The sequence below is a fragment of the Castor canadensis genome, chromosome 14 (assembly GCF_047511655.1).
Source record: "Castor canadensis chromosome 14, mCasCan1.hap1v2, whole genome shotgun sequence".
In the NCBI taxonomy this organism is placed as follows: Eukaryota; Metazoa; Chordata; class Mammalia; order Rodentia; family Castoridae; genus Castor; species Castor canadensis.
In genome coordinates, this window is record NC_133399.1 from 103,165,173 (window position 1) to 103,226,120 (window position 60,948).

The following is a 60,948-nucleotide window of genomic DNA, read 5'->3' on the forward strand; positions in this document are numbered from 1 at the left end:
GCAGAGTAAGACTCACATGGATTTTAGTTAAAAAACTCTTTGCTGTTAAGAGGCTTTATAAATATAACTCTGGGCTAAAAGGTTGATCAGAAATTATGAGAACCATAGCTGAAGCAACTCTGGTCAGCCATATTGAGGCAAGATAGACCAGGGAAAATGAGGCATGAGAAACAGCTGTCAGGAATGCAGAGATGGACACTTTAATGGAGAACTTGTTCAAAAGCACACAGGCACTATTTCTTTGCTTTAAGCCTTATACTCCTCAATAGGCTGCAACATTAATAAAAGAAAGAAAAAATAGCAGCTCTTTCTCTCTGATCTTGTCTATTTATCCAAATATTTAGTGTGCTCTGGGACTTGAGCAAATATATCTTAAAAAAAGACTCTTGTCTAAGAATAAAACATTTAAGGAAATGACTCCTTTGATTACAAGAGTGTTTGCAAGGGAAAATACATATCTCAAAGCAAGACACCTGTATTAAAAGGAGCATCTGCCAGAACTCGTACTTTGTTTAAAGGGATGCTTAGACATCTATGTTGAAATGACCCAAATTTAATGAACAGATCAACATTACAGTGTCTAGGCCCAATTGATAAAACAGTGTAGCAGCAAAAATGGTTAAAAGTACCCTAATGTGTCCTAAATTCTCTTTTTGCACCAAGTCAAAAACTTGGTACCCAAGGACCAAATACAGGCCTCCTCCCTTTTGGAGACCTCTCCCTGGAACATTACTGATTCTGGTAAAAAATGTCACAATTCTAGGAAATTTGAAGAGAACTGAAGAACGATTGTGAATTTAAATGGCTCTTGCATCACCATGCAGCTGTTATCACTCTGCTTTTTCAAAGGACTCCTCACCGGAGCCTTTGTCCTTGTATACTTGTTGGGACTCTTCTCATTCCCCTAAGCACTCTTTGTTCCAATAATTCCAAGATGATATTACCAGATATAAAGTGTTCTCTTCACTTTTTCTCATAATAAGTCTGCATTGACCACATTACTCCTGCCTTTAGGAAGTCTTCTTTTCCTGCTGAGTGAAGGCCTATGACCTCGATTCGTAACTGTCGTAGCATCAAAGAAGAGGTATTGTGATGGTACATGGTAGCACTCACCACCATTCCGTGGCATTTATCTTGCTTGTCTCCCTCACCAGACTGGAAGCAACTAAAAAAATTTGATCTCAATGTCTGACACATACTAAGTATTAATAAAGGAGAAAGAATATAATAATTAAAATGTTGGATATATGCTTTCAGTTCCCTTTAGAAAAGTCAAAGAATTTGGGTTGAAGAGACAAGAAACCTGTGAGATTTTCGTCCTAAAATGCTCAGTAAGATATACAATCCCTCCTGATTGTTGATTTTATAACCATGTAAAAGCTTTCCTTTTTATTGAGCTCATTCTAGTATGGCACTGTGGCTCAGAATCAATAAAATGAAGAAAAATTTTGTGGACTAGGACTAGGGTTCATTGTAATACATTTTCTTGAGGGTTGTTTCTATTCCACAGGAATCTTATCAATACAAATAAGACTATGTGGCCAAGTCAGCTAAGCAGTTGGGAAACACTGGAGTATATGACTAAGAATTCAGACAACACCTAGCTCAAATTCCACTTTTGCCACTTTCTACATGACATTTGAGCAAGCAGCTTAATCTTCTTAATCTGTACCTTGAAGACAATCAAGTCTTAAACTTTTGAGGCACATTATACTTTTAAACTCCATTTCCATAGACCAAATGGCAGTATGTGATATTTATAATATGAGAGTTCCCTTAGAATTAACAGTTCCCTTAAAACTAATGGATTTGTGAGAGTATCTGAAACTTAACAAACAGCTCAAGTCATAGTAGTTACTTTTATACAGTATGATTTTTGCATATGCTCAGCTGAGTCTCACTAGTGCCAGAGACAGGCCCAGAAATTTCATTCTTTTGGTCCGGAAGTCTTGTGTCTCACTCCCATCCTGGTTGTCAGTTAGAATACAAATGCTTGGGAATCTAAAAAGCCTCATACCCATGTTGTTATAAATTCTTATTTCAGTATAGCTCAAGCTCCCTGGAGCAATCACTGTGTGATGATACAATGTGAGATAAATGTAAATAAGAATTTTATATAAGTAGACTGAATTAGAAACTGATCTATGGAATCCTGTGTATTTTTTTTTCATTTTTCTTTTATTATTCATATATGCATACAAGGCTTGGTTCATTTCTCCCCCCTGCCCCCACCCCCTCCCTTACCACCCACTCCGCCCCCTCCCTCTCCCCACCCAATACCCAGCAGAAACTATTTTGCCCTTATTTCTAATTTTGTTGTAGAGAGAGTATAAGCAATAATAGGAAGGAACAAGGGTTTTTGCTGATTGAGATAAGGATAGCTATACAGGGCATTGACTCACATTGATTTCCTGTGCATGTGTCTTACCTTCTAGGTTAATTCTTTTTGATCTAACCTTTTCTCTAGTTCCTGGTCCCCTTTTCCTATTGGCCTCAGTTGCTTTAAGGTATCTGCTTTAGTTTCTCTGCGTTAAGGGCAACAAATGCTAGCTAGTTTTTTAGGTGTCTTACCTATCTTCACCCCTCCCTTGTGTGCTCTCGCTTTTATCATGTGCTCATAGTCCAAGCCCCTCGTCGTGTTTGCCCTTGATCTAATGTCCACATATGAGGGAGAACATACGATTTTTGGTTTTTTGAGCCAGGCTAACCTCACTCAGGATGATGTTCTCCAATTCCATCCATTTACCAGCGAATGATAACATTTCGTTCTTCTTCATGGCTGCATAGAATTCCATTGTGTATAGATACCACATTTTCTTAATCCATTCGTCAGTGGTGGGGCATCTTGGCTGTTTCCATAACTTGGCTATTGTGAGTAGTGCCGCAATAAACATGGATGTGCAGGTGCCTCTGGAGTAACAGTCTTTTGGGTAAATCCCCAAGAGTGGTATTGCTGGATCAAATGGTAGATCGATGTCCAGCTTTTTAAGTAGCCTCCAAATTTTTTTCCAGAGTGGTTGTGGAACCCTGTGTATTTATACATATGTATCTACGTATGTATATGTGTATGGCTGAGAGAAGGATAATATTAACAATAACTTTTTGCTGATGTAGGTAAGATTATACTTCAAACATATGTTTGAATACACATATGATACATGTGAATGTCTACCTGGATATTATTATACACATCGGAATACACACACATGCAAATATATGCATTATGTGTTATGTTCATAGCACACATATTTATTATGTATGTGATGAACAACTGGCAAATTTGTCACGATACCTCAAAGCAGCTACCTCCTTGCGACTAATTGAGTTAGCAACATGCGGGAAACATAAGAAAGGGAAACAGTTCATGATGCAGGAGTCTTTAGAGCAGCCAAGAGGTGGCCAGGACTTCTGTCTGCTGAACCATTGCTGCAGGACCAGAGCTTCCAGGTTGTGCAACACCTTCAGTAAACACTCGCTGAAGCGAACACAATGAACCACGGAGTTTCATTCTGTCTCACTTAAGAGGAGGCAGAGGCAGAGCCAGCAGCACAGGTGTGAGAGGAGGACAGCACTGGGCTCCTACAATTCCCCAGCATGTGGCCAGGACGTCTTCTGGTAGCGTCTTTCCTCCTTTCTCCAGTCCCAGGTAGGCGACAACTCTTCATGTGCTGAGAAGCACATTATAGGGCTGCATGCGTTTCACCTGCTCCCTATACTTTTGTTGTATAAGATGTTTTGACTACTTGTTTTCCCCGGCTCACTAATTAGTCTGGCTCCTTTTTAAGCTGTTGTTTTGGGGTTGACACTGATGTAAAGGCTCCTGTGTAAGGGGGAGCAGTGAGAAGTCTTGTATTGACATTTACACATCTGATGTGAGAATATTTAGAAAGCAGAGAATATTTCACACAGCATAATATAAGTAACCAATATGATCTTTAGTCAAAGCAGGGAATTCATCAAACTCATCTTGACATTTGGAATGTGTCCAAGGTACAGCAGATTTCTGTTTATGGCTGTGTAAAGGCTTTGGAAAATGTCTGCTGTTTTAATTAAGGCCAGTTCAGCAACTTAGGCTTCTTTGTAGTGAACATTTGTATACATTTAGTCCTTTGAACATTGGTGATAATAAATGTAACTAATTGGAAATAGCCAGTTGACCAACTTCTTATGTATCTCTTCTGACACTACTTGACATGAAAGTATTGCAGTTAAGTGAAAGTTGGTAATTTGCTTCCATTTTTCAGGTTATCTAAGACATTTAAGAAATTAAAAGTAAAGGAATACTGCTTCCTAATATTCTACTGCATCTGGCATTTCTCATCTTTCTGGTAAATTCTCAATTTGATTTTGGATAAACGAGACTTGGTAACTTATTTCTCCAGCTTATTTCTATTTCCAGAGCTTAAATCAGCATAGCAAAAGGCAGCCCCTGGAGTCCTTCCCTGGGAATGGGACAAATTATCAACAAAAAGTACAGGGCTAGGGAAGGAGTGATTCTCTGCTTCTATGTACCCACTCTATAGTTTGTCACTAAAAACATGTTTTTTTCTTACTCTTGGTTTCTAGTTTGTTTTTCAACTGTAAAGTTTTTTTTTTTTTTACTTAATATCCTTACATACAGAATGATACATACAGAACGTATTCGATACTTGACCTAAAATTCCTACTTTTTAAGCTGAAGCTAGTAAGAGTTTTCTTTCCCTCATGCTTTCACCCATAAACCTTGGGGACCCCACTCTCAGATGAAGCAGAAGAACTGCTTGGGTTATAGCTTTGTCCAAAAAGATAAAGATCAGGCTGGATCCCAATAGCTGAGTCTCATGGCTAACACTAGGACCCACAAACACTATGAACTTTTCCGTGAAATTGGGCACCCCTGCTGTTTCTACTCCCCCAATTATATGTTCACAATATGACACCAAGATATGCAATACCTTAGAAGTCATGACTAAAGATGTGACATCGCTCTGAGTATGCCATGGTAGAGACAGAGGTTCTGAAGTTGACCCTCTGTGCGTGGAGAATGGTGGACAGTGTTCCTCTTGTCTTCTATCTTGAACAGAAAGTTCCTTCCTTTTTTTTTTTTAAGCCATCTAGCTGGTATTGTCAAAGGTATCTTCCTGGCCACTGAACTACCCCCACTGTTTTCCAGCCAGAATTTAAGTAAAGCAATTTTAATTTCTCATTTCTTCCTCTTTGCTACTCTGTCTCCATCAGCAATATCACACATATGTGCCCCTCTACTGAACATTTTTGCCCAATTCTCACTACTTGAAATAAAAGAATGAGATACAAAATAAGGCCAGCTGCTTGTAACAAGCTTTACAATCCCTTGAGAAAATGACTTATGGAATTTCATTATAGGGAAAGGAAAAAAACCCAAATATTTAAAGGGCGCAACATGTGTTTGTGGGGCCAGGAAGTAAACAAGTGCATGACAAAGGAGAAAATCTTTATTATATTCCAGGAGCATATCCAGGGGATGTGGCACTTTTTAAAATTATTGTATTTTAAACTGAGTTTTTTCTTGCTTTCGTAGGGTGACTGGAACATGCTTAATTGTACAATACAATTTGACATCAATAGCCAAAATAATAGGTTTAATTAGGACGTGTCTTTTTCCTCAGAGTTTGTACTCACTTTTACTGCATAAAGTTTAAAAGCACAAGGTTGTTTGAAGGGACACAAAAAAATCTCAGAACTTAAATGTCATTGCCTAAACTCTAATTCAGGGATTGATGTCATATGCTTAGTTTGAACAGACACTGCTTTAAACAGTGTAGAACATGTTTGAGCAAAAATGAGTGTCAATATTATTAATGAGTATTTGAATCTCCAAAATTACCTCAAATAAAATAGCAATCTAGCCTAAGACCTGGCTTATTCTTCTTGCTAGTGAACTTTGGGTTTTCTAAAACTAATGAACACTTAAAAATTAATAATTCTCCAGCTCAAACCAAAATAACAATTTTCATTTTCTCAACCCAATTTTGCACATTAAAACTAATCCAACATGTGAGTTCTGTGGGAGAAAAACAAATATTAAAATAAATTAGAAGAAATATGTTGTGTTATACCTTGGATTTATGTAATCCCTGGGTGGCAGTTAATAGTGTTTGTTCTGCTGACTCAAAATGATTAACTTGGTATTATTCATCTGGGAGGAGGCTGTCCTATCACCATCTAACTTGAGTATGAGTGAGCCAAACAATATTGTCATTATATCTGCTATGAAAATTGTTGTATCAATATCTCCTTATTTCAGGGCCCTTTTGCTTTCAGGAAAGTAAGAGCCTTTAAGGGAAATTCTATCTGTTTTCTTTAGAGAACTTTACTGTGTTGCAAGCGTTTGGAATGAACTGGAATTTCACACTGAGAAGAGTGAGAAATCACTGAAAGCTTTAAAAAAGAAATATTGGTTCAGTTTTTGCCTTGATTGTCTGTTTTGGTTTCTACATGGAAATGTTCGTCACCCAACAATGAACTGGAAATGTTTTATAACTACATATTTTGAGTCCATATTTAAGATCCAGTTGATAATTTCTGTTTTCATGAAACATTTGTATGTATTGGAAGCCTGAAAATCAGCAGGCACAGCAGAGCAAACCAGTGTTTGACAGATCTATTTCTTTATTACTTCTGAATGAGAAGTGTGTGTATATGCTTTTATACAGAGGGTCAGGAAGCTATTATTATTTCATGAATTAAAGGAAGCTTGACTAATACTTTCTGTTAGAATCCTATGTGTTATGGATGAAAACCACTGATAGGTTATTTTTTTTAATAAGAGTTACTGAGCTTGCAGTATTGGCTTCATAACTCAACATTAATGGGCCTAATTGAATCGATTACCCTCTGCAATGTGCCAGGAAGCATGTTGGCAACCTATGGCATGATTGTTTTGTGTCACTGAATTAAAGGAGACAGCAGGGAATTGTATCAATAGCATGAGATAATTTCTGGCAAGAGTAATTTTCTTACCTCTTGGCATTTTATTGTTCTGAAGCAATTATGAAAATTTAACTGGATGGAAAGAAAATGATTATTTAATGTTCTTCTTAGACTTTTCTTTGTCTGTTCTGAAAATGTTTATAACTAATACTGCTGTTTTTCTTTATCAAAAGTTAATTAAATAGAAATAGAAGATGCCTGGTGATTATCTTCAGGACAGCAAGAAACGAGTCACTGAAGAAAATTGTGATGTTGCTCTTGAAGTTTAAGTATAATAAAGCTTATTTTAATAACAACTGATTAGAACTTCTCCAAGTGATCATGACCCTTGCAAAGACATTATAGGGACTCTGCATTTTTGCATAAAATTATACAGTTAGAACAAGTTTTAGCAATTATTTAATCTGTCTCCTATTTTCAAGCAATGAGAAGAAACTCAAACCAAACCCCAAATTACAGTATTCTACTGTCTGTGCCATGGATTCAGTGCATTTTAAATGATTTTTTAGAGAAAATCTCAAGCCATTGACAGAAAAACTCTTACATTATTTTAACACCATATTACCGACTCAGAGTTCTTACTTAGCCATGTCAATGACTTCTAACTCTCCCGGATAAATGTAAATGACTCTTGAGTGATAAAATGAATTAAATCCATCCTAAAATGATAAAAATTTACACTAGTGTTTTTTCAGTTTCTGCTTTAGCTCCTGAGAATTTTTTTTTTTAAGAAACGAATGTTTTGCTCTCTGGGATGTCACTGAATTGAGTGATTACTCCTCCCAGGTGACTAATAGGAAAATCATACTTGATGAATATCTCAGTTATGTTTGTTAAAAGGTTAACCACAGTAACATAAATCTACATTATCATAGAAGATAGGGTTGAGTATTTTAATTAGCTAGGGTTGAGTATTTTAATTAGCTAGGATTGACTTTAGAGAGCCTCCAAATCATGACGCAAAGAAGAAATAAGTCTTTCTGGTCCCAATCTTAGTAAGCTGTAGGATTGGGTGTCCTGAGTCCTACTAAGTTTACATTGTGGGTGGATCTGTAGCCACCTGCAGCAGCCAGAGTTGATCTGTTAACATTTCCTCAGGCACTGCCCTACAAAGAACAGGAATCAGACCACGTGGACAAATGAAAAAGAAAATAGAACTCATTTAACTACAGGAAAACTGAATTTCTCTTTACAATGACTTCTAGAAAAAACATGGTGATGAACATTTAAGATGCAAATAGGTTGCACGAGGTAATTTTCCAATTCTGTTTCAATGTGACTACAGGCTCAAAAAAGTACCCCCAGGTCAGTGATTCTGTTCAAATTCTCTGCTTTTCCAATTTTAATGTTTTTGTGTACAAAAGATGAAGGGTTATTTATATTGCTAATGCCAGCCCGTTCTATAAACCTAGTATTGGAGCCTTTTCTTACTGTGACTTAGTTTTAAATATTGCTATTGATAAATCCAAGAAAAATATATTTGAATCAGAAATGGTATGCATTGGTTCAGTTTTCAGAGTGCTTCTGTTCAATTACTTCAGGGCTGATCAGCTTCTTAGAGGATGGTTTTGCTCTGCCTTTCTTTCCTTTTGTCTTGAACTGCTGCTATGTTCCTGTTTAAGGTTCTACTGCAGGGATTCAGGATGACAAAGGGAAATGGGAGAATTCAAAAGAAATACTGTCATGAAACAGAGAAGCATTTGTAAACTTTTACTGGAAATATAGTTGAGATCATGGATGTTTTGAGAGAAAGAGTAGGTTCCTAATTTTTTTCTCTCCTGGCATCAGCATAGGGATCCCTGGCACGAATCACTAAGGCTTCTTTGTTACATTACTGGGATCGAAATGAAGACAGCCATTGCTCACCAGCCTATTTCTGTTCTGTAACTAAGTTGTCTTTCCCTTCACCCCCCTCCTTTTTTTTTTAAGTTGTTCTTGCTATAAAAGAACTTCCTAAGGCAAAGAAGTATGAAGTGGTTTATCCCATAAGACTTCATCCACTACATAAAAGAGAGGTCAACAAGCCAGAGAAACAGGTATAGTTTCTGCTTTTTCAAAGACTCTTCAAGGTGTGTATGCATATGTATGTGTATATGACATGTGTCTGTGTATATATATATGCATCATATACACATTTAATGTATCAAATGAACTTTTTGATGTTTTCAACTATCATGCCTTTGAGTCAAATAACAATGATTATATTTTTGTTTGTCTTTGAACCATTTATTCTTCCCTTTAACCAAAGTTCTACTCTTAATTTCATTTTACAAATCAAAGTTCTGAGAAGTAAAATAGACTGTGAACTTCAGTATTTTATGATAATTTATGCTTGACTACTTCCAAAATATTAGCTGCAACTTATTTTATCTATCTGTCTACCTATCTGTCTGTCTATCTATCTCCACACATACAATTATGACCATTAAAACAGAAGGAAAAATAAAACCTTGCAAGTGAATGCATATTTGCATTATAATTTGAAATCTGTGTCTTTTATAAACAGGTACCATTAAAATTTGTATAATTCTTACTACTTAATGAAACAACATAGTTTCAGATAACATTCCCTCAACAGACTTTTATTAATTCCAAGAGGAATGCTAAAAAAATGATGACCCAAAATTATGCTGTGGGACACACTTGTTATCCTAGTACTCTGGAGACCAGGGAGAGAGGATGTGAGATTGGGGCCAGCCTGAGCTGGGCTCCATAGTGATACACAATCTAAAAGTAAGACAAAACATGAAACCCAAAAAACTATGATCCACTTAACATCAATATTCTAATTATCTGTGCTCTGAAGTCTTCTGCTAAAAGCCAAGAAAATACAAATAAATGAACCATGACATAACTTTAGAAATGTCATAAAATGCAACTCACTAGGAGAACATATTCTTGTTCTAAACAGGATTCGTACCAGTATTTCTTCCAAAACAAATTTATAATAGCAGGACACAAAGTAGACCCTGTTTCTCAAAACACCATTTGTCAACAGAATTTTTCTACTAACTGAGATGGAATCTATGTGCAATCCAATATGAAAGATCTCAGATGATTTATTTTTTTTTTAGTTGTCAGAATTGTTTGATTTGTCCAAAAGGGAAGAGGCAGACAATTGGTATACAGCTTACTGCTAAAATAAAAAAAATATTGCATGCTAAGGGTTAAACAGATAGAGCGAGTTAATTATATTGAACTTCTTATATGGAAAAAATAAACAGAAATACCCAAATGAACATTTGTGTCCACTTTTTAATTACCAGTGCATTTTTGTGCATTTTTTCAGGGACCATTTGAAACCGAAATAAGGTATAAAATGACAGTTAATGGAAAAATCGCAGTGCTTTATTTGAAAAAAAACAAGTGAGTACTTTTACCTCTGATGTTTTCCTCGCCAACAGCAAGTTTGGGTGTGGGAAATTGAGTTTGTTACCAGTCATTGCTCTCAAAACCTTGACTCATCCATTTCTGCTGTCAGCTGGCCCAAGGAGTTCAGTAAATATTTGTTTCTATTAAAGTAGTAGAAATACATTGAGTAAAACAGTTTACTAGTATTACTTTTAGGAATAAAACATATTGAATGAGGTGTGAGCAAGCACAGATTTTATCTATTCTATGAAGTAACAGATGGCGAGGTTCCAATGTACTTGATTGTAATTTTTTAAATTTTCTTCTATCTTATTGCAATGTATTATTCTAGCACAAGAAAATATTAGAAAACCAGCTGCAACTCAAAAACAGCAAGACATATACAAGTGAAATGAAGCTCCAGGGCCAAATAAAAAGCCAGTGGCAAAAACCAGCCCCTCCAACATTAGTGCTCTACCTTCCAAAGTAGCCATGGCCCCCATTCTTCTTGTGTATCACCCTGTCTTTTTGTTCCTTCATTCTCTTCATTTGGTCCATGTGAATTCAACACTTTGTTTCCAATTTCACTGCCACAGCTTTGACCCAATCCTTCCTCTTCCTACATCCAGACTATTTCAAAAGTAGGTTTTCTCTAAATCTGTGCTTTCAGTAGCTTTTAATCCCTACATCATTCAATATAAGAATTTTCCTCCCAAAGTACTGTCACATTTTCAAAAATTTACAACAGACTAAAATTTGAAAACAATGTTGTGTATGGAAATTGTACAGACTTTGCGTTCAGGCCAATCTAGTTATGAATCTTTGCATTTTGAACTATTCATTCTCATTTTAAAAACAAGGAAAGTAATATATATCTTACCAGATTATTAAAAGCAAAAATTAAATGATACACATTACATTTCAAAGATAGTTCTTGCTATAGGGATTATTACCCCTTTTTCTCTTTACCCTGCCTCTTTTTTTAAAAAAAATGCATTTTTAACAATAGCCAAGTTATGGAGTAAACTTAAGTATCCATTGATAACTGAATGGATAAAGAAATTGTGCTATATATACTCACACACACATATACATTATTTAACCTCATAAAGGAAATCCTACTATTTGCAACAACATTGATGATCCTAAATGACAATATGCATAGTGAAATAAGCCAAGCACAGAAAGATTAACATGTACTAAGTGATCTAAGTTAGTTATGACATCTAAAAAAGTCCAACTTATAGAAATAAAGAGAATGGAGAATTTTGACTCTGAGGGTCCAAGCTTTCAGCTGTAACATGAACAAATTCTGGAAACCTTATGTATAATATAGTGATTATAGTTAATATATTTTATACTTGAAATTTGCTAATAGAACATGTCCTAAGTGTTCTCATCACACACACACATTCAAACGTACACAGTACCTATGTGCAATGACGGAAATGTTAGCTTGTTTATGCTTTTCACAATGTGTTTGTATATCAAACCATCACATTGTATCTTCAACCCTATTTTGTCAATTATACCTCAGTGTGTGTATATATATATGTATATAAAGTCATTCCTTAATATTCTCAAATGATTGGTTCCAAGAGCCTTTGAAGGTATCAAATCCTCAGATGCTCAAGTTCCTTATATAAAATGGCCTAATAGTTGCATAAAACCTACCCATATTCTCCTGTTAACTTTAAACCATCTCGAGATCACCTATAATGCCTAATACCATGTAAATGGTATTTAAATAGTTGTCATCCTATTTTGTTTAAAGAATAATGATCAAAAGATTGTATGTAATCAGTACAAATGCAGTTTTTCCAGATATTTCCATCTGTGGTTGGTTGAAAACATGCATGCAGAACCCAGGATATAGAGGGCTGTGTGTCTATACACACATACACACATACAACACACACTCAAGCTCTCATTCTTAGTGAGGCTTAGTGAAGGTGCCAAAAGGCTGAACTAACTACTCCAGCAACTCTGCCCTGCCACTGGTAACTAAAAGGACTGGGTGAAATGCAGCTATGCCTCATTGATAGAAGCATTGCTGGTATCATTTATTTTCTTTCAATTTTGACCTTCTCAGTTCTGCTTCTTGTGAAGTTTCAAACAAGTATTTGAAGTCCCATGAGGAAGGCATTGTTCCACATACTGAAGAATGTCCCTGCTCTTCTCAGCCCCTGCTCCATTTGAAGCAGCCTTTTCTTAAGGGATCAGGAGGAGAAGCTGAGGAGTAAAACTTGACTGCACACCCAGAGAAAATTATATTTTGCACATTGGACTTCACAATTAGCACCAGTAACCATGCCATTTCTTTTTCTTTTTCCAGGAATCTCCTTGCACCAGGCTACACAGAAACATACTACAATTCCACTGGAAAGAATGTCACCACGAGCCCACAAATCATGGTATAAATGAGTCTCCTAGATTTCTTGGTGAAGGGGATGTACCCTGCAGACCTCAGTATAGTCCCTGCCAGGCAAATAGGAGAGAAATTTCATTTACAGTCTTGGTGTTCCCTACCTACTAGTAACTACTTAATTGTCCCCAACTTTCTGCATTTTGCTAAGAACAATGAAAAAAAAATCCTTGACAACTCATTTGAAACTGGTAGAACTCTTTGGATAGATAAAGAAATAAAAATACATCTGAATAACCTGGCATTTGGGAAAAGACTAGTAGGTCTTAGTTTTGAAAAGTTTGATGAGCAATCAGGCGTTGAAGGGGAAGAATAAAAGCCAGGTGTTTGGGGGACTGAGGTTTTAAACTTATACAACTAAATGTATTTATTCTAAACAGTGTGCAATTGTTTTGTCCTATTCCAGCAATGCCAATATGTAAGGAATATTCTATATGCATATGGGATCATTAACATAAAATATTTTTACACATAAGAAGCTTTATACTTGATTAATTTTTTAATATCTCTAAGTTGACTACTTTTTTTGTGTGGTGCTGGGGTTTGAATTCAGGGCCATGTACTTGCTAGGTAGATGCTCTGCCACTGAAGCCACTCTGTCAGCCCTCTATGTTGACTATTGTCTAGCAGAAAATAGTTTGAAAGCATTATAGGTCTGTTTTAAGATAGCGAATTCAAGTTCATCAGAGAATACTATTTATCTCTACAAACCCCTTTTCTCTTTCCTCTAGGATGACTGCTACTACCAAGGGCACATCATTAATGAGAAAGTTTCTGAGGCAAGCATTAGCACATGTAAGGGTCTCAGGTAAGATGTCATGAACATTTTGCATATATCTGTGATTATGGTGTGTGTGCTTAATAAATCTGAAGACTCTCAAGTGTAATCAATTATACTTTAGCTGAGGATGAATCTTAAGGGCAACAAAATTTTTAAATTTCAAGCAAATAGCATTTCTTTTTATAGCAGTATATAAAGTCCAGATATGAGGTTTTTTCACTGTTGTTTTATTTTGTTTGCCTGTTGTTAAAATAAGTTTTTGAGATTCAGGTTTAGAGTCAGAATCTTTAGGAAATGGAAGCTCCTCTTTAACTTCTCTCTCTACTTTGAATTCTCACTAGCATGACTTTGGCATCCATTTCTTTCTGTTAAGGATTCCTTATGTGTCTGTCGACAAAATGGCATTTCTTCTGTGCCTAGTATTGATGGTCTAAATTCCCTTTCCACATTTCCAGTTGGACACCGTAAAGAATTTCAATCTCAGTGTATCCTAAATCAAGCTGATTGTCTCACAAATTTGGTATTTATCCTTCCTTCTCTCCCTCATCAGTGGCATAAACAAATAATAGCTTGCTTAATCCGGAAACCTAAATTCCTTGAAGACTTTCTCGCCCACAGCACCCCATTTTCATTATGTGTATCAAGCTCAATTGATTATACCTTCTATTTCTTGAGATTGTTCACTGATTCTGTCTCTACTGCAACATCCTATTTCAGCTACTATGATCCTTTATGTTAACCATTGAGAAAAGGCCTCATAATTCATCTCCCACATTCACTCTTGGTATCTTGGAGGTCTACACACAATTACCCCAGCCTGTCTATTGTATGCTCTTTCACTTTTTCTTCATACTAATTATCTGTTGTAATTATGCATGTTTTAAATTTACTGTATATTGTATATACTTTGATTATTTCATACATATCAAATTTCCTTCTTTGAATATAAGCTCTGTGAGGGAAGAGGCAGTGGCTCATTTTTACTGTTTCCCTCAAGTACAATGTGTAGTGAACAATGGGTGCTCACTGAATATTGGGTGAATGAATCTTAGCTCAGCTTAGCACAAGGAATTGAGAAGAATTTGACAATTTTCACTGGTCACATGCAAAGCATGTTATCTCTTTCAATCTTTGCCATCATCCTGTAAGATAGACAGCAACATTTCTGTTTTATAGATGGAGAATCTGAGGGTAAATGAATTTAAGTAATTTTCTGTGTTGTCACAGATGCTTAGTGTCAACCTGATTAACTATAAGACTACAGGTTCTCTGCCATCTCCAGGGCAAAACTGTATCTACTATAAAGGGTTGAATCCTTAGAGTAGAGACAGCATGAAAATTGGAAGAACACTGGGTTGTGTCAAAAAATGTTCCTATTCTAGTGTCAGAGCCAACATGGCTGGCTACCAGACACTGAAATAATTTTTTTCTCACTAACAGGTCCTATTTCAGTATAAAGAAAATATGTTTGGGTAATATTTGAGAGCATCTTCAGCTGTTAGTATCCCTGTATTCTATCATCATGAGATTAAACTCTTTTGGCATTGACTAGAGATTCTGTGAGGTCCCACTGGGGAGTCGCAAGTCTGTACAACCCAAATGCAAGCACATTTTGTTAAGAAAAGCCTGGACTCTTATGTTCCTCAGGGGCTACTTCACTCAAGGAGATGAAAGGTATTTCATTGAACCTTTAAGGCCCACAAATCAGGATGAACAAGAACATGCACTCTTCAAGGATGACCCCAATGAAGACAAAGCTAATGGCACCTGTGGGACGGATGATGTGTTAGGGGTACATGGCTCACACCAGGATTTGGCCCTATCTGCCACCAGATTAATCGTATGTACTCTTTTATTTTTTACTTGTGCTTCTGAAATGTATCCTGCCCAGGGTTCCAGTCTTAGCAGTGTAAATGACTTACCATTTTCTAGTCATTGTTGAAATTAGTTGATTTTAGAGACAGTAATCACAAAGCATTGCTGTACATTGATGGTTCATTTAACAAGCATTTGTAGATCAACGATTATTGCAGCAATGTGTAAGGGTTAAAAGAAGTCTGAAATGTAAACCTGTCCTCTGAGAGCAAATAAGTCCCAATACCACTCTTGGGGATATACCCAAAAGACTGTTACTCCAGAGGCACCTGCACATCCATGTTTATTGCGGCACTATTCACAATAGCCAAGTTATGGAAACAGCCAAGATGCCCCAGCACTGACGAATGGATTAAGAAAATGTGGTATCTATACACAATGGAATTTTATGCAGCCATGAAGAAGAACGAAATGTTATCATTCGCTGGTAAATGGATGGAATTGGAGAACATCATTCTGAGTGAGGTTAGCCTGGCTCAAAAGACCAAAAATCGTATGTTCTCCCTCATATGTGGACATTAGATCAAGGGCAAACACAACAAGGGGATTGGACTATGAGCACATGATAAAAGCGAGAGCACACAAGGGAGGGGTGAGGATAGGTAAGACACCTAAAAAACTAGCTAGCATTTGTTGCCCTTAATGCAGAGAAACTAAAGCAGATACCTTAAAGCAACTGAGGCCAATAGGAAAAGGGGACCAGGAACTAGAGAAAAGGTTAGATTAAAAAGAATTAACCTAGAAGGTAACACCCACGCACAGGAAATCAATGTGAGTCAATGCCCTGTATAGCTATCCTTATCTCAACCAGCAAAACCCCTTGTTCCTTCCTATTATTGCTTATACTCTCTCTACAACAAAATTGGAGATAAGGGCAAAATAGTTTCTGCTGGGTATTGAGGGGGGGAGCGGGAGGGGGTGGAGTGGGTGGTAAGGGAGGGGGTGGGGGCAGGGGGGAGAAATAAACCAAGCCTTGTATGCACATATGAATAATAAAAGAAAAATGAAAAAAAAAATCTCCTGATGGATGTGTACATCAAAAAAAAAAAAAAAAAGTCCCAATACTCTCTGCAGTCACTGGCAAAGGAATCAGTAGTAACCAGGACAGGATTAAAAAGCAACTTCACTGGTTAGAAAATCCAAAGACTGGTTCCAACACTCCCTTATTAATCAGTTATGAAATCATTTAAACTGTTTGGTAAAATGAATGAGCCAGACAAGAATTTTACTACTCTCCCTCCTCGCTATCCCATTCTGAAACTTGTCTATAGATAATTCTGGCTGTAGAAATGGTAATTTTATTCTCAGATATCGTTCAACATTTTATAAAACTGCACACATCAAGGAAAAGAGGGAAAGATTTTGTCTTAGTAATTATGCTCCTTATATTTCAGAAGTTGAATGACCAGAAGGTTCAGGAGCAAAAGAAATACATAGAATATTACGTGGTCCTGGATAATGGTGAGGTAATTATATCAGATAAAGGTGCCTTTAAAAATCTTCCTCTGCATAAATTTATTCATAATGTGAGATGTTAAATGTCTAGAACAGTTTTGAAAAAATCAGGAATATGAACTTCAGTGGCAAGATCTTTTGAACCTATAATATTTGTAATTAAACTGATAGGATTTCTGCTTTTTCAGCAATGGGGATCTGATATGATGTGCATAAATTGAATCATTGGACTTATAATGATGTTTTCTTATTGTCTTAGAAGTGCCAAGCATAATTTCTAATTCAGTTGTTTTTGCTGTAGTGTGTTCTGTGAAGTAGTGAAACATTAATGGATCAGAGTGTCCATTCCTTAGGGAATAGCTAGTATAAAAGCCCAGTGACCAGAATCTTTTATCTGTTTGTCTAGTGTAAGAGTGCATTTTCATATACTGGGGTTTCTAAACAAGATGTGAATGTGTTTAATATCAAAAAGAAAACTCTTAGTCTATAAAAGTATGGGTAAATTAATTCTGGACCTAAAGATTTGGCCTCTCCTATTGCGCTGAATTCACTTACTATTCATACATTTTTAAAAAATGAATAAGCTATTAAACTAGTCCTTGTACTAATTTGTATAGTTTATGAAACCATAAAATTTAACTGAAAATATATTTGTAATACCTTTTTTTACGCCAAGTACCCAGGGCCTTGTTTCCTACCCCGTTAGCCATGCCCCAGCCTTTTTGTATTTTCTTTTCTGAGGTGGTTTCAGTAGCTTTTGCCCAGGCTAGCCTCTAACTTGTGATGCTCCCACCATTGCCTCCAGAGTAGATGAGATTATAGGCATGAACCACCACATCTATTTTTGTTTTTGTCTTTTTTATTTTTGGTGATCCTGGGGTTTGAACTCAGGGCCTCATGCTTGCTAGGCAGGCTCTCTACCACTTCAGCCATTCTGGCAGCCCTTTATTCTTTGGTCTTTTCAATATAGGGTTTTGCTATGCAGCCCAGTGTGGTGTCGAATTCATAATCCTCCTGCCTCAGTTTCCTGAGTGCTGAGTTCGCAGGTGTGTACCACCACACCCATCTAAAACTCCTAACAGCTCAACACTGACCCACTACTTCAGGGAAAAAACGTAATCTCAATTCCTAAAGTACTTTAATTTAGCTAGAAAAATAAGAATCCATTTGATTCTAAAATTTAAGTGATAACATTAGTAACTGACCCTAAATTATATTTACTGATTAGTAGTTAGCATTTATTTCTTGCCTTCGATTTATATTAATTTATATTAACACCTATTTCTTCTTGACTTTTTTTAGTTTAAGAAGTACAGTGAAGATCTAGATGAAATAAGAAAGAGAGTGTTTGAGATGGTCAATTACATCAACATGGTATGACACACCCTACTAAATGTCATTCCAAACATTTTCCTAAGAGGTGTTTTAGGAAAATTAGGTTTTGTATGAAAGCACATGAACTCAGGAAAGAGAGTCCAGTCCCCAAGACTGATGCTGCTCAGGACTCCTGAGGGAAGACCATGGATTTTGCTACTTAATTGATTATTAATATCACATGATATAGACTTTTCTCACCAGTGTACCACACGGGTGGTTTTGATGGAATGCTTTTTGTGTACCTGAAATCTACCAAGAAAATGCAGAAAACAAAATCCTAACAGAAAGCTGATGCAAAGAAAACAATAAAGTAATTATTTAAAAAATGCCATCTCTGGCTCACTAGCATCTTCCATATGCATTTGCTCACTGCCTCAAAACAACCCTAAATAAGACATTACTAAAGCCTAATACACAGCTAGAGAATTGTATCCTAGGAAGCACAGTAAGTTGCCTAGACCACAAAGTTAGAAAATGATGGGCATCAGATTTGAAAATAGATCGCCATATTTGAAGCTCATTGCAGTTATGCAACTGTTGATTATGCTGTTTGCATTTCTCTGTACCTATAAACCAGTCCAGAGTATTAAAATGATTTTATATCCCTTTAAATATTGTCAGTTTCTTATAAGATGAGTATAGTTGGCATTCTTAGTTTGAAATGAGCAAGTTTCCTAAAGGTGCTTGCAAATCCTCTAAAGATAGAAAAAATGAGCAGGAATTCAGTAACCTGAGTCATAGCTCATCTTCTCACCACAAAGGTCACACTCATTCTTTCTTTTAAGGAATTCCAAGAACAGGCTATGTTTGTTGAGCAACTATTTTGTGCTATGTACTGTTCTATGTTATAGAACTGAAGTGGAGAACAAAGTGGACAAGCATCCCTTTCTTCAAGGAGTTAACATTCTTGTTAGGGAAACAAACATAAAAAATTAAGTTGGATGTTAGATGGTGATGGGTGCTATAAAGAAAAGTAAAACAGAGAGAAAATCAGGAGAGTGACAGAGGCTCATTTTGGTGGCTAGGTTAATAAGGAAGGCCTCTCTAATAAGGTGACGTTCAAGTAGTGATCTAAGAAGGGAAGGGAACATTTGATCCTATGGAGAGTGCACAGCAGAGTGAAGGCCCTGAAGGCAGAGCCCAGCTTGTCAGGTTTGAGGAGGAGCAAGAAGGTAGTATGCCAGGGCAAGGATGAGAGGAGAGAAGCTATCTGATAGGTAGGGGTGACCAGGACCTAAGTAAGGGCTTTGCATTACCTATCACAAGTGAGAAAGAAACCAAGCTGAGGTGTGATGTGTTCAGATGTTGAAAACAGACAGAGAGGAAGGGAAGACAGGGCAGAAGCAAGGCCAGTAAAGGAATTGTGCCATGGGAAAAGTAGTGATAATGGATTTGAATGGAATAGCTGAACTTTGGGTCATATTAACAGTTATGGGATGAGTGGGAGATGGAGGATAAGAAAAAGAGTCAAATGACATCGAGGATTTTGAATTGAGCAACTTTAAGAAAGGTAAAGAGGAGTGGGGAAAGCATGACAGGGAGAAGATTAGGATTCAGTCTTAGCAACATGACCTTGGAGACATCTTTTATACATCGCAATAGAAATGCTATTAGGTTGAGTATATTAGAGAGAAGTTCAGATGCGAGGTCTGAGTGGAGATATAAATTTAACATCTTCAGTACAGGCGCATGGTGTAAGACATAAGCTAAAACGCAGCTACACTGTTTTAAAACTACATTGCCTATGGATGCTTTCTTGCTACAGAGGCAGAGTAGTAATTTGTCCATATAACACATTACTTCTCTAAAGCCCAAATCAGCACTGAGCCAATGTTGCTAATTCTTAAATATTGTGACTCTCAAACATTGAAAAACATGTGGGTAAATACACTTACATTGAAGGAATAGGAATTAGCTTCTAACATAAAATTGTGGTGTTTCTTGAGGCAATAACCAGGAAAACTTTGTCTTCATAGGGCCTTTGTTCCACAAAAAATGAGTTTCACTATCTTTTCCTTTTGAAGGAAGATTTTAGGGTCTGCAAAAAGAGGGGGTAACTTCTGCTTCACAAATGTGTTGGAAAGTAGGTTTTTATAGTACCGATATGAGTGTTTTAATAAAATGGAAGTAGCTGGAAATATTAAAAGATAATGTCACCATTCTTAGTGATTGCTTTGTCACATATTTTTTTTTTTGGACAGCTTTATAAAAAGCTCAATACTCACGTGGTGTTAGTTGGGATGGAAATCTGGACAAATGAAGATAAGATAAAGATAACCCCAAATGCAAACTCCACCTTGGAAAACTTTTCCAAATGGAGGAGGAGTGACCTTCTCAGAAGAAAGCACCATGATATTGCTCAGTTGGTCTCGTATGTATGATTTTCCTCTTTGTTTCCATGTAGAATTTAGCATAGAAGATTTTCAAAGCCTTGACAATGATCGGGGTGTAGAGAAGAAGAGGTAAATACATACAGAATTAAAAGTTTAAAAAGCACTCACTTGGCTCTTATGTGGAATATCCACTTTCCTTTGATCCAGATTTTTTTTTATTTTAAAGAACAGCTAATAACACGGCAATAATTCATAAGTTCTTTTTAAAATTAAGTATACAGAAAAGAAGAACATGTTTATATAATGAAAAAAGGAAGTTAGACTCAGTGTTTTAAAAGAACTGATTGGCTTTAGTCTCTATTTAAGAGAAATGTCTATAATTGAGGGAAAATGATTATATTCTAACCCCACACTCTACTATTCTACTGAAATGACCAATAGAAACAAAAGGAGAAGTAAATCTAGTGGCTGTAAATTACAGAAGATTTGAGTATATCTTTTAAAAAAATCAAGACAATGCTGTTGTCTAGCTGGATGGCTTTTAGTTGGAACAAGGCAGAAGGAAGCAACAAAGATTGACCTCAAATTACTGGAAATACCTCTTCCTAAGAAAACACTGCATGACACGGGAATGGTGTACACTTTGTGAAAATTACTGCAGATTTCTGTATGTCATATATCACTACATAACAAATCAGCTCAAAATTTATGAACTTAAAACAAGGCTACTTCACTGTACTAGTTAGCTTTTTGTCACTACAACCAAAATAACTGACATAAATGACCTAAGGAGGTGAAAGGTTTATTTGACTCATGGTTTCTGAAGTGTCAGTCCCTCATGAAGTGGAATGTGTGGTGGAGCAGAGCTTTTCACTTCCTGGTGGATAGGAGGCAGAGGAAAGGCAATACAGGAAGGGACTATGGCACAAAATATACCCAAAAGACATCCCCCCCCAATGACCTACGTTCTCCCAGTAGGCCCCACCTCCTACTTTTTTACCAGCTCCCAATAATGCCATCATATTATAAGTCCACCAAGGGGTCGGGGGCATAACCCTTTCATCAGGTCAGAGTCCTCGTGATCTAATTGTCTCTGGAAATGCCATCACAGACAGCCAGGCCGTGCTTTACTAATCTCTGAGGCATCCATTAATCCAATCAAATTAACAATCAAGATTAACTATCACATTCAGTTATACACCTGACATCTAGGCTGGTATGGCTAGCATAAGGGGACTCCCTCTAGAGCCTCGCATGTGGCAAACTTAGACTTCTTCCTTCTTCCAGTGTGGTCAGCAGTTAAACTTCTTCTAAGGCAGCTATCTTCCCATGAAAAGAATCCCAGGAGAAACCACTGAGACTCTTTATGACATAGCCTCAAATGTTACCATGTCACTACTTGTGTATTCTCTTGATCCAAGTCATGTGATAGGGCCAATCCAGTTTCAAGGGGGAAGATACTACTCAGATTGTGAACACGGCAGGGCTGGCCCCTTGGATGGCCATCTTCGGAAAGCAATTAATGCAATTCCTCAATTTGGAAAGGTGAGTTCTAGCTTTGGACATACCTTAGACAAAGCCCTTTCTTATTGGAGAGATTTAGTGACTTTCCAAGGTCGTGTAGCCAGTCAACTTGTATTATACTCCTACACTGTAGAGTAATGGAATCAAGGTAAAAATCATAGACAAGATGATAAATGTGAAGGCAAAAACTGACAATGCAATGTTGACTGTAGATTTCTTGAAGAGACCTGAATAAGCAGAATGCAAGCACTAATTAGGATGAAGAAAATAAATGTCTTTTCATTTATAAATTGAAAATATTACCACTTACAAGACAAATTTAAAATAACCTATTCATAGTTACAACCAGGTAAGAATTTTAGAGTCCAACTACACTCTACTCACTAAGAAGAGGAGTCAAAATAGACAACTCCCAAATGGAAAAAGATAGTTTGGTAAATATGCTAGTAGTGAGAATTGAAACCACACAAATATAGTTAAGCATAAATTTCTTTGCAATGCGGAATAAATTTAAAAGAGAACAGAAATGTCAGAAATCTTTAAATATGTAAATGCAAAAATGTAATTTCAAAATGATAATTATCGGTTATTTTGAATTAAAGGTGAAATCTGTAGGGAATGGAAAGTGGGAGGAAGTTCTACAATTTTCTTTGTGTGGTAGAATTCATAATGTCCTTTTATGGAAAAATATTGGTTTAATTTTTCATGTAAGTACACCAAATAGAGGAATTTAAAAATTAATGAATTATCAACGGCTAGAGTCTTATACAGAGAGCAAGAGAGCAAAAACAAAGGAAAGACCATGTTATTGTGGATAATTAACTAAAGAAATGAAAATGGGCCCAAACCCCAAATCCTGCTGTAACAAAAACAGTATGAAAGAAAGACAATAATATAACAAATATTTTATGTTATAAAATATATTTTATATGTTACAACATATATGAGAAAAATGAAGTGTGTGTAGCCATACTAATATTAAAACAAGATATATAGAGAGGAATATTTCTTGATGATGAATAAATTTAAAAAGACACAATGTAATCATCATGAATTACATATAAAATATTAAGTGGATTGCATTCAATTGCTTAGACTTCAAGAAATATGAAAGACGCTATAGAAAAAAAATTCTCATGCAATTTTAAAAACTGAAGGAAAATTTTTAAGAGAGTGGTGAGTCACAATTCTAATTTCTCTGCTAACCATTTACAGTTCTGGATGAACTGTTTATAGAAAACATCACTTAGAATCATAATTTTTGTATCAATTCATTTCTTATAGCTCAACAGACTTTTCTGGAGCAACAGTGGGCCTTGCTTTCCTGTCTTCAATGTGCTCTTCTTACCATTCTGTTGGCATTGTTCAGGTCTGTTTGAAAATCAACTGTTGGTTCTATAATTCACATTTGCCAAATGTTTGCCCTTTCCCCCAAATCTATGGCGATCATTAGAGTTTTTTCCTGTGGTCTATTGGCATGGTAAATAGCATTAATTGAATTATAAATGTTGAACTCATCTTGCATTCCAGGATAAAACCAAATTTAGCTATATTGCGTATGTTTGATTCAAAATGCTAATACATCCTCAGAGACTTTGCATCTATAATTATGCAGGCTCTTTGTCTATAGTTTTCCATCATTGCAATGTGGATTTTAGATTTTGTCATCATACTAATGTAAGTCACACAAAATGAGTTGAAATGTGTCTCCAACTCTTTGATTTTTCTGGAATATTAGCATAAGATTGCTGTCATTCCTTCCAAATTATTTAATACAATTCACCAGAAAAACAATGTGGGACTGGAGTTTTCTTTGGAGAGATTTGACTAGAAATTTACTGTCTTAAATAGACCATTAGGTCAATTCAGATTATCTTTACTTGAGCAAGCCTTGGTACTTTGTCCTTAAGGAAAGCTAAAAATTTATTTGAGTTGGCACAAATTTGTCCACGATATCTTTTATCTTTTCAGTACAGGGTTTGAAAATAATCTCTCTTTTCTCATTGATGATATTAATTTTGTGTGTCTTTTTATTGTTGTTGCCGCCAGTCTGGGTAAGGATTTACCAATTTTATTGATCTTCTCAAAGAAGCAGCTTTTGAGTGCATTGATATTCTCCAGGGTTTTCCTGTTCTTAATTTCATTGGCTTTTGCTCTTGTCTTTATTATTCTTTCTTCTCTTTATACTATATTTAATTTCTTCTTTAATGCAATTTATTTCTCATTATTCACTGCTCGAGTTATATCCAAGATATTTGGATATTTGTGCTTGTATTTTTGTTCAGCTTGTATTTTGTTCAGCTTGTATTTTGTTCTTAGTGCTCTATATAAACTTGAAAAGAATGAGTCTTCTGTTATTGTTGAATACATTATTCTATAATTGTCAATTATGGCAAATTTAACTTAAAACATTGTTCAAGTCTTTTAAATCCTAAGGAACAGTGTTGAAATACCTAAGTATAAATGTAAATTTGTCTGTTTATTCTATAAGCTTTAGCTGCATGAATTTTGAAATTCTGTTGTTAGGTATATACATAACTGTTAAGTTTTCTTGAATAATCAACACTTTTATCATCATATAATCATCCTGAAATATACAACCCTGATATATTTCTTGTTCTGGAATCTACTTTGTATGACATTAATATATCTACTAATATATCTATTATTTAGTCAAAGTGTTCTCATGATAAACCTTTCCATACTTGTACTTTTAATCTTTGTATTTATCTACACTTAGTCAAGGTTTCTGGTAAACAGTGTGCTATTGAATTTTACTTTTTGTCTTTCTTTAATACTGGGGGTACATTGTGATATTTATAAAATTCTTGAAAGATATCAATGGTTGAATTCACCCCCCTCTATCATTCTCCTTTACTTTCCCTCCTCCCGATTCCTGAAATAGTTTCAACAAGTCTCATTTTTCCATTTTCATATGTGAGTACATAATATTTCTACCATATTCACCTCCTATACCCTTTTCTTTTATCCTCTCTCCTTTTACTGCTACCAAATCCCAGATAGGACTTGTTTTACCTTCCTGCTCTCTGTTTTTGAAAAAATACATTTTTGTTTGCTTGAGATAGCTATACAGGGAGTTTCATTATGACATTTCCATGTATATATGTATTATAACCTGAATTGGTCCATCCCCACTATTTTCCTCCTTTCTACTTTAGTTCCCTTCTAATGGTTATTTCAATAGGCTAAAAAATTCCATATTCATTTTTGTGAATTTTACTTTTTTTCTAATATAAAAATCTCAGTCTTTCATTTGTGTATTATGTTTATTGATATATAATGTACTAATTGATAACCTTGGAATAAAATCTTCCATCTTGCCACTTACTATTCTATCTAGTATTTGGTTTATTTGGGTTTTTACTGCCATCATTAAAATGAATTGAGCATGTTAAATAATAATTTTATTTATCTGTATTTTTAGGTTTTTTTTCTGATTTTTTAAAAATTAATTTATTTTTTCATTATTCACATGTGCATACAATGCTTGAGTCATTTCTCCCCCCTGCCCCACCCCCTCCCTTACCACCCACCCCGCCCCTTCCCTCTCCCCCCACCCCCTCAATACCCAGCAGAAACTATTTTGCCCTTATCTCTAATTTTGTTGAAGAGAGAGTATAAGCAACTTTATTTGTTTAATGTTTTCCCTAGTAAATACCATACATCTCTACTTGTCAGTTTGCCTTTAAATCATATTATACTGCTTCACTTGCAGTCTAAGAAGTTTAGAAGAGAATATGTTAATTCTTGCCTCCCATCCATTGTGCTATTGTTGTCATTTGTTTAACTTCACATACACTATACCATCACAACACATATACTGCCTTTGTTTTAGTCATATTTCATTGCAAGTATTTCCACAGACTCTTTGATTCCTGTAACCCCAACTTACTGATAGATTCAAGGAAAATTATAATTGCTTCTCTGCCTTGTTCATATTAGTGATAGACTCTGCTGTTTCCAGCTTTGTACCTATGAGGTAGAACTGGAATGAATATATTTTTTAGTGATTATGAGTCTCTGTGTGTGATAGGCTTGATGGGATGAATAGAAGTAAAACATATGCTCTCTACTTTGTGTACTTTGCCTTTCTTTCACAACTTTATTTTTCATTATTTTTCTCTTGACAAAAGACTCTACAGAGTGAAATCAGAAAAAAAATTAAGTGAGGAAAGTGATTGTGAGCATTTTTGATTTGTTATTTACTCATCAACCTGAAGTATTATGCTGGGAATTAGATTTAATTTAAATATCATGAAATAAAATAAATAACCACTTGACTTATTTTAGCAAATACTGTCTTAAGCAGGATTTGCTAGTCATGTTTCATTAATTGCTTTTTTAATTCTGGGAAGTTGATTGCATTTTTTCTAATACATTATTATAGTGAATATTTTATAATTTTGTAAGCTTTACTTCACATGTTATCTTTTTATTTATTTATTATTTTTATTGTTCTGTTGGGTAAGGATACATTGTGGCATTTATATAAGTTCTCACAATATATCAAATGTATCATACTTGAATTCATCCCTCTATCATTCTCCCTTATCCTCCCTCCCCCCATTTCTGGAATAGTTTCAACAGGTCTCATTTTTCCATTTACTTACATGTGTTTGAAGAAAAACTTACCATTAAACTGTAAGGGAAACTGGCCAGTTATATGCTATAATAGTCATTCAGTACCAGAGATGTGAAAGAAAGAGGGGGGAGGAGAAGAATGAGAAATTTGAAGCTGAAATAGGTCTATTGCACTCAACAAGAAGCAGATTTAATTATGAAAACAAACCCTCTGAGTTATAATTCCATTTTAAAACCAAAGGCTCTCTTTCCCCATTCTTATCCTTAGGACCACAGTAACAACCATCTTAGGGTCGCAGGGACAATGGCCCATGAAATGGGCCACAACCTTGGGATGTTTCATGATGACTATACTTGCAAGTGCCCCTCAGCAGTCTGTGTGATGGAGAAATCAATAAGGTGAGGCTCTCTGGGACACACCCTGTGTTCCTGGTTTTCATCCACTCTGGCATTTGCTGTCCTTTAGGTCATCTTCAACAATATGTCAAGTTTTTTAATTCTGTAGCATAAGAATTTAATTATTTGTTGGTATATCTGTATAACATCATTTAACACTGCTTCTATACATAATTTTAAAAAATTAACTAGGACATAGTGTAAACATTGTCTCTTCACTGTTGGAGCAACTTAGTATTTTATCCTCATCTTATTTGTGCAAGACCTAAAATCAGACAATCTTAGCTTCCATCAGAGTTTCCATGAATTCAGAAAACCTGATGGTCAGGAAGGGGTTTTTGAAAAAAATCTAATTAAAGGAGGAATTTCTCCCAGGAGGATGGAGAAAATCTATGAAAAGAGAGAAAATTTCCAGGCAATCTTATCATTAAAGATTTCATAATTTCTTTTATATTTTCAGTTCCTTTTTTGTATTCTTGTCCCCTAGCCTGCTGAAGGTTGGGTTATTTTCTCATGCTCCTTTACAGAATAGGATAGTGCTTCATGCCAATTATATAACTTGTACTGTTTCTCCCAGATATTATTGCATTTTACAGTCTTCCTTTATTTGTGGGATGAAACGATTGTCAATTGAAATTTATCTGAGGGAACATAAATTCACAGGCATATAAATAAATATGATATTGTTATCTTTAGGACTTCATAACTCCAACTGATCTAAGGCTGAATAAGATTATCTGGATAAGTCAGAAGCATTTTTGGTTTATTAATAATTGTCTGCATACTCCCCTTTGAGATAATGACCGTATTTTCACATTACACTGGAAGAGCTACATAATATTCACCCAGGTAGATTAATTCCGGCATACAAATGAGCTCATGATGTAGCAGTCGGTCAGTGGATTGGATCTGGTCTTTTGGGGCAGGTTGTAGGTATAATTGTATCCAATCTCTGCATTGCTTCCTAAATGCTAATCCTAATTGTATTCTAATTTCTCCTTCTTATCTTCACAGATTCTATATGCCCTCGGACTTCAGTTCCTGTAGCCGTGACAGCTATGACAAATTCCTTGAAGATAAATTATCAAATTGCCTGTTTAATACTCCATTGCCTACAGATATCATATCCATCCCGATATGTGGGAACCAGGTGGTAGAAATGGGAGAGGACTGTGACTGTGGGACCATTGAGGTACTTCCTTTTCTAAAATGATCTAGTTTATTAATTGCTGAGAAGATAAATTATAAAAGAATATATGGCCCACCATAAAATTTTTTGTTTCTTATAATTTTGGATATGTTTATTGGTAGGCCAGTCTTCCAGACAAGGAACATGCATTGCTTAATTGACCAATCTCTTGGAATCTCTTCCCATCTCTTCATTTTTTAAAATAATTTTTTATTTTATTGGTTTTACATTTACTCACATGTGTATACATTGTTTGGGCCACTTCTTCCCCATCTCCTCCCCCATTGCTAACTTGGGAATTGTGTCCCCATAGCTATCTTTCTGGTGGAAATACTTCAAGTTTCTTAAGTGACTATGATTCATTGAGCATTACTTTGGGTAGAATATAAATAGCTTGCTTGCCCAAGGTCACAGAGCTAACCAGTGGAGGAGCCAAGATCTGGATCCAAGTGTGACTGTTTTTGGGGTCCCAGCACCAGCTGTAACAGGGATCTCACACATCTGTATCACTCAGGGTTCTGAAGTTGTTGACATCGGAAATCTTGCCCTGTTCAGAGGGTGGCTAAGATTCTGAATGGGGCCTTTGTCCCATCTTATGAATACCTAACAAGAATAATGCATTAAGCTGTCAAGGGCTTAGCTTTTCAGTAACTTTAAAAAAAGATAATAATGTATTCATTTCATGAGGAAGAGTATGTTTTATTTGAATAAAGGGCAAGAGTTTTAACCCTTAGATGTAACAACTCTGAAAGTCTTGCTGTAAGGAAAAATTGTGTGAGGTAGGAATTTTCCAGTGCCCTGTGCAGAAAGGGTTCCTAACTTCTCAGAACCAAAGCAGGGAGGCCAAGACAAATCATATTGCTTTAAATAGAATTGAATTAGATATCGATGTTGGATAAAGAACCTGTCTTTAGTTTTACAGTACATATTGTAGAAATAGAATTTACTGCTGTTTAGATACATAACTTATGTGTTGGATCAGTTATGTTATAAAACTACTGAGATGCATTTTGTGTTTGAAAACTGTCCCTTTTGTTTTACTACATATTTTGCCAAGAGGAATAGACTTCTTAAAAAATTAATGTAGGAGGCTGGGGAAAATATTAAATTTTTAAAAATGTAAATAAAATTCACCAGTTGCTCCAGAATAATTTTCTAATATTGTTTTCTTTGATCTTTTATCTCTCTAAAAATCAGTTTTAGAGTCTACTAAAGTTATGCCTGTGTGCTAAATAAATTATCTTTTGAATTGTATGGAAAAAGGATCAAAAAGTAATCTGTCATTTGCATTTGCTCCTGATATTTCTTAGGAATGTACCAATGTTTGCTGTGATGCTAAAACATGTAAAATCAAAGCAGGATTTCAATGTGTGTCAGGAGAATGCTGTGAAAAATGCCAAGTAAGATTGATTCGTTCTATTTCAATAACTATGACTACTTTTTCTATATTAACACCTCGGTGACTGTTAAATGAAATAATCAAAGCAATATCTTTCTTTCTATAAAATAACATTAATCAAGTTCTCAGTGAGTGCTGTACACACACACACAAGCATATATATATATATATATATATATATATATATAACCTGTTTAGTCTCTCAACCACAATGCAATAAGGTGGGCCTCATTATCTTATTTTGCTTTTGATGGAATGGAAGCTCACAAGAGAAAATGTGAAAATTGATATGGCTACTATTTGTGATAATTGGGATGATCCTGGAGGACATTTTGTCAACTGAAATAAGCCAGACACAGAAAGATAAATAAATACCACATGATCTCATGCACATGTGGAATCTAAAAATATTTAATATACTGACACAAAGAGTAGAACCAGGGGTGGGGAGATGGGGGAAATGGGAAGATGTTGAGCAAAGGGATATAAAGTTGTGGTTCTGTAGGATGAGTGAAGCTAGAGAGTTAATATGCAGCAAAGTGTAGGTAATAATTCTGTAGAGCAGATTGGAAATTTGCAAAGAGCAGTTCTTACTACACACACACATGTGCACACACACAGTCACTAAGTGAGATGGTGGATGTATTGACTTCCTTGACCAAAGTAGTTATTTCACTCTATATGTGCTCACTGAAACATTGTATTATACACCTTAAAAATCTACAGCTACATTTTTTCAAAAATAGATAACATGTTCACCATCCAATGGGAAAACCCCACACATGACCTACTTCAAAGCCAATGTTAGTTACTCCTGTCTGTTTCTTCATTTCACACTGCATGTCCATGTTGGCCAAATCTCGTGAAACTGATTGCATTCATCTTCAATATCTGCATCTGGTGGAAAGTTTTAATTTTGAATAGTGTGGGGGAACTTCTGTCTTCATCTTTGAAGCCACTTCAGGATGAAATTCTTAGAAGTAAGATGCCGTTTTTTTTCTGTGAGGCTTTTTTGACTTTTCCTATAGAGTTTAGTATTTTCCCTTCTTCTGTTGCATATAATTCCATATTGTGGTCATTTGCTGGTGTGTTTGTCTTCTTGGCAGGATTGAATCCTGAGGGCAGAAAACAGATTCATCTTTGCCTCGTGCAAATTATTATGCATCATAAATATTCAATAACTGTTCACAGAATTAATTTGTACACAACATACCAGGTTATAAGTAGTATTAGTAAATATTTTTTAATGCCAGAGGGAGAGAAAAGAATTGAAAAAGATCAAAAGGAAGCAAACATAAGAACTTAAGTAGTATTCAGCAAATGTTTATTACATACTATGTTGTGTTGGAGATTAAATACACAGTCAGTCTCTCATCTCAAAGACCTTGCTATTTGTTGCATTAGGGCAATCATACACACACAAGAATCAGATGAAAATATAATGTATAATTAGATTGTATTCATAATATGATATGTATATTTTCCATACATACTTTTACTTAATTTTTCACAATGACCTTGTAAAGAGAATGTTAGATGAGGAAATGAATTTGTAATGAGATTAAATCCATTTTCTTTAGTTAAACACCCAGAAACAGACAGACCCAACATTAACATCACTAAATGTAAATTTATTGCTCCGGCCCACCATGTGTAGTAAACAAGAGCATCAATTTGCATTGACAAGGTCAGAGGAGTCTTCCTGGGAAAGGAGGCTATGAACTTACCTGGCTGGGGGCGAGGGAGGGGGTAAATGGATTTTGGATTATGATTTAAACAAAAAGGGACAGAATTTCCAAATGATGATATAAGAAGAGCTAGGAAGGTAAAGTATGGTTTTTATGGGAGCTAGTAGGAAAACCAATCTGAATGGAGCAATGGGATTTGAATTTGAAGGATCTGGTGCTCCCATTTCGGTCTGGATTTGATCCTGTAACTGGCACAGACAGGAAGCTTTCTTTTCTAGGGAAAGATATGCTTCCTTAGATTCACATGACTGGCAGAGCTTGTTTCTCTGAGGTAGTAAGAGCAAGATTTACAGTAATACATTGCCACAGAGTTAATATATTACTGAGTGTTTGGTTATTTTTTTCTCCAAGATGAATCAGTCCATAGGAAGAAGTGAGTTGAAAAGAAATATCTGAACATACAATAAAAGGAATTAAAACTTGGGAAACTTGATGCCTGGGAAAATCTCCTGATCTGGTGTTTGTAAAACTATCTTCTGTCATACAGGGAATTCATTTCACCAGTAAACCCCAACAGACTTAAATCTTTTTGAAAGTTTCCACAAAGGTGCATACAACAAAAGAAGAAATAACTTCCTTCTCTACATTTGAGATGTTTCTTTGTTTCTCTCTGAACTTTTCCACTTTATATTTCCTTTGTGTTTACACTACAAATTCAAAATATCACTTAAAGACTTAGGTATTGTCCAACATCAATAGAAGTGATATAAGGCATCACTTTAATGTACACAGTACAGATATAAATTGGACTAAAATTACGCTCAAAAAAAGGACAAAAGGAAAATATGATTTGTGTTCATTTGAGGTATTAGGGCAAAGAAGGTGGACAAAAGCCTTCTCTCTATTTCTGTTTTCCTGCAGATTAGAAAGGCCGGGAAGGTATGCAGAGCAGTGAGACATGAGTGTGACCTGCCTGAAATGTGTGATGGTAAATCTAGTCACTGTCCTGGCGACAGATTCAAAGTCAATGGCTTCCCTTGCCAAAACGGAAGGGGCTACTGTTTGATGGGGAAATGCCCCACACTGGAGCAGCAGTGCGTGGATATGTGGGGCTCAGGTAGGAGATCAACTCCTCTCACCATGCCCATGCAAAGAAAAATCATTCTGGTGGCAGTTGGGATCATGGCCAAAGGAGCAATCGCTTCCATTCTTCTCAGAAACTGTCCTACCTAAAGTCATGGACGAGCACATTTTAGACAAGAAGATTAGAGTTGTTATATTAAGCAAGTAAAGATACTGATGGCACAGCTAAATTTTACATTCAGATTAACAACTTTTTTTAGTATTAATTTGACCGTGCAGTATTTGACATATTTCTGCTAAAAAAAAATCTTTGTTTACCAAAATTTAAATTAAACTGGAGATCCTGCATTGCACCTGGCAACTCTAAGGAAGATTCCTCTCAGATAAGTAAACCCTTGGAAGTCTGTGTGTGCTCACATGTGGAGGGGATGACCAGGAACAAGGCAAGGGGGAGAAAAGACAAGGATACTGGGAATGCAAGAGTGTAATGAAGAAATATGGAGACTGTTGAATGGTCATTTTGTCCACTGGAATTTTAGTGACCACATTCTATTAAACCATAATGAAGACCTTGAAAATAAAGTACAATTTAAAGATCTCCAAAAACTTTAGACTGAAATTTGAATTTTGTGAAACAGTGGAGTGTTCTCACTTACATGTGAAATGGAAAAAAAAATTGAACTCAGAAGTAGAGAGTAGAAATGTGGAGCCTGCAGAGGCAGTAGGGAGAGAGGTTGGTCAAAGGTCACAAAATTCTAGGGAAAAAAAGGAAGACAATTTTTACAAAACAGCTATTTGAAATTCTTGAATATGATGTGTAGTTCATTTAATTGTTACTGCTTTTTCTGCCACACTTTCAAATTTTTACTTACATGGCTGAAGGACATTTATTCAAAATGAGAAAAAGTTACATATTTCTAAAAATATTTGAAAAGGCTCATTATATGCCAAAAATGTTCATAAATTCTTTTTTAAAAATTCCATAATTTTATATGCCTAAATCAAGATTAAGGAAAGAGATTTAAACAAATCCCTGAAACACCCCCCAAAAGCAAGACACCTCAAGATCCTGCAAAAATCCCTAAATAAAACTCTCATATCTAGCAAGAGTAGGCTAAGACACAGTTTGAACAAAGCTCAATGTCAGTCATGTAACAGGAAGTGCACTGATTCCTGCAATCCTGCTGACACTTCCACTAAGGAGAGAAACAAAATTGGTTTTGCTGGTTCAAGACCTCACACTTCCTTGGGGAACTTCATTATATACAAAACCCTGGGGAAAGAAAATCTTTAGCACAGAAGTCAAGCTCAGAAAATCTTCCTTATGATCTGGTGATAAATGATTGTGATAAATGATTGTGATAAGTGTCAGCAAACACCTTCTTTTGCCTAACTATATTACCTGTCTTCATGACAAATCTGTAAATTCCTAGAACAGGGACATGGTTTTCCACACTTGTAGTCTAGCACCTGATCTTAGCAAATGTTCAAAATAATCTTTTGAATTACATGGAATGTATTTATCTTATAGTGCACAGGGGAAGACCTTTTAAATCATACATTTAAAGGCAGAGAAAAAACTGCCTTTTATTTGTGATCTTTTATAATTCATAAAAGATCACAAATTTATTTGAAATTAATCTGAAAAGTTTTCAACATATATAATAATTTAAGAAATCACCTTTTTTGGCATCAAATCATTCCTACAAATCAATTGAAATTCCAAGTACTGAAAATGTGGTCAAAGAAGGTTGGATACATTAAATGCATTTTCAAAATGCAATATTTTCAACTTAACAGGGGTTTGTCAGAATATAACCCTATTGTAAGTTAGAAGCATGTGTATGTAAAAACCTCATCAAGGAAGCATCCCCAAACTTTTTAATTAATAGGACATCAAACATTCTGCCCTTTGACATTTATTGAACTCTTGGTTGAAATAAATTGTTTGTGATGGAAAAAAAATAGAAAATGTGGTCAAGATGAGGAAGCCATTTAATTAAGATGAAGAAATACAAGAGTCCAATAAAGAATAAAATCATATTAATTCACTAGCAGTGTAAGAAAATGTGACTAGAAACAAGTTAATCTTCTGTATTTGTGAGCCCTAACAATGATACTCAGAAATATTAAAAATTTTTCTGCTAGCATTTTTTAATGTTAGTGAATAATTGGGAATAAGAAACTCAAAGCCAAATCAGTCACAGTTTACAAACCCAATATAATACTTATAGCTATTATGTTATAGAATATTTAGTGCCTAGAGAAAAGATAGACATTATTAAGTGGGGAAGAGAAAGTCAAGAAGCAGCATGATGACTGGACATGGTCTTACCCACTGTAATCCCCACTGCTTGGGAGGCAGAGCCAGAAGGACTTCATTGCAAGGCTGGCTTGGGCAAAAGCACAGCTCTATCTAAAGAAAGAAGAGCTGGGGCATGGCCTCACGTGGTAGCTTTTTCACTTGCCTACCAAGCGCGAGGCCCTGAGTTCAATCCTTTGTGCTGCCAAAAAAAAAAAAAAAGAATGATACCAGATGTATAAGTGAGTGATGACATTTTTATATTATTAGCAACAATGACTCAGAAGTTTGAAATTAGGAATATAGAGCTTTTCCTTATTATTCTTGCCTCACTATTCTTTTTAAATGTATGTATTTATTATCATTGTTATAAGAAGTCAATAAATGTTACTAAGATTTAAGTAACCAAGAAAATATAGCAACATAACTAATTTTATTACTTTTTTTCTTGAAACATGAAATTCACTTAAAATGATTTGAGTTTATAAATCAATATGACAGGTTTAATTTTTATTGAAAACAATATCATCACAGGCTTCTGCTTACTTTAATCTAGTTTGTAATTCATCAAAGATTTATTCAGAGTTTCCCAGTGTTTAAGAAAGAGTTGTTTGTTGATGGGTAGGAAGGGCAGCCCAGCACAGAGCACATGTACAGGTCCCTGACACAGATAGAATTGGGTGTGAAGTTGGTTTTTTCATTTCTCTCTGGCACTTAATATGATTTTCAATTTTCTTATTGATAAAATGAGAATGACAATGTGAATGGCTTGCTGCACATGTATCCTTTTATCTGATCCTCTCATCCCCGCCCCGCCCCGAGGCAGGAGCTGTTACATATATCCTCACTGTACGGAGGAGCAAACCCAGAGATGAAGACTCTTGCCCCAGTTCACACAGCTGCCCAGTCTTGTTTAAAGCCTGAGCTCTTAACGGCTATGCTGTGTGCCCATCTGAAAGGAATCTGAGGATAATTACATAAGAAATTAAAATGGGAAATGTTTGTCACCGGCCTGGCACTTAGGAAGAATCTGAACAGAACTGGCAGTTGCAGGGCAGCACATTATGTTTTAGCTAATGTTTTCAGCTCTTCTGGCCAAGTCTTCAGATTTAGATCAATTTTTAACCTCCAGGAACTCATGCAGACACTCCCAAATATTTAGATAGCCAGCTTCCAACAGCAAAATATTTATTTATTTATTTATTAGAAATTTTGTAATGTGTTTTTTTAATTTTTTTATTCATTTATTCACATGTGCATACATTGTTTGGGTTATTTCTCTCACCTCACCCGCACCCCTCTCTCTCCCTCCCGCTCTCCCCTCACTTCCAGGCAGAATCTGTTCTGCCCTTATCTCTAATTTTGTTGAAGAGAGAGTAGAAACAATAATAAGAAAGACAAAGCATTTTTTCTAGTTGAGATAAGGACAGCTATACAGAGAGATTCCTAGAATTGCTTCCATGCACAAATGTGCCAAAAACAAAATATTTAAAAGGTTATTTTATTTATTTATTTATTTATTTTTGCAACAACACAGCTAGCATCAATTTATTTTTCCTTTACAATTTCACAGGTTGAAGATTCTTTCTTTTCTTTTTTTTTTTTCATTTTTCTTTTATTATTCATATGTGCATACAAGGCTTGGTTCATTTCTCCCCCCTGCTCCCACCCCCTCCCTTACCACCCACTCCGCCCCCTCCCTCTCCCCACCCAATACCCAGCAGAAACTATTTTGCCCTTATTTCTAATTTTGTTGTAGAGAGAGTATAAGCAATAATAGGAAGGAACAAGGGTTTTTGCTGATTGAGATAAGGATAGCTATACAGGGCATTGACTCACATTGATTTCCTGTGCGTGGTTGTTACCTTCTAGGTTAATTCTTTTTGATCTAACCTTTTCTCTAGTACCTGGTCCCCTTTTCCTATTGGCCTCAGCTGCTTTAAGGTATCTGCTTTAGTTTCTCTGCGTTAAGGGCAACAAATGCTAGCTAGTTTTTTAGGTGTCTTACCTATCCTCACCCCTCCCTTGTGTGCTCTCGCTTTTATCATGTGCTCATAGTCCAAGCCCCTCATCGTGTTTGCCCTTGATCTAATGTCCACATATGAGGGAGAACATACGATTTTTGGTTTTTTGAGCCAGGCTAACCTCACTCAGGATGATGTTCTCCAATTCCATCCATTTACCAGCGAATGATAACATTTCGTTCTTCTTCATGGCTGCATAAAATTCCATTGTGTATAGATACCACATTTTCTTAATCCATTCGTCAGTGCTGGGGCATCTTGGCTGTTTCCATAACTTGGCTATTGTGAATAGTGCCGCAATAAACATGGATGTGCAGGTGCCTCTGGAGTAACAGTCTTTTGGGTATATCCCCAAGAGTGGTATTGCTGGATCAAATGGTAGATCGATGTCCAGCTTTTTAAGTAGCCTCCAAATTTTTTTCCAGAGTGGTTGTACTAGTCTACATTCCCACCAACAGTGTAAGAGGGTTCCTTTTTCCCCGCATCCTCGCCAACACCTGTTGTTGGTGGTGTTGCTGATGATGGCTATTCTAACAGGGGTGAGGTGGAATCTTAGCGTGGTTTTAATTTGCATTTCCTTTATTGCTAGAGATGGTGAGCATTTTTTCTGGCCATTTGAATTTCTTCTTTTGAGAAAGTTCTGTTTAGTTCATGTGCTCATTTCTTTATTGATTCATTAGTTTTGGGAGAATTTAGTTTTTTAAGTTCCCTATATATTCTGGTTATCAGTCCTTTGTCTGATGTATAGTTGGCAAATATTTTCTCCCACTCTGTGGGTGTTCTCTTCAGTTTAGAGACCATTTCTTTTGGTGAACAGGAGCTTTTTAGTTTTATGAGGTCCCATTTATCTATGCTATCTCTTAGTTGCTGTGCTGCTGGGGTTTCATTGAGAAAGTTCTTACCTATACCTACTAACTCCAGAGTATTTCCTACTCTTTCTTGTATCAACTTAAAAGTTTGGGGTCTGATATTAAGATCCTTGATCCATTTTGAGTTAATCTTGGTATAGGGTGATATACATGGATCTAGTTTCAGTTTTTTGCAGACTGCTAACCAGTTTTCCCAGCAGTTTTTGTTGAAGAGGCTGCTATTTCTCCATCGTATATTTTTAGCTCAAAAGGTTATTTTAAATGTCAGCCTGCTCCTCTGATATGAAGTTGTTGCAACTTGTGTTTCTGAGAATGATTGATGGAATTATGCCAAAATAGTACAGGTTGAGTGTACCTAACATGAATGTGTTAGATTTAAAGTGGTCCAAAATTATTTCAAGAGGGGCTATGATGCCACCAGTAGAAAATTTTGCACCTGACCTCATGTGATGAGTCACAGTCAAAACGTAAGTGCACTAAAAATATTGTATAAGATTGCCTTCAGGCTCTGTGTATAAAGTATATATGTGAAGCAAAAGAATTTCTTGCTTCAACTTGGCTACCATTCCCAAGATATCTCATTACACATATGTAAATATTACCAAATCTGTAAAAAGCAGTTGAAACCCCAAACTGTTCTGGTTGCAAAGATTTTTGAATAAGGGAAATTCAAACTGTACTTTTCATAGTAGTTTTATGTTTTATTATTCCTTTGCATGATTAAATTTCTTATTTCTTTTCTCTTCAAATATGTCCCTGTCTGTGCCTATTGTCAGGAACCAAAGTTGCAGAAAAGTCATGCTACCACAGCAATGAAAACAGATCAAAGATCGGGTATTGTCACATGGTGAATAACACACGCATTCCTTGTAAAGCAAAGTAAGTGACCTCGTTGCTTGATGTTCCATGTTTTCAGCTATTTGCTGACTCTGAAAAAAAGTACAGATCAGAAATTATCTCTTCCTGTAAGCTGCTCATGGTGAGTGCTGCAGGTGGTACGCAGTACAGTTGTGAATGGAGTAAGATGGATTTTAGAGATGGCCCTTGCAACACTGCATGGGCCTGGTTGAAAATTTCCCAGTGGACTTGAGATACTTTTTCAGTCTACTGCTTTTTCATTATGGGTCTTGGGATAGAAATATTCATTTACCCAGAGGACCAATCAATACAGGGCATGTACAGTTTTATTTAAATTTGCCATGGAGCTACATGAAGAAAAGACACTGTAAGACAAAAGACTTGACAAATCACCTAAAGAGCTTGTTTTATTTTTAGTACTGATATCCTGGAAGAATTATAAAATACCATATCAGATTAATTTGAGATTTTTCTATCCAATTTTTATTCTGCACTTTAAAACAACCTTTAAAATTCAAGTTATTATAGATTAAATTTTTACCTGTTCCAAATTTTATACAATGTAATTGATAACAGCAGGTTGAACAAAATCAGCATTTCCCAAAGTTTTTCTACTGAATACTGATGTTGCTGGGTAACAAATATTATCAGATTATAGTTTGAATATAGGGTCATCTCTCAGGGGAATCTGGGCCTAAAGGACAAATCACATAGTGTGGTTTGTCCTTTATAGGAATCAGGGCAGATTCAAAAGGGAGAAATTTTGTAAAAGGCAATATAACAGGGACAGGAGAAGGGCAATGCATAGAAGAAAGTAGGGTAGGTTCAAGTGTCTCCTTCACCCTCAGATTAACCTCCTAGTCACTTCTCAATAGTCACTGACCATAGGAGAGCTACTCTGAAATTCCAAGTGCCTTGGACCATCCTTATATGACTCTGCCAATGATTCAGGAATAACATCCTCTCAAGATTAGATAGGATGTATGTCTTCTTCCACTTGTCATTCACATTTTTTCACAGTCACCAGCGACATTAGAAAAATTTGATTCCACCACTTTCCTGTCACAGTCCTCCTTTGAATTATGTAAAACACATTTTGACTCAATTTTATTGGTTTTACTTTACTTCCATTTTGGGAGGAAAATGAATGGTACACCTGAGCATTGAGCCATTTAATCTGCAGACACAGAGAAACACTTCTCTTAGTAATCCCAGTTAATGCCTTGAAGGGGGACCCAGCTATGTTCAAGCAAACTATAGTTGAATTGAGGATTTTATCTGTTAGAAATATTCTGCTGAATGTCATAAAAACAAATATCATCACTGCCTTAGGTGCCTCAGGATGCTTGGAAACTATCTTCTGTGTGTTGTCTGTTTAGCTTCTTCCTATATATGATCTCCATTCCCAAGAGTTTCTCTTGGTCTGTGATGGCTTTTCTAGCTCTAGATATCACATTCCTATCATCAAAAAGGAGAAAATACAGAGAAAAAGATATAATGTGAGACCATCTTCTAGATTTGGATTTAAAATCCTGTTTCATTCTTATTGGTCAGAACCTAGGTAACTGGCAGAGATTACTGTACAGAGATCTGGAACATGTGTTTATTGGGGTAGCAATGTATTTCGCTAATATTCAAGGGTCCTATTGCTGAGGGATAATGGGAAATGGATATAGCTAAGGGAACAAGTATTTTTCATTAAGGACTGATAAGACACAGAGCTGATCTGCACTTATATAAAATGTACCTTGAATTGCACAATAAATTTTGGCTTTTTCCTCAGAGACATCATGTGTGGGAAGTTGTTCTGTCAAGGTGGGTCACGTGATTTGCCTTGGAAAGGATTTACAGTATCTATCCTGACTTGTAAAATGTTTGATCCTGAAGATACTAGCCAAGGAATAGGGATGGTGGCCAATGGAACAAAGTGTGGAAATAGCAAGGTGATTAAAATTGTGGCTTTCATTCAAAATAATGTTTTTAGCCTTGTTCTTTGGGTTGTGTTTTGTTTTGCTTCTCAGTTATTCACTTGCTACTTTGTTTCCAAACTATTGGGTTCATCATGCCTTAGTACAACAACTAGGGATTTTAATTTGGAACACTATGAGGATTTAGGAAACGAGGATAGAGACCCTAGTGAATAGCAAGAGCACGACTGTCATATCTTCAAACATTAGGGTGAAATTTGGAAATAATCACTCTTACAGATATGATTCCAAGAAAACTAAGATATTATGCTGGTAACACATAACCAGCATCTTTTACTTTCTTAGCTTTAGTCTGGAAACTCACTGAAAGTGCCTATAGACATCCTTACGTAGCTCTACCAATGATCCATGAAAAACACCCTCTCAAATTTGTTTAGGTTGGTTTAACTAAGGGAACACCATGAACAACAGAGTTCATGTCCATTTCTCTCCCCTTGCACCTCTTCTACCACATTTACACAATAAAGAAGAGTATGTATCTTTTCCTTCTCCGACGAGAATTTCAGGACAGAGCCATTTAGACAACATTTGTTACCCTCTCTCATCATCCTGCAGAGATGATATAAGGACCTGTATTTCTTTATTCAACACTTAGTTGCTTAAATTACTACTACTGGTTATAAAACTTCCCCTCTTTTTCTTCTCAATAACAAATCCTTCCCCTAAATCATTATCACAGGTATATAATTGAGTTTTGATTTTACAATATTTCTTTTCTTTCTGCTTTTTTGGTGGTACTGGGTTTTGAACGCATGATTTCAGGCTTTCTAGGCAGGCACTCTACCAGTTGAGCTATGCCTCCAAGTTATTGCTTTGGTTATTTTGGACATAGGGTCTTGCTTTTGGCCCAGGCCAGCCTGGACCACAATCCTCCTATTTTACGCTTCCCACTGTTACTGGGATGACAGGTATGTACCACCACACTCAGCTTTTTCCCATTGAGATGGAGTCTTGCGAACTTTCCTGCCTGGTCTGGCCTAGAACTACAGTCCTCCCTCTCTCAGGCTCCAAAGTAGCTAGGATTACAGGTCTGAGGCACCAGCGCCAGGCTACAGTATTTTTTCTTATGACCCCTGTAATTACAATTCATATGCTACATCAGGATGTTTCAGGCTGTAGAGGCTCAGAAAAACCAACTCAAATTGACTTGCACAATTAGGACATTGATTAATTCACACAACCAAAGTACATAGTTAATTCAGTGGTACCAGATCACCACTTTTTCTCTTTGTCCCCTGCTGTCTCCAGAATGCTACTATGCCCATTCAGGCTGCTGTACTCATGGTCCAGGGTTCCTGCCCAATCCCCAGGCAAAATGCAGAGGCAGAAGGCACCAGGTTTTCCTTGTGCAACTTAAGAATGAAGAAATTTTTCTCATAAGCATTTTCTGGCCAAATTGACATCGGCTTTTATTGCCCCAAATTTTACCATTTACCCATTCTAAACCAATACCTGTCAAGAGACAAGGAAAGACCATGATTGACCTATGGGTTTTTTAATTTACCCTTGGGACTAGGGAAAGCCTCAGTCACCCTGGGAAGCACATAAGGACCCAACATATTAATAAAGTCGGATGTCTGCAGCAAACACCACCATCTGCTATGAATGTCACACAATTAGAATTACCAATAGCAACATTTGGATTTTTAATGCTGAAATTTTCACACTTTTAACAGTGGAACATTTTATTCAAATGAAATTACATGGGAAGCCAAAATACACAAAAATGGATAAAAGAAAGGTGCTCTGATGAAAATGGGCTGTGGGAAGGGTACCAAACTCCAAGCCTATGACTGCTGCTTTGTGTTCCATGGAACACAGTACTCAAAATAATGCTTTTACCCTTCATTTATACATGGCTGCAACTCATTCCTCCACTTGTACTTCATCATGTGCTTAGCACAAGGGTGTCACAATTCATAAATTTTAGTGTTATAGAATTGTTGCAAAAATCATCAGGTCCCATCTTCCTCTTTCAAAAAATACTGTGATTTTCCTAATAAAAAAAGTGAAATTGGGGCTGACAGCATGGCTCAAGTGGTAGAGTGCCTGCCTAGCAAGCGTGAGACCTTGAGTTCAAACCTCAGTATTAAAAAAAAATGAAATTGGTAACAATAACCGTGACTAAAAGTTTATGTTTTTTCATGTCACTTTCAGGTATGCATTAATGCAGAGTGTGTGGACATGGAGAGGACCTACAAGTCAACCAATTGCTCTGCTAAGTGCAAAGGACATGCTGTAAGTTTTGAAAGTAAGGGTTCCCAAGCCTGCTGAATTCTGTATGACTTTTGGTCAGTTATGATGAAGCTGAGTAAAGCTTTCACCGTCCATTCAGTGATCACAATTATTAAGTTTATTCAACTCTCAGTAGCATAGAATATGGGAAATTTCTTCTGAGAACCCATTATGGAATTCCCTGTGATTTGTGCATACCTTATGTAGGCAGATGACAATTGGCAGAGCAGGGGCCATTCCTCTTTCAAAATGGGGTTTCTTGTGGATGAGTAGGACCTGGGAGTGTGTGGTCAATCTACTGGGAAACTCACAGGACCTTTGCTCCTCCAGGTGTGTGACCATGAACTACAATGCCAGTGTGAGGAAGGATGGGCCCCTCCTGACTGTGATGACCCCTCTACGGTCTTCTGTAGGTAGCACTACACAGGAACATGAGAAAATGGCTTTCCTCTTTCAAATTTTTATTCTGAATCATAGAGAGTCTCATTGTCTCTGTACTATCTTCATCAAATTCCTCTCTATAGCTTTTGAATACACAACATTGATTCCCCATCATCTCTTTTTAATCATATTTAAAAATCAACTTTTTAATCATATTTTCACATTCTTATCTTTTTATTCCACATACTAAAATATACCCTCAAATTTTATATTTGTAGTGTTGTTTTAATTTCCCAAATTTCCTTGCTTTATGATTGCTCCATTTTCATAGCAGTCTCTACTTAATGAGTAGGTAAAATAAACCCATGAAACTCTCTGAGAATATAATTTAGATTACCTTTGTAGGTTCTGTTTTTTTCTGTTCTCTGAGTAACAGCTAGTTGTTTTCAGGTTGGCTGTCCTGTTCTTGTATTTCACTGTACTGTTTTTCTTCAAGATTGTGTGATCCTTGTTGAACTAGGGATGAATTTGACTTGAATTGGTTTTCTTTGCATTTTTGTGTGCTTGTTCTACTAACTGGATACTTTGTGATCTTGTTGGGAGTTCTATTAGTGGACAGACAAGCCTTTGTACAGGTCATCAGCATGGGAAAAAGCCAGAGTGGGCACCCTCAACTCTAAGTGGCATGGTTAGGAGTACTTTACTATAAGGAGAAGCTGCTTTTTCTCAGCACTCCTTCCTTGACTCTCTCCCCTCTGTCTAATCAATGTGGCTGTCTGGAGCCTGCCTCTGTCATGCTCCTACTTCATGTCTTATTGTCTCTGTAGAGCAATTTTGGGGGCTTTGTCTTAGGGTCATAAACCAATCTTATTCTTTACACACAGAAAACAGAGATTGGGAAAATGGATAGGGATGGGTTTGAGTGATCTATTTGTGCCAAATTCAGATCCTTTGTTAGGCTTTCCAAAAAAAAAATGCTATTCTTACTTCTGATGTCTAAGCTATTATTTACTGTTACTGTCTAACCAAGGCCCTTAACTTCCTATTTTTCTGAAAGGTAGAAAAATTCTTAATTTTTTTCTTTTATTCCACACATGCACACACACACCATTTAGTATTTATCATACATTTGTAGAGGGTAGGGGTGGCTGCATAACAAAATAAGCCACTTAGAAAAAACTCTGTAGTGGTTTCATTGTTCACTAAAAATCCTTTTAGATAACAACTTTCCTTTTTTTGGAGACTTTATTTTGATTTATCTGTTGATTTGCTAAATTTCCTCCATGAGTAATTGCTTCTTTCAGGAAGATTGTGCCTGTATTAAACTTTCTGAGCTGCATTTATTATAATTTATTTCTGTTACTAAATATTTCTCTTAATATTCTGTTATCAAGGAATGAAAAGCAGGTTTGATTGGATTGGGATTTTTAAATCACAGTGTTACTTTCTTAACTATATAGAAGTATATGTTGATTTATTTTTATTATTGCTATCCATAGTCAGCAGCACACCAGAACTTACACCTATCTGTCACTTACCCCTACCCTCTCTCTGACCCTCCCAGCCTCAGGTGACCACCATCCCACCGCGCCACATATTTCTTAATGAAAATGGGAATTTTCTGCTTGCTGTGAAATTAATTCTTAGAATAATTATAGAGCAATTAGAGAAATACTGTGTGGAGAATATGGTGAAATTTGTTAAGACTTGCTTTCTGGCTCAGCACATGCCCATACTTTCCATGCATGAACCAAAAAAATGTGCATTTGTGTTCTGTTGTGTTCTCCATGTGTTCTGTTCACCAGGTTGGTCAGTAGTACGACCCGTATATTGATCCCTACTGATACTTTGTTTCTTATTCTATCAGTTACTATGCAGAAGTATTAAAATACCTACTATAAATGTGAATTTGGCTCTTACTTTGCTTCTGTAAGTGTTTGTATAATTTGAGCTGTATTATCAACCACATACAAGTCACACAAGTATACAATCGCTATGTGCTCCCAGTGAATTAATTCTTCTATCATTATGAAATGATGATGTGTTTATCTCTAGTTTCACTCCTTGTCTTTTAAAATTTGCATTTTTGGAGACTTAGATGAACCATATTTCCCTGTATGTGTGTAGTAGTGTAAAATTTCACCATAGTTTTGTTTTCATCCTTTCTGAATCCTCTTTAAATTTGTCTCTTACCTAAAAATGCATTTTTAAGATAAACATCTTTTTTTGTTTTGTTTTAAAAATGAACTCAGTAGTCAGTACATTTAATTTTAATGCAATTACTATTGTACTTAGATACAAATCTACGAATATAATATAGTCTTGATTTTTCTTTCCTTTTCTTTTTTTTAAAATTCATTTATTCCATGTGCATACATTATTTAGGTCATTTCTCCCCCCTGTTCCCATCCTCTCCCCCCACCCCTCCTCGCTTCCAGGCAGAACCTGTTCTGCCCTTATCTCTAATTTTGTTGAAGAGAAGACATAAACAATAATAAGAAAGACAAAGCGTTTTTGCTAGTTGAGTTAAGGATAGCAATACAGAGAGATTCCTAGCATTGCTTCCATGTACAAATGTGTTACAACCCAAGTTGATTCATCTCTCACTGATCTTTACACTGGTTCCTGATCCCCTTCTCATGTTGACCTCTGTCGCTTTAAGGTTCTGTATTAGTTTCTCTGGAGTGGGGACATCAAATGCTTTCATGTTTTGGGTTTTCTACCTATTCCTATATCTCCTGTATGTGCTCTCTGCTTGTCATGTGACCCAAGTTCATCCACATTGCTGTATTTGCCCTAGATCTAAAGTCCACATATGAGGGAGAACATACGATTTTTGGTCTTCTGAGCCTGGCTAACCTCACTCAGAGTGATGTTCTCCAGTTCCATCCGTTTACTTGTGAATGATAAGATTTCATTCGTCTTCATGGCTGAGTAAAATTCTATTGTGTATAAATACCACATTTTCTTAATCCATTCGTCAGTAGTGGGGCATCTTGGCTGTTTCCATAGCTTGGCTATTGTGAATAGCGCTGCAATAAACATGGGTGTGCAGGTGGCTCTGGAGTAACCTGTGTCACAATCCTTTGGGGATATCCCCAGGAGTGGGATTGCTGGATCATATGGCAGGTCTATGTTTACATTTTTAAGAAGCCTCCATATTTTTTTTCAGAGTGGTTGCACTAGCTTGCATTCCAACCAGCAGTGTACAAGAGTTCCTTTTTCCCCACATCCTCACCAACACCTGTTGGTGGTGTTTTTGATGATGGCTATTCTAACAGGGGTGAGGTGGAATCTTAGTGTGGTTTGATTTGCATTTCCTTTATTCTCTTTCCTTTTCTATGTTCCTTTTTTCTTCTCTTTTTGGCTTTCTATGAACTATTGACTCTTTTAATCGCTCTATTTTTCTTCTTATTAATTCAGAGGTCATGAATTTATTTTGCATTCTTTTAGTGGTTATCCTAAAAACTTACTTCTACTTTCATTGCTTTTTAAAAATGATTTTATTTTTAGAGCAGTTTTAGCTTCATAGAAAATTGAGCAGAAAGTACAGAGCATTCTCTTATACCCCCTGCCACTCCATAAACTATAAACACCCTATACCAGGGTGATAGGTTTGTTATAATCAATAGACCTACACGGACACCTCACTATCGCCCAAATTTCGTACTCCACATTAGAGTTCTCTTGGTTTATTTGTTCTTCATTCCTTTCTGTATTTCTGATCTCTCTCTCTCTCTCTCTCTCTCTCTGTCATGGGAATTGAACCAAGGACCTTGCAGATGCTAACAAGTACCTTTATTCCAAGTCCTTTGCATTTCTGAACTTCTGTGTGGGATTGTTTGATTTTTTTGTCTTTCTAGATTCATACTGTCTTGCTAATTTCTACAAAGAAATTTTTCTCTTTTTTTTTTAGTACATGCTTTTAAGAAGTTTCTGATTTGACAAAATTTTAATTTCGTTTACAATGGGAAGGTTGAGTCAAATTTTGTAGCGCACCATTACCAGAAGCAGACGAGGCTAGATTTACTCTGCAATTATCTCCATCTTAAATCTCATACCTATTTCCTGTTGCTACATTTCTTTCTGTTCTAAGCCCCAACTTTACCTCCAGACAATGTTTCTTCAAATTAGAGGTGTTTGTGAAGCACTGACAATTTTCCCTTTAGCTCCTCTGATATGTTGCTCTTCTGAAAATACAGTTACAATTCTGTTTTAGTTCAAGTACTTTTTTTCATTCTGAAAGTGTCTAAGCTGTTTGTAAAGACATGTTTTATTTTCCTATGACTGTTTGCAAAATAATTTTTATGGAAGATGGAGAGAATGATGTATTTGAACTGACAACATTGTCTTACCTAGAATTCTGCTGGTGATGTAGTTACCTCTGTCTGTCTCTGGACTCACACTTGTGAACTTTTCTTCCATTTATATAACAATTTATTGGGTCTCTAGTTTGCTAATGTCTGTAACAAGAACAATAACTTCAGGTTTAAACCTCCTGGTCTCTTGTGGTTTTAGATTGTTATAAGAAAAATGAATATTTGAGATAGCAAAAGATTGAATGAAGTTATATTCAATACTTACACAAGAAGATAAAAGAGAAAAAGTAAAACTATCATCTATACTAGGAATATTCTTCAAACTATTCCCCAGTGCACAGGGTCACATAACTTCTCCACTGTCCACAATAATTCCAATATAGAGCAAATAAAACTCTTAGTTTTGATTCTATCAATTCTCTTAGTGTCTCAGCTTCTTATTCGCTACTAAGAGAGATATATTTCAAGGCTTCATTTTCTTTTGTTTGTTTCATTTCAGGGCAGTGTTTCAAAAGCTTTTCATTCTTGCTCTTCCATCTGTCCTACTCCATCTTCTCTTCTAGACTCCAGCCCTTCAGCTTCCCATAATTGTAAACATTATCACTTCAAAGAATTCTTAATAGTATGATGCTTTACCTATCTCCTATTAGATGTTGCCTATAAATTTCTCCTTTATTTCCTCTTTATAAACATTAACACATAATCACAATCCAATATATTTCCAGTTTACTGGCTGTGAGAGATTGTGTAGGGGAGACATGTTGTTTGTGGAAAGTGTAGATAGAATTTGGACCAATAAAGAAATAAGGGTGTAGAGTGCCAGATTGACACAAATTCTCATGTCATCAGTAGGTTCCTGTTCATTCTTTTGCAGATTTCTCCATTGTGGTGGGGGTGCTTTTCCCAGTGGCAGTCATATTTGTGGTGGTTGCTATAGTAATCCGGTACCAAAATGTCAGAGGAAAGCAGAAGAAAGTTCAGAGGTAAATGTTTATCAGGCTGTGGGGATTCTTTAACCCCTATTTTACTTTAAGTTTGAGAGTATGACCTAACCTCTCAAATTTAATTCTGGTTAATTTTAAATATAATAAAATATGTGCAGATACATTCTTCTTGGACCAGAAGCTGGGTATCCCTTTTAGTCGGAAATACTTCACAGAAAGAAATATTTTTTGTTCTTATGGTAGTCATTCTGTTTATAACTAATAACAAGAGTGACATCCCCCTTGTTATTAAAGATTTTTACATTTATTACAAGAACATAATATCTGGATTTTCATCGCTAATTATGTGTAGGTATCATGCTTAAGTCCTTTTATATCCACTGTCACATTTAATCTTCACAAGAACTCCATTTCATTTTACAGATAAAACAGTGATTTCTATTAATTCTTAAAACAATCCTACAAGGTTAGGGACGCAGTTTTGACTGGTGTGGAAACAAGCTCAGAAAGGTTAACAAACATGTTTACAGTCTTGTAAAGTAAGTGATAGAGCTCAATTTGCGTCTAGACATGCTTATTTTGATTTCAAACATGGTCTTGACACAACAGTATCTTTTCAGGATTTTTTAAGTCTGACTTACCTATAAAAAGGTCTAAAAACATTGTATGAAAAATTAACAAAGTTATATAATTTACATAATATTGGTTTGAACACCATCATTATTAGGAATTAGTGTCCTGTAGAAAACCAAAAAGCAAATAACTAGTGGTGATCATGAATTACAGGTCGATGATGGCAGCTAACAGGGAACTAAAAGCTAAAGAATGTTCTAGGGGGCAGAAAAAAAAAAAGCCAGTCAATAATGGGCATGGCACAAAGGAAGTTGGCAGTTTTCTAGAGTTTCTCTGGCATGCTGGATAAAGCACCCAGTTCATGTGACCTATTTTCTCTTACAGGCCACTATCCATCCCTGCCACCAAGCCCTACAAGCAAAAGCGCAAACCCCAGACACAGAAAGCTGTTCAACCCCAAGAGGTGAATTCCAGTTTGAATTGGTTTTGCCATGGTCCCTGTTTGTGACTTTTTTCACTCTTGTATGCTGACCACAACTTAACTTTTTTTTTTTCCTATTAATGTTTACAAATCTACCACACTGGCAAGACTTATGGGCTCTGTAACTACATATCCAGAAACTTCCCCTTTGTTTTTTGTTAATGTGAAAAAGAATTCCTAAAATGTAGGGCCATTGCTGGGGTTCATGAAATGGAAAAAGAATTAAAAGAACAATGAAGGGAGATGCCAGATGTCTGCTTTTCTCTCTCTCTCTCTCCCCCTCTCCCTCTCTCTCTCTCCTTTAATATAGGTTTATTATTCCTTTGGCAGATTTTCCAATACATAAAATGATAAGTATATTTATATGATAATATATGTAATATATATAACACTACTACCCTGCCATATCCTACAAGTTTAGAGATTTTAGGTGAAGGTGATTAATGATTAATATTATAATAATATTTCTGATGGAAAATTTCCCTTGTAGCTTTTGAGAAATTCCCCTATAAATGCACCAGCTGTGTCACTGTGATTTCTTGTCTGATCTCTTGGTATCTGCTTGGTTCCAAGATCCCAGGCCTTGAAATGACTACTTATCTGGCAGCTGTACTTAGGAAATTGATTATTTCAGTTGACGATATGATTTCTCCCCTTTAGATGAGTCAGATGAAGAAGCTCCATGTGTCTGATCAGTTCCTAGAAGATGGTGAGCCTCCTGCTTCTGTGGTAAGACAGTAACTTCTGTATCACACAGTTGGACCTTGAAGAAATACAAGTGAAAGACATTACCCACAATGTCCAATTATTTATTCAGAAGAATCTTGAATTATTTATTCAGAAGAATTAGCATGCATATTAATATAAATACTGAAAAAATTTTGAAAATATAAAATACAAGAAATGTGTGCCTTTCAATTACACTCTTAAACTGAACCCTGAACTTGGACCCCAGGGCTGGGAACTTGATAACTCATTACAAGAAAGGTACCAATCTACCATTCTTAGTTTAGGATGCTACAGTGAAAATAACAGAATGAATGGGTGAAAAAACAAACATTTATTTCTCCCTGTTCTGGAAACTGGTGCTGACAGAGCCAGTGTCCGATAAGGGCTTGCTTCCTGGCCTGTAGACAGCTGTCTCTCACTATGCTTTCACAAAGAGAGATAGAGATAGGGAGAGAGAGAGAATGAGAGAGAGAGAGAAAGATGTCTTGTAAGGGCATGAATCCTATTCTGAGAGCTTAAGACTCATGTACCTCCAAAAGTTACCAACTCCAACCATTACATTGGGGATTAGGGCTTCAACATGTGAATTTTTGGGGATCCACAAATATTCACTCCATAGTAACCATTAGCATCATAAACCTATTGGCAGTGGACCCATGTCTGAATTGTATGCATGCACCTAAATGAGAGCAATCAAACTTACGGGTTTAGAATATTTATGTGACTAGGATGATAAATTCTCCACTTCTAAAAATTATTATTTTTTTTTCATTTTTCTTTTATTATTCATATGTGCATACAAGGATTGGTTCATTTCTCCCCACTGCCCCTACCCCCTCCCTTACCACCCACTCCGCCCCCTCCCTCTCCCCCCCCAATACCCAGCAGAAACTATTTTGCCCTTATCTCTAATTTTGTTGTAGAGAGAGTATAAGCAATAATAGGAAGGAACAAGGGGTTTTGCTGGTTGAGATAAGGATAGCTATACAGGGCATTGACTCACATTGATTTCCTGTGCGTGGGTGTTACCTTCTAGGTTAATTCTTTTTGATCTAACCTTTTCTCTAGTACCTGTTCCCCTTTTCCTATTGGCCTCAGTTGCTTTAAGGTATCTGCTTTAGTTTCTCTGCGTTAAGGGCAACAAATGCTAGCTAGTTTTTTAGGTGTCTTACCTATCCTCATCCCTCCCTTGTGTGCTCTCGCTTTTATCATGTGCTCATAGTCCAATCCCCTTGTTGTGTTTGCCCTTGATCTAATGTCCACATATGAGGGAGAACATATGACTTTTGGTCTTTTGGGCCAGGCTAACCTCACTCAGAATGATGTTCTCCAATTCCATCCATTTACCAACAAATGATAACATTTCGTTCTTCTTCATGGCTGCATAGAATTCCATTGTGTATAGATACCACATTTTCTTAATCCATTCGTCAGTGGTGGGGCATCTTGGCTGTTTCCATAACTTGGCTATTGTGAATAGTGTCGCAATAAACATGGGTGTGCAGGTGCCTCTAGAGTAACAGTCTTTTGGGTATATCCCCAAGAGTGGTATTGCTGGATCAAATGGTAGATCGATGTCCAGCTTTTTAAGTAGCCTCCAAATTTTTTTCCAGAGTGGTTGTACTAGTCTACATTCCCACCAACAGTGTAAGAGGGTTCCTTTTTCCCCGCATCCTCGCCAACACCTGTTGTTGGTGGTGTTGCTGATGATGGCTATTCTAACAGGGGTGAGGTGGAATCTTAGCGTGGTTTTAATTTGCATTTCCTTTATTGCTAGAGATGGTGAGCATTTTTTCATGTGTTTTCTGGCCATTTGAATTTCTTCTTTTGAGAAAGTTCTGTTTAGTTCACATGCCCATTTCTTTATTGGTTCATTAGTTTTGGGAGAATTTAGTTTTTTAAGTTCCCTATATATTCTGGTTATCAGTCCTTTGTCTGATGTATAGTTGGCAAATATTTTCTCCCACTCTGTGGGTGTTCTCTTCAGTTTAGAGACCATTTCTTTTGATGAACAGAAGCTTTTTAGTTTTATGAGGTCCCATTTATCTATGCTATCTCTTAGTTGCTGTGCTGCTGGGGTTTCATTGAGAAAGTTCTTACCTATACCTACTAACTCCAGAGTATTTCCTACTCTTTCTTGTATCAACTTAAGAGTTTGGGGTCTGATATTAAGATCCTTGATCCATTTTGAGTTAATCTTGGTATAAGGTGATATACATGGATCTAGTTTCAGTTTTTTGCAGACTGCTAACCAGTTTTCCCAGCAGGTTTTGTTGAAGAGGCTGCTATTTCTCCATCTATATTTTTAGCTTCTTTGTCAAAGATAAGTTGCTTATAGTTGTGTGGCTTCATATCTGGATCTTCTATTCTGTTCCACTGGTCTTCATGTCTGTTTTTGTGCCAGTACCATGCTGTTTTTATTGTTATTGCTTTGTAATATAGTTTGAAGTCAGATATTGTGATACCTCCTGCATTGTTCTTTTGACTGAGTATTGCCTTGGCTATTCGTGGCCTCTTGTGTTTCCATATAAATTTAACAGTAGATTTTTCAATGTCTTTGATGAATGTCATTGGAATTTTGATGGGAATTGCATTAAACATGTAGATTACTTTGGGGAGTATCGACATTTTTACTATGTTGATTCTACCAATCCATGAGCATGGGAGATCTCTCCACTTTCTATAGTCTTCCTCAATCTCTTTCTTCAGAAGTGTATAGTTTTCCTTGTAGAGGTCATTCACATCTTTTGTTAGGTTTACACCTAGGTATTTGATTTTTTTTGAGGCTATTGTAAATGGAATTGTTTTCATATATTCTTTTTCAGTTTGTTCATTATTAGTGTATAGAAATGCTAATGATTTTTCTATGTTGATTTTATATCCTGCTACCTTGCTATAGCTATTGATGATGTCTAGAAGCTTCTGAGTAGAGTTTTTTGGGTCTTTAAGGTATAGGATCATGTCTAAAAATTATTTAAACCTTTCATTAAGCACACCTATTTTCAGGAACCTCTTTTGAATTAAGTTTTCTTTATTTGCTTACTAGCTAATCACAAAACCAGATTTTCCACCACCACCGATTCCTACAACTGTATCATCTTCCTACTTCCTTGTAAGTATCAGTGACCACGTGATGGAGATTTTCTGAATGTCTTCTGAGTCCACTGAGGACATTGTCTCTAATCCGTGGGTTCTTCATCAGGACATTGTGCTCCTGAGGTCAACCTGACATATCATAGCATGTGAATCCTGGAGTATCTGAAAAAGCAAGGCCTATTTCCTGAATGTAAATTCATATAGCTATTGAAATTTTATTGTGAAAAAATAGTTTTCTTATTTTATAATTGTTCAGAAAGGATAAACATTTGTTTTATGAGTTAAATGTCTCTTTTTAAGGATCATTTCTAGATGAATATTCTAGAATTTTATTATAATGGAATTCATTATCACTTATTATAGATAAAATCTTATTATTATAGTTTTGTAGGACATAGAACAGACCATCTACAGGCAAACTTGGGATAAAATTCAGACTCTCATGAAGTAAAAAGTAGAGTTCATTCACCTTTCAAATAGTTTCAGACACTATTTTCTCATGGTTTTGGTATACTTTTGTAGGTAAATAGGAAAGAGCTAAAGTATAAGTTCCTCTTTTTTCAAGAAATTTTACATTCTTAATAGGGAAGCAAGTGTACACATGAAACATTTAATTCAGCAAATATTATTTGTGCCAAAGTAATAGTAATGAGAGAACTGTAGGGAGGACGTGGATGGGTTTTGAGCTGTTAAAGCAGGAGGAAGATCCATTGACTGAGTAGTTGAAATGCTACCTGGCTCCCACTGTTCGGTAAAATTTAAATGAGTGAGGAGGAGGTAAGGAAGAATTTCAAGAAAGAAGTAAGTTTTGCTAAGATGAGAAAAGCATAGTATAAATGACCTACCATCATGCTTGTAACTAATTTACCATAAAGTCGCAAAAGTACTTTCCTCTAGTGTTTTTAAAGGTAAGCCGTAAGGGATCTATAGTCAAAACACTAGCACTCCTAGTATCAAGAAAAAGAGTCCCAACCATGTCTTTTTCAGAGAAGTTCATGAGAACAGTATCTATTGATTGGAATGTGGGTGCTAGCAATAATGTCTTGCTTCTGAGTTTTGCCAATAACCAAGAAAGGAGAAATGGAAAGGTATCAGATAGCTACGACAACCTCCAAATTCCTCATTTTCTTGGAAATAATCCCTAAGGACAGTGGGAATGGATGTAGCCTTCCATCAAATACTCACCGTATCTTCTCCTCATCACCTGTCCATTGCATGGTATGCTAGTTTCCCAGATGAATACTTGCGTCCCAGGTTGGTATTTTTCTTTGCTTACATTCTGACCCTTCCAGGTTTCCCCTTCTTCACTGCTGATATGTCAAATGACCTGTGAAATAGGACATATGATTTCAGAGCATTGATTTTAGTTTCTTAATAGTTCCAAGTTCTATCTATCCACTACATTTTTAGAAAAAAAATTGATCATTCAAGAGGTTTTTTTTTTTTTTTTTTTTAGGGCTCAAATTCAAAAGTCTGAAGCAAGAGATAAGCAAGGATTTTTGAGCAAACGACCAAGTTGGAACACTGAACAATTTGGATGGAAGAGAAATATGCTTATTTTCTCACTACTGTTTTCTCTTGACATTCAAAAGAGTTTAACACTTCCTGATTTGTGTTATACTCTGAAGAAATTAAGTAAAATTTTTCAAGAGAGAAATACTCTTACAAATCTTTATATTAATTTAATTTTTTTCTCCATACTTGTGGAAAGGAAGACCACTAAAGAAGTATCTATGAACCTTAAATCTCTAATTAGGTGGTTTTTTCCTTAGAACTCCTTTTTTCTTTTGTTTTTTTACTATGACATTGACTAATTCCTCAAATATTTTGAACACCTTTGTTTGGTCATTTGAAAGGAATCAATATGCCTGCTAATAAAACTTAAACAAAAATCACAGGAATCTGAGAAGATGGAGAGAAAAGTACATTCATTATTACATGAGTAGCAGCATTTTGATTTTTGAACCATTAACTTGTCAACTTAAAACCCTCAGTGAAGAAGAAAATTATGTAAACATTCTCTGCTTTCTATTTTTCTTTCCTACATTGTTCTTCTGAAATTTATATTAGCTGTGCCATTTGAAGTGGTTTTTTTGTATTTTATGACATTTTAACTAAATTTTTGTCATAAATGTTTGCATAATTCAGTTGCTGGCATGGTTAAACTGAACTGTACTTTCTAAATAGAGAAAGTTTTTATTAAATAAAATGGTAGCATAAACAAGAGGTTGTGAACTGGTGACCTGCAGACCATTTTTGGACTACTGATGTATTAATGAATCTTATTTGGCCTCAAGATGTTGGCTACATAATAATTTTCGATGTTTGAATTTATTGCAAATATTTTAAAAATAACAAGAACTTATATAAATACCAAATTCCCCAGCATTTAAAAGTATTTAATGGTTTGTCAACACTGGGATCACATTGCTCATAATAACTACAGCTTAGTTGACAGATGGTAGAGTAAATATTGTCAGTCGAATACCAAATCTCTCCTTTCTTTCTTTGCTTTCAGAACTCCAATTTTATCTAGCTGTCCATTTTTAGGACAGATAATCTTAACTCCATCTCATGGATAAATCCTTATCACTTTAACTCAATCATAGTAATCTCATTTTCCTTGCCTTGAAAGTTGACTTGAAAGCGAATGTAAAACTCCCTCTTTTTTCCAAATGAGATGAGAAAGGAGGTATGTTGGGGAATTTCTGGGAACTATTTCTCATGTATTCTATTGGATGTTGGCATCTGGTACTAGTGAAGTTATGCTTTGATTTGAAGACAAGGATGATATGCTGAACAACATAGAGAAGAAAGAAGAAAAAAAAAAGAAAAACCTGGTCTTATTACCAATGTCATTGAGCTGATAGTTTAATAACTGGTGAGGTCACCCCACACTTTGTTGGAACTTTTGTTGTATAGCAATAAATTTTCCTTATTACTCAAACCTTTTTGAGTTAGGTTTTATCTCATCTGCAATTGAAGTCATCCTATCTCTTCCTACTTAAGGCTCCTAATAAAGTATCCTTTCCATGATCAAGATGCATGTGTTCTACTTCATCATCACAGCTACATTTTTCTTAACTTCATCCATATCCATCATTTACCTGCAAGAGAATTCCTTAAGAGAATTCTTCCACATTTCTGGTTTTATGTTTTATACTGTTGATCCTCTTTCTTAATTGGAAGGTTTTTAAAAACTGTTTCTCCTATTTGAGTATTCAGTAATGAAACTTTTTCTAAAAATGATTGATTAATGCTAAAATTAATGCAGTGATGGACCATCAGGTATACATCACTTCCAGTGGTCCCTTGTGCTGCCCCTTGTGCTCTGCCGATTCAGAGATGGGTTTTGGCATGTAGGCAATTAATCATAGCATGTATTCACATCTACTGTCTGTGCAATGCAATGGGAGGAAGCAGGATTGGGCCTAGGGAAAAGTTGTCCTGAATGTGTCTCAGTGAAAGCCTGCTAACCCCATACTAACCATGGTCATGGAGTGATCTTTAGAATGGAGTGGAAAGGGGAAAGGCTTTTATACTATCATGTCAACCAGTCATAAGTACAAGCTGCTCTCAAAAGCTATGAGGACTAAGGAAAGGGGACTTTATTTAGTGGAGGTATTTTCCAAGGAAGGCTGGAGGCTACAGGCAGCACTAACAACAACTGGGAGATTAATTTTCTGTGCTGAATGAGATCTGGGGAGCCCAAAACAAGGCTTGCTACTTCTACTTCTTTCCTTTGGATACTATTTTATACATTGTATGGTTGCCTTGAAAGTTTTCCAGGTTTTGCTATATACATTGCAAAAATTTTTCTCTAGAAAATTTGTTTGAACTTAAATTGCCATTAGTAATTGTTCCTACATAGGTGTCACAATGGAACAGCCAGGGTTTTCCAGTTCCCCAATCCCTGGTGAGAATTCTAACATCAAGGATTATGGATCCTCCATGATAAGCAAATCTTTTTATCCTTTAATCAAATTATAACAGAACACATTGGGTTTTCATCTTGGTGAATGTAAAGCCAAAAAACAAGCACCACCAAGAAATGAGTTGAGAAAGAATTATTACCTGCAATGGGTAAGAACAAGGAGTCATTTCCAAAGAAATGCCCTCTTAAAACAAAAGAAGCATGAGGGTTTTATTTTGGGAGCCCATACATGGCTTAAAGCACTTAAGAGGCAGGCATATTCCGGAGCATGCCCAATTTAAGGTCCTCCTTCCAGAAGGAAAGATGGCAGACACATTTTGGGGCATGTTTAGCTCAAGGTCATGGGGCACATGTTTCAAAGGTTACAATGGCGGTCAAGAACACTTCTGGGGGTGCTCAGTTTCTGCCATAATGATGGTGGGCAGAAACACCTCTAAGCAAGCTCAGCTTTCTCCCAAGTTTTGGTTGCAAAAAGAAAAGGACACTTTGAAGGTGCATTAATATAGGAGTTTGCTTCTAACAGTGTCTGCTTCACTTTGTTAAGTGGCTAACAAAATGACAAGCCCAGGGAGGCAAAGGTACACAAAAGCAAAATAGGTAAAAACAAACCAAAGAAATATATGAAAATGTAGGTTAAAAAAAATCAGTCAAGTACAGAGTTCTAAGAGTTCAAACACTGCATTGACAGAAAAAATTATCCAGATGTTCCAGGAGACCATTTCCTTCAAAATGGTCCTAGTTCAGGTCCAGAATGTCATCAGGTTACCCACAACAAATTCAAGGGACTGTTCCCTTGGGCAGGTCATCCAGTACTGAAATCATTCAAAATGAATACTAGCAAAAAGAGTCACAGAGGGAGAAGTGTTTCAACTGTCAAACTAAAGGTATTTATTGTCTCAATTTCCGGAGGTTAGTTTTGTAGAGAATCATCCAGGATACTAACTATCATTTACATACCAGTGCACAGTTATCAGGGTGGCTACTAGCCAGCCAGTTGTTAAGGGTGACTATCAACCAGACACTTGGCTCAGTTACAACTTGTGTTACAAAAGAAAGTTCAAAATGGATTTAGGGCTATCAAAGTATAATCACATTCATTGTGGTTAAGACACCAAGATTCACAAGAATCATAGCTCAGCAAAACACACATCAAAGAGATACTCTTGGTATATATCTGTTTTAATATCCTCTCATGCTTGGAAGAGTCTCACATTGAAAGTCTTGGTGGAGATGGGGCTCCCTTGCTATTGTACCTACCAAAAATATTCTGTATCCTCTTTCCCAGTATCCTTTGCAGCAGTAACATAGTAGTGGCTGAAGATTTGCTGTTCTGACACAATCTTGCAGAGATTTGAATCAGGAGTGTGTATTATAAAACAGGAAACACAGGATTGTTCTTGGAGATGCAGGACAGTTTAAAAGGTTGAGTTCTTCAGAAAGCCCTGGTAGTGGGGCCAGTTGCTGGCTCAAGTTTGGTTTAGGGCAAATGGTAAAAGCAGTATCAGCTGAAAGATAGTGGCAGAGGTGAGACAGATACCCTGTACTAGTTATTCTACATGATATGAGCTAGAATTCCTAAATGCATGGTAACTAAGCCTGGTTCTCCAGTCCTCTTGCTTCAGCTACCCAAAATTTGGTTTCCCCCTAAATGTTCTTTTATTGTGGTAAAATATTCATAATGTAAAATTCAATTTTATCCATTTTCAGTATGTAAGTCAGTGGCATTACCTATGTTCACAACATTGTACAACCATAACTACTATCAAGTGCTGGAACCTGTTCATCTTCCCAAACAGAATATTCTTACCCATTACACATTAACTTCTCATTTCTGTTTGCCCCAATTCCTAGTAACCTCAACTCTAGTTTTGAGCTCTGTGAATTTGTCTAATCCAGGCATCTCATATAAGTGGCACTATATAATATTTTTCCTTTTGTGTGTCTGTCTTAGTTCTCTTAGTAAAATAGTTCAGGTTTTATTTATGTTGTAGTATGTATCAGGATTTCATTCTATATTAAGGCTGAATTATTTAATTCCTTCAATACTTTTATTTTTTAACATATTTATTATTGTTATTCTTATAATCATTATTATCTCACAGACTATGGTTTGAACTCAGGGTCTTGCACTTGCTAGGTGGGTGCTCTATCACTGAGCCATGTCACCAGCTCTTTTACGGTATTTATTTCCTGCTTGAGATAGCTAGAGATAATATCTATGACTCTGTGAATTCATGCACATTAAAATTGTGTTTTTATCCTTCCTCATTTTCTAGCCAAAATAATGCTTCCTGATTTTTAATGTGCACTCGTTCAATAACACACTGATTTTAAATTTGATCTTATACACTTTACTCCTAGTATTGTAGGAAGTCCTTTTCAATGCAAGTTGCTTTCATTGTCTTCTTAACAAGAAGATCTGAGGTTGCTTTGGTAGCAACTGACCATGCATCTATGTCAGCTCTGTGTTGAAATCTTAAGTGTGCAACTCTGCTGAGAATGACAATTTAAGGAAGTTCAGAAATGTATCTAAGCACAAAACAAAATGAAAAGAACATAACTAAGTAACCTTAGTCTCTTCTTGATGTCCCAATAACTTCTGCAAAAAGTGTTGGGCACAACGCTGCAAAAATTATCTCATTTTCCCTAGAGAAGGCCTCAATTCACAGGCCAAGTATTACACCTAGAAGATAGCATTTCTCCCTTTTAAGTCAGTGCATGTCACCCATACGGCCTTTTAAGTTCTTTAACTGCCATGAAATAACTCCCTGAAAATTGGGTGTCTTTGGGGATATGTAGTCATAATTGACATGAAACCTGCAAGATCCAATTCCAGGCAAGACTCTTTAATCTTTCACACTATAAGCAAGACTGAGCAGATTCAACAAAAAGTTGTAGTCTCAGATGGTGAAATGAGAAGGTGGAGTGGAAATATGAAGAGGAGGAGAAAATAAAAATACATAGAAAAATAAGTTTTTCATGTGGGAGGATACACCACATACAGCAATGAACTCATAGTATTCTGGACTCTAAAAATAATTCTCTTTTCAGCCTTATGCAAGTAGTTTAAATTCACATTTATTCATCTACAACATGAAATTTAAAATTCCTAGCTTTTCAGTTTCCAAAAAGGGTCCTGTAATTTGGATGTTGACTGTCTCCCCAAAGGTCTGGTCCAGGCAAAAAGGACTTGGTCCCCAGTATGGTGCTATTGGAAAGTGGGACATTTAAAAGGTGGGGCCTAGTGGGAGGTGTTTAGGTCATGTAAAACCAGCATGCAAATATAAAGTGAAAAGCATACAAGAGGCACATGAGGAATGAATAAGGTGCACTCATCAACACCACATCTGGAGGATGACTGTTGAGTTTGTCAGTGACAAGGGCCTCTTTGTACACGCTCCTGCATCACACATATTGGAACAGGAAGTATACTTGCGGGAAAACTAATTTGTGGTAAGCCTTTATTTGCTTCGTCTTTTTTCCCCCTCTGATGTGCTTTTAAAATTTTTCTCCATATCCTAGTTAGTTCTTCCTTTTACATTAAATCCAAATCTCAGTTGGAATTTCAGGATCAAAGCAAAACACTACCCTAGATTTGAGTCTGCATGACTCTGAATTTATATTATGGGGAAAGCAACAAACACTGAATTCACCAAGTTTTAGAAAATAAACATAGCAAACTATAAATTTGCTAACTTTTTTCAAAGAAAGTCAGAATAGCATAAGATATTAATAAAAGTATAGAGAGTTGCATTATGATTCATATTTGGTGTACAATTTCACTTA

At 36.1% G+C, this 60,948-nt stretch overlaps 1 protein-coding gene across 1 annotated transcript; it reads left to right on the top strand.

Annotated features, from left to right (window-relative positions):
* Positions 1–3,594: 3,594 nt before the first annotated feature.
* Adam28 (ADAM metallopeptidase domain 28) lies at positions 3,595–53,280 on the top strand. Its single transcript, XM_020153543.2, has 22 exons — positions 3,595–3,646; positions 8,881–8,987; positions 10,241–10,317; positions 12,638–12,716; positions 13,459–13,535; positions 15,156–15,348; positions 16,778–16,849; positions 18,141–18,212; positions 20,417–20,586; positions 23,357–23,441; positions 26,943–27,073; positions 28,085–28,262; positions 29,570–29,659; positions 32,268–32,463; positions 38,401–38,503; positions 40,266–40,425; positions 42,628–42,708; positions 43,036–43,114; positions 48,280–48,388; positions 49,307–49,385; positions 50,064–50,132; positions 53,179–53,280. The coding sequence occupies exons 1-22, from the start codon at positions 3,595–3,597 to the stop codon at positions 53,278–53,280; spliced, it is 2,361 nt and encodes a 786-aa protein (XP_020009132.2).
* Positions 53,281–60,948: the final 7,668 nt, after the last annotated feature.

Coding starts and splice junctions, on each gene's coding strand:
- Adam28 (XM_020153543.2), top strand. CDS start 3,595: ATGTGGCCAGGACGTCTTCTGGTAGCGTCTTTCCTCCTTTCTCCAGTC. Junction 10,318..12,637: donor CTTTATTTGAAAAAAAACAA/GTGAGTACTTTT, acceptor TTCTTTTTCCAG/GAATCTCCTTGCACCAGGCT. Junction 27,074..28,084: donor GTGATGGAGAAATCAATAAG/GTGAGGCTCTCT, acceptor TTATCTTCACAG/ATTCTATATGCCCTCGGACT.